The following is a 72,089-nucleotide window of genomic DNA, read 5'->3' on the forward strand; positions in this document are numbered from 1 at the left end:
ATCAAGAAATCTGTAATTCATTTTGACCTTTTTTTTAAGGGTCTTAAGGCTTCTGCATGCTTCGGTTTGGCTGGCGCCTAGTCAAACAGAAACGAGTGTGCTTGCATACTCCCTTAAGACTTTTGCTTGAAAAATGAGAAAAGCAGCAATAATACTGTTTATCCATCTTGGAACGCTGTATGTAGCCAGTATTCGCTTCCTCAAAATAGTCAGAATTCATCTAAGATAACCTTAAATATGTATGACCGATTTGTTGAGTTATGCCAAGGAGATCTTAGTTGCTCAATTTTACATCTAACCAGTTGCAGTGCATGGGTAAAATCACTGGAGAAGCCCCCCCAAAAGCCATATAACAACTTACACTGTTTGTTTAATTGCAGTGTTTGCTGTTAATTCATATGCCTTGTGAATGTGATATATATTAGGCCTAAAGGCAGTGACCATAAGACAGTGGCAGAATAAATTCAACCACACCTTTGTTTAATAACAAAACCGGATAACCTATGTCCGGTGAAGTCGACCACACATATTTCATGTAACAGTCGGTTACATTAACTCGCTTAACAATACTGTAGGTAATGTTTCCAACATTTTTGGACCACTAAACTACTGATTTAGAACCTCGGTGTTACCACAAGTCACAAAGAAAACAGGAGCTGCCTCCACTATTCCAGCACCATTTCAACTTCAACATCATCAAATCACCTCTGCTTAGTCTAATGCAGTGACAACTAAAAGATACCAAAAAACGATTTAGTCCAATCAACATCAGCTAAATATGATGTGGCTGTCCATAGTTCTGATTTCTGTTTGCGCACGCGTCTGTGCATTGTGCAAGTAGAAAAACATGTTGACTCACCCTACTTGTAGAGAAACGCCAATGTCGTCCTCTCATGTTGATGAAACGGTATATCACTGTCATACAGTACACGCTTGTATTTTTTGTTGTCCTAGGCAAGCCTTCTACATCTAGCTACTGTACATATTGAACTTCCATCCTCTCAGGCCAGGTGCACAACAATGTATGAATTAAAGGTTGGATCACAATCGCCATTATAATCATCGGCGAGTACGGAGTATTAAGTAAAACCACAAGTCCAAATCCCTATAAAGGTTAAATAATAATAAAAACCATTAAAAAAATCTCAATCCATGGCTAATTTAGGGAAGGGTCAATTTTAGCTAGCTAGCCCCCGGAGGACAACAACACAATGAGATGCAACAATTCAAGTTGTTTCTGTTAATGACGTATGCTCAAAGGGATTTGATAGGAAAGAAGCCAAATCCAAGCTGGCTTCCCTTGACACTTAATATTTTTCGCCAGGACCATTCACAGTTGAGCTTGCATAGTTTAGCTCAACGCTGATTGGCTAATCTGTTTCGCTCATTCGGATGCTTTCTCCTGTGCGAATTGAAGGAAAATTATGAAACTCAGAGAGACGAAAGATAAATAATTTGATGTTATATTTCTGAGGGGGGGGGTACATTTTTAGGGGAAACCTGGCTTCCATTGGCATCAATGAATACATGCCACTGCATCTAACTAAGATGTTTAATGCAGTATTTCTCATCTATCGAGAAAAGACAAACACTTAATTGAATAATCCCTACTGTTGACCAATGACCGACGAAAGGGTGTAGACTTCAGCTACCGAAGTTCAGCTTGCCTGGAGAATTGTTTTTTTGTGCACGAACAGCCAAAAAACCCTTGCCGAAGAACAAAACTAACAAAATGTCATAATCCAGTGCATTCGGAAAGTACGTTACAGCCTTATTCTAAAATATTACGTTACAGCCTTATTCTAAAATGGATTAAATAAAATGTAAAAAAATCCTCAATCTACACACAATACCCTATGACAAAGCAAAAACAGTTTTTTAGAAAAGTTTGCAAATGTATTAAAAATAAAAAACATACCTTATTTATATAAGTATTCACACCCTTTGCTATGAGACTCGAAATTGAGCTCAGATGAATCCTGTTTCCATTGATCTACTAACTTGATTGGAGTCTACCTGTGGTAAATTTAATTGATTGGACATTATTTGGAAAGGCACACACCTGTCTATATAAGGTCCCAAGGTTGACCAGTGCATGTCAGAGCAAAAACCAAGCCATGGGGTTGAAGGAATGGTCCGTAGAGCTCCGAGACAGGATTGAGTCGAGGCACAGATCTGGTGAAGGGTACCAAAACATGTCTGCAGCATTGAAGGTCCCCAAGAACATAGTGGCCTTCATCATTCTTAAATGGAAGAAGTTTTGAACCGCCAAGACTCTTCCTAGACCTGGCCCCTGGTCAAACTGAGCAATCGGGGGAGAAGGGCCTTGGTCAGGGAGTACCTAAGGACTCTGATGGTCTGATGAAACTAAGATTGAACTCTTTGGCCTGAATGCCAAACGTCACATATGGAGGAAACCTGGCACCAACCCTACGGTGAAGCATGGTGGTTGCAGCACCATGCTGGGGGAATGTTTTTCGGCAGGGACTGGGAGGCTAGTCAGGATTGAGCGAAAGATGAATTAAGCAAAGTAAAGCGAGATCCTTGATGATAACCTGCTCCAGACCTCAGACTGGGGCGAAAGTTCAACTTCCAAGTAGAACAACGACCCTAAGCACACATCCAAGACAGCGCAGGAGTGGCTTCGGGACAAGTCTCTGAATGTCCTTGAGTGACCAAGCCAGTGCCTGGACTTGAACCCAGAGAGACCTGAAAATAGCTGTGCAGGGACACTCCCCATCCAACCTGACAGAGCTTGAGAGCATCTGCAGAGAAGAATGGGGAAAAACTCACCAAATACAGGTGTGGCAAGCTTGTAGTGTGATACCCAAGAAGACTTTAGGCTGTAATTGCTGCCGAATGTGCTTCAACAAAGTACTGAGTAAATGGTCTGAATACTTATGTAAATGTGATATTTCTGGGGATTTAAAAAAATATAAATTTACTAACATGTCTAAAAAAGTGTTTTTATGTCATAGGTTATTGTGGGTAGATTGATGGAAAAAATATTCAAGCCATTTTAGAATGAGACAAGGTCTTAATACTTTCCTAATGCACTCTGATGGGAAGCATGCGGGCAATTAAACATTTTACTAACGTTTTTGTGCAGTATTTCTCAAGTGAAAAAAAAAATGCATAAACTAAAAACTAGTAGTCTCTCGTTGAATGACAAACAATTCAAAAATCCGGTCCTTAGTTCCCACTCCTGCTAGGAGTAGTACTGTTGACCAATAACCGACGAAGGGGCGTAGAATTCGGCTACAGAAGTTCAAACTGCAGCAATAATTTGTGTGCACGAACACCAAAACGAAGAAAACTGTCATATATATATATATATATATATATATATATATATATGCAAACTGTTTAGACAGGGAAGCATGCGACATTTACCCCGCTTCTAGTCTCACGTCGATTCATTTTTTTTTATTTTTTATTTTTTTTACTGCTATTTTACTATGTTCGTGTTCCCCTGTTCAAACATTGCGTCCATCAACCACGGGTTGTGTGCCATATTATCGACTGACAGATTGCTATAACATATGTGGTTAGCTGATAAGTCAAATACCGATCCAGGCGTTGTACGATCTGGCAGGCGTCAGCAACGCCTGGGCAGAGGAATGCGCTGATTGTAGCCAGAGTAGGTAGGTAGGCCTATTCCGATGAATCAGCATTGTGACTGTAAGTAAGGTGGGGGGAAGGGAGAAGTAACTTTAGCTGGGTTGATCTTCCACAGGAGGGAGGCATGTTTGTTTGTGCTATCTGGGGTCCTTGTGACATCTCTACCCTAAACCATAACCCAACCCACAATAACCCGTTTACATTTCAATGGGATGATGCCAGAGTTGGACGTCACAAGGATCCCGGATAGCAAGTACCATTTTGATAGAAATATCGGTATTTGTATGCGTCAGACACTGTATGTTATTCACCACTCTGCCAATGTAACGGGCCTGGAGGATGGCATGCTGGAATTGATTTTTTTTTTACTTTTCAAGACAACTGAAGATACTAGGTTTAATTTGTGCAAGTGTAGGCCGTCATTTGTAAATAAGAATTAGTTCTTTACTGACTTTCCTAGTTAAATAAAACAAAAAGTTGAATTTACATCCACTCGTGTAGAGGTCAAATTATCATATGGGGCCAGAAGACTAGTTGCTTATTGAAATTTGTTTTTCTATAACTACTACAGTACAAGGTTGATTTCAAACGAATGGTTATACTTATTTATTTTTTAATCGCGATACAAGCAATAATTTTTCAAGCCTATCAATCCTTTATGGCCCTCTTGGAGTTTAATGTCACTGTCAAAGCAAACTCAAGAGGAAACTCTGCTGTCCTAATTTACAATAAACATTTTTACTTAAAAAAAAAACAGTATGTTACAAACAAATTCCAATCCACTTCAGGCAATTTGAAAATCATTCATGGTAATCATGTTTTTGTTGTGATTTGCCATACACGAGGTAGCTGGGAGTTTACTTACCATGGAAAATGCTCATCATTTGCAGACTTCACCATTTCAGAAGTGTGGCAAAAATGGGGTCATATTTGTCAGGTAGGCTGATCTCCCATGCCTTCTTTTCAACCGTGACTGACCCCTCTCCCTCAATGTGTTATCCTTATAGCGAACAAGATTTTCTCCTGTGATCTTTGTGACTATCAAACAAATCAGCTCCATCTGCATACAAATTCCACCCTTCAATATGAAAATATTTTTTTGCATTACAGTGTGTGATTCTTCGTTTTTGCCTGCAACTAACATTTTGTTGGTTTGGTCTACAAAACAATGCATACTGCTCCTTGTCCTTCCATCGTCCTGAAGCTGGAGCAACCTTCAGGTTCTCACCCAATGCAATGTGACACAAACAATTTGCATTGAGGAGGTAAAAGCGGGCGTTGTTATTTGTAGCTGCTCATAGCCTTTTACAGTTCCACAGCACCTGGTCCCAGTAGCCGAGTTCTAGTGTATCACCCTCTCCCCCCTTCTGCACACACACAAGTCACCCAGTGACTTTGTATGTAATGTGCATTGACGTGCTGGTGACTATCATGTGTTCTCCCTGCTCTAGCTGGATGTTTGTCACTTTTAGGCTCCCGCCGCCCTGGTTGGCAGGCCGCCGTGGCTGGAGGCAAGTGTCCAACACTCGTCTCAGCACTGGATGTATGTACAAAGTGCTGTTTAGCCATTAGCCATTTTCAGTGTGTGTGTCTGCCATTTTATCTTTACTCAGCTGAATTTTTTGGGGTTAATATTACAAAATGCTTGCATCGGGAGTGGGATCTCTTTTTCTGTTTAAGGCACTATGTTAGAATTGATAAAGGTCCAATTTCCACTTCTTCATGTTTCGCTTTTCTTGCAAATGGCTCCAGCAAGTCTGTGTTCATATTTGTTTTAGGGATATGTACTTATGATAATGATTTACAAATACTGACATTGGTCGGAATATGCTCTTGATACATTAACTAGGAAGTTTTTTTTTAAATAATCCTGGTTTGAAGTTGATGTCACTCTGTTTTGTCTGTAAACAGAAATGTATTTTTGAATCCCTTTGTCTTAACAGGCATTTACTAAAATGTCATATTGCAAGATGTGCTCAATGGATGTCGGATAATCAACAAAGATCCTATCACTTCAGACAAATGCCTTACTGGCATTGTTCCTCTTTCTTTCTCTCTACTGTAGCACACAAACAAGCTTTGAGTTTGCTTCCCGTTTCAAGACTGGAGAGCTAGAGTGTTCTCCAATCCCGAGAATAATGGTAGCAAACTGTACCATCTTATCAGTGTGGCGATCTAAGTTGGATGTTCCACTCAGCAGGCACCTTGCAGGTCTGTCTGAAAAGACCTGAAGGAGAGTTAAGAACCGAAGCAGTTTTTCAGTAACATGCGGAAGCAATGAGAAAAAGAGGAAGCCGCTCCATATATATGCCTGTGCATCGCCGTAGGAAAGGTAGAGAAAAGTAAATGAACACACAAGTACATTATTCATAATATCTTAGATTTTCAGGTGCACTCAAGTTGAACATTTCAATTCTAGCATTAGCAAATTGTCAAAACCTTTTGAAATCCTAATCCTGATATTCTAGTGTGTTTTATTAAGAAATCTTATTACTGTAAGTAAATAGGACGTGCACTTTTGGCATCTTTACCAAACAATATAAAACACTGAAATAACTAAGCATAACTTGCAAAACAACTGAATGGAAAAGGTTACTTCTTAAAAAGCTTTATATGTTCTAACCAAAGTGCTACTTGGCTCCCTCTACAGGGCTAACATGTACTCCAAAGGCACCAAACGCAAGTTCTCTGATGGTGTGGACAACAAGGCGGTGGCGGCATCCTATAGCCTGCAGCGCCAGTCCCTGCTGGACATGTCCCTGCTCAAGCTGCAGCTGTGCCACATGCTGGCGGAGCCCAACCTGTGTCGCTCGGTGCTCATCGCCAACACGGTGCGCCAGATCCAGGAGGAGATGGCCCACGACGGCAGCTGGCAGGTGGTCACAGAGGCCTTAGGTGGCTCTGGCCATGGCCCATCTGACCGCTTGGTGGACACCGAGGTTCTGTGCCAGTCGCTGGAGCAGCAGGACGGTGGGCCTAGGCTATACTCAGTGATGGGCTACGACGGCTGCCGTGAGGAGGAAGTGGTGACGGACAAGGCACTGTGTTCTGTGGTGGTTGGCGACAGGTCCCCGGCCCTCCTGTTGGGGACCATTGGCCACTGCTGGGACAGGGGGGAACTGAGAGTGGAGGATGGGGTCAGCAAAGACTCAGGTATGGGGGACGAGGAGGGGACGAGGTCTGGGGAGGGGGCTAAAATGGCAACGGGGCAGGTGTTTGGGACTTTTGAGATCAAGAACGGTGCCCCCGGGTCAGACCCGGCACTAGAGGAGCTGTTCTCTGACGTTGATGCCTCATATTATGATTTGGACACCATGCTGACAGGCATGCAGAGTGCCCCCAAGATGGGGCCTTACGACTTTCTGGACAGCTTGGCCTCCTCACACGGCTCTGTGTCCAACTCCAGCTGTAGAGCCGATCTCAATGAACTTGACCACATTATGGAGATCATTGTGGGCTCATAGCTTACAGACTTAAAACTCCAATACTGTTTCATTGATCTTGTGCCACTGCCTTTTTGTCTTGTATGTGCGGACATACAGTATTTACACACTTTCCTCTATGGAAACTGAGTGAAATCCATCTCCGTGCAATGAAATGTTCATCTGAAAAGGTTCACGCTTTCTCAAGTTCACCATCCTTTTTCTTATGTATACTTTCTTTATGTTTGTATTTGAGTGTGTTCTCTCTTCTGTTTTTTTATGTTGTTTCTGGTTTAATTTATTGTACTTATTACACTACATCAATTCAGAGCAGCACAACATATTTACATGAACTATACATATTTTCTTTATAAATATATATAAGAAAAATATTGTTAAAACGTTTCTGTATAAATATACACATATATATTTTTTTACTAAAGAGACAGTCTGGGAATTGTTCTTTTTTTTTTCTATATTTCTATATCCAGAACAATTGCACAAAAGCTCTAATTTACCTGTTGTCTTCCAAAGGTTTAACTTTGGTTGTGTCTTTGAGCTACAAGAGTAAAGATGCATTGTCGAAAACATGAATTGCGTTCAGTATGCTCACAATGTGACGCCTTGTCTTGGTCTATGGTTTGGTTCTACAGTATATGCACCATGTACAGTATTCCTTATGAACACATTGCCTTCTTGAGCCATACAGTTTGTTTTTGCACCACAGCTAGCTTAACCTCACAGCCTAGCATGTGGTGCCATTTGTTTTCTATTAGAAATAACATATGTTCTTATATTTGTCTCATTACAAATGAAGAATTGTAATGGGTATATTTCTCATGTTATGTTATGACTTTTAGCCTATTTTATTTATTAAGTGTAAACATATGGTGGCGTTAAACCTTGGTAATACTTAAGGTTGTAGAAGCTTTTCAGCTTTCTGACATGAATTGATATTTTGAAATCGTAATGAGTTTCCGGACTTTCATGCATACTTTTAGTGAAGTAATTACTTTCTTATTCAAAACAAACTGAGAACATGTAAAGAATTGTGCTATTCAGCTGACCTATTCCAACAATTTTTTATTTTTTTTAATCGCGTTCAAAGCCTGCACTCAGGCACAAGTTAATATTGTGAGAATACAACTGATTGCTGATTAAACAGACATGAGGTGGGAGATCTCACATTTCTTTTTGATAAATAAGTACTGTACATTTGACATTTGTGACCATGAGCTAGAGTAAATTTAGCTTTTTTTTAAATACAAGTAAACTGTAGCAGTTTTTACAATTTTTAATAAAGGTTACAACATTATCGTAATATGAATGAATTGTGTAGTTCTGTTTTCTGAGGACATATGAAGTATTAAATGATGTCGGATTGTCATTCCAAATTAGTGTCGTTAATAAAACACTCACATCTCTGATTCAAAGTACAGTGGGGCAAAAAAGTATTTAGTCAGCCACCAATTGTGCAAGTTCTCCCACTTAAAAAGATGAGAGGCCTGTAATTTTCATCATAGGTACACTTCAACTATGACAGACAAAATGAGAAGGAAAAAATCCAGAAAATCACATTGTATGATTTTTTTATGAATTGATTTGCAAATTATGGTGGAAAATAAGTATTTGGTCAATAACAAAAGTTTATCTCAATACTTTGTTATATACCCTTTGTTGGCAATGACAGAGGTCAAACGGTTTCTGTAAGTCTTCACAAGGTTTTCACACACTGTTGCTGGTATTTTGGCCCATTCCTCCATGCAGATCTCCTCTAGAGCAGTGATATTTTGGGGCTGTTGCTGGGCAACACGGACTTTCAACTCCCTCCAAAGATTTTCTATGGGGTTGAGATCTGGAGTATGGCTAGGCCACTCCAGGACCTTGAAATGCTTCTTACGAAGCCACTCCTTCGTTGCCCGGGCGGTGTGTTTGGGATCATTGTCATGCTGAAAGACCCAGCCACGTTTCATCTTCAATGCCCTTGCTGATGGAAGGAGGTTTTCACTCAAAATCTCACGATCCATGGCCCCATTCATTCTTTCCTTTACACGGATCAGTCGTCCTGGTCCCTTTGCAGAAAAACAGTCCTAAAGCATGATGTTTCCACCCCCATGCTTCACAGTAGGTATGGTGTTCTTTGGATGCAACTCAGCATTCTTTGTCCTCCAAACACGACGAGTTGAGTTTTTACCAAAAAGTTATATTTTGGTTTCACCTGACCATATGACATTCTCCCAATCTTCTTCTGGATCATCCAAATGCTCTCTAGCAAACTTCAGACGGGCCTGGACATGTACTGGCTTAAGCAGGGGGACACGTCTGGCACTGCAGGATTTGAGTCCCTGGCGGCGTAGTGTGTTACTGATGGTAGGCTTTGTTACTTTGGTCCCAGCTCTCTGCAGGTCATTCACTAGGTCCCCCGTGTGGTTCTCTGATTTTTGCTCACCGTTCTTGTGATCATTTTGACCCCACGGGGTGAGATCTTGCGTGGAGCCCCAGATCGAGGGAGATTATCAGTGGTCTTGTATGTCTTCCATTTCCTAATAATTGCTCCCACAGTTGATTTCTTCAAACCATGCTGCTTACCTATTGCAGATTCAGTCTTCCCAGCCTGGAGCAGGTCTAAAATGTTGTTTCTGGTGTCCTTTGACAGCTCTTTGGTCTTGGCCATAGTGGAGTTTGGAGTGTGACTGTTTGAGGTTGTGGACAGGTGTCTTTTATACTGATAACAAGTTCAAACAGGTGCCATTAATACAGGTAACGAGTGGAGGACAGAGGAGTCTCTTAAAGAAGAAGTTACAGTTCTGTGTGAGCCAGAAATCTTGCTTGTTTGTACACTGCTCAAAAAAATAAAGGGAACACTAAAATAACACATTCTAGATCTGAATGAATGAAATATTCTTATTAAATACTTTTTTCTTTACATAGTTGAATGTGCTGACAACAAAATCACACAAAAATTATCAATGGAAATCAAATTTATCAACCCATGGAGGTCTGGATTTGGAGTCACACTCAAAATTAAAGTGGAAAACCGCTACAGGCTACAGGGGAACGGGCGGGCCAGTCCATAGCATCAATGCCTTCCTCTTGCAGGAACTGCTGACACATTCCAGCCACATGAGGTCTAGCATTGTCTTGCATTAGGAGGAACCCAGGGCCAACCGCACCAGCATATGGTCTCACAAGGGGTCTGAGGATCTCATCTCGGTACCTAATGGCAGTCAGGCTACCTCTGGCGAGCACATGGACGGCTGTGCGGCCCCCCAAAGAAATGCCACCCCACCCCACCCCACACCATGACTGACCCACCGCCAAACCTCATGCTGGAGGATGTTGCAGGCAGCAGAACGTTCTCCACTGCGTCTCCAGACTGTCATGTCTGTCACATTTGCTCAGTGTGAACCTGCTTTCATCTGAGAAGAGCACAGGGCGCCAGTGGCGAATTTGGTGTTCTCTGGCAAATGACAAACGTCTTGCACGGTGTTGGGCTGTAAGCACAACCCCCACCTGTGGACATCGGGCCCTCATACCACCCTCATGGAGTCGATTTCTGACCGTTTGAGCAGACACATGCACATTTGTGGCCTGCTGGAGGTCATTTTGCAGGGCTCTGGCAGTGCTCCTCCTTGCACAAAGGCGGAGGTAGCGGTCCTGCTGCTGGGTTGTTGCCCTCCTACGGCCTCCTCCACGTCTCCTGATGTACTGGCCTGTCTCCTGGTAGCGCTCTGGACACTACGCTGACAGACACAGCAAACCTTCTTGCCACAGCTTGCATTGATGTGCCACCCTGGATGAGCTGCACTACCTGAGCCACTTGTGTGGGTTGTAGACTCCGTCTCATGCTACCACTAGAGTGAAAGCACCGGCAGCATTCAAAAGTGACCAAAACATCAGCCAGGAAGCATAGGAACTGAGAAGTGGTCTGTGGTTATCACCTGCAGAACCACTCCTTTATTGGGGGATGTCTTGCTAATTGCCTATAATTTCCACCTGTTGTCTATTCCATTTGCACAACAGCATGTGAAATTAATTGTCAATCAGTGTTGCTTCCTAAGTGGACAGTTTGATTTCACAGAAGTGTGATTGACTTGGAGTTACATTGTGTTGTTTAAGTGTTCCCTTTATTTTTTTGAGCAGTGTAGGTGACCAAATACTTATTTTCCACCATAATTTTCAAATAAATTCATTGAAAATCCTACAATGTGATTTTCTGGAATTGTTTTTCTCATTTTGTCTGTCATGGTTGAAGTGTACCTATGATGAAAATTACAGGCCTCTCTCATCTTTTTAAGTGGGAGAACTTGCACAATTGGTGGCTGACTAAATACTTTTTTGCCCCACTGTATGTTAAAGAGAAAGCTATAGAGTGAAAATAGTGCAATTAAGCTAAAACTACTTTGACTCAATCAAAACATAGCTGCTAGACCTAAATGTGTAATCTGTAAGATTTCCTGCTGATGTACCCATAGATCTTTAAAGAATATGACTTCAAAGACACTGCAGTGAATTCAGGGAAGCCCTAACCGACTGAATCCCGGTCCAATGTCAACCCGATACCTTAGCCATTATGCTAAGTTCCTGATTAAGGTTGCTCATCACTTCTGAAGCCATTCAGCAAATGTGTGGGGTAAACCCTTTTACACCGTTAAACCAGTAGATCTGAACCTCTAAAAGTTGCTACAATCAAATAGTCACCTCCAAAATTATTGGCACAATTGCTAAAGATGGGCAAAAAAATACTATAAAATAGATAATACAAATACTGAGCTATATTGTATGATTTAAAAAAATAAAGTATAATTATTTTACACTAATACAATTGCTCAAAGTGCGTTTTGGAAACAATTGTCTAAAAGATATGCATCAATGATTTGCACCCCTAATGATTCTTATAAATGAATAAAACAAAATAGAATCTGTGTTATGTTTTACTTTTTTAAGTTAATCTAATTTTAAGGAACTGCATTGTGGCCTTTCATGGCTTCCTGTTTCACACCGGGTTATAAAAGTCTGGTAAGACGCATGTACAATCCATTTGTCATCCATCACCATTGAGAAAGGCAAAGAACTCACAAATGAAAAGAGACATGGTTGTTGACATTCATAAATCAGGCAATGGGTACAAAAAACTACTGAAGAGCAAATGTACCACTTTTTGGGCAGCAATTTAAGAAGTTTAAAAACCACTGGGACAGTGGTAAACTTGCCTGGTAGAGGACGAAAGTGTATCTTGTCTCTACACAAAGTTAGGAAGATGGTTTGGGAGGCAAAGAAAAGACCAAGGGCCACAGTGGGAGAATGACAGAACTTGGTCGTATCTTAGGGTCTACAGTTAGACGCCACCTTCATGCCAATAGGCCATTTGGAAGGGTTGCCATAAAAAAGCCATAATTGAGAGCAACCAACAAATGTAAATGGTATGGGCACTTGGATTGGAACCGGGTGCTGTGGTCAGATGAGATGAAAATATAGCTCTTTGGCCACTTACACCAGTGGTGGGTATGGCCTCGAAATAAGGATTGATATGCAGAAAATAACCTAATACCTACTGTAAAATATAGTGGTGGATCTTTGATGTTGTGAGACTGGTTCTGGGGCCCTTGTTAAGGTCAACGGCATCATGAACTCTACCAGGACATTTTAGCCAAAACCCTGGTTGCCTCTGCCAGGAGGCTGAAAGTTGGCCGCAAGTGGATTTTCCAGCAAGACAATGTCCCCAAGAACACAATCCACAAAGAAATGGTTAATTGACCAGAAAATCAACATTTTGCAATGGCCGTCTCAGTCTCCGGACTTGAACCCAATTGAAAACCTGTGGTTTGAATTGAAGAGGGTAGTCCATAAACCCAATGTGTTCTCCAATCTCATTAAACATAGAAAAAAGCTAAGTGGTGTTATCCACGTAAGGTGGATAGGTGCACATGCAAGGGTGCACATACAATTTCATAAGACAAAATAAAAAATTACAATACAGAACAACACAAATATTAAAGAAAAACTATTGCATTTCTTAATAAGAAGATCCCAAATCAATATTTTTAATTGCTCGAGCCGCACAAGAACATCCAACTGTCATTTGTAGTTGGTTCCAGAAATTAGGTGCTTTAAAACTAAAAGCGGATTTACCTGGTTCGGTGGAGACCCGAGGAATCTCAAGAGTTAACCACCCTTGTGAACGGGTTTGGTATCTCGTGTTTTTATATTTTAACAGCGACCTTAGGTAAGTCATAAGCTTTTGTAGTAGAGTTTTGTAAACAAAAAGGGAACAATTAAGTGATCTACGGGACTTTAATGAGGACCAGCCAACCTTTTGATACAGGATGCAGTGGTGAGTATTAAAACTGTCTCCTGTGATAAACCGAAGGGCGCTATGGTAGATGGCATCCAAAGGTTTAAAAGTAGTGGCTGCTGCAAACTGGTAAATGGTGTCAACATAGTCAAGAACCGGCAGGAAAGTTGACTGTACAATCTGCTTCCTGCTATTTACGGAAGGGCCAGATCTATTTCTTTTTTTAAAAGCCCACTTTAAATCATAGCTTTTCAACTAGCTCATCCGTATGTTTTTTTTAAACATTACATCTTTGTCAATCAAAATGCCCAGATATTTAAAGGCGGAAACTCGATCAATGGGAGAACCATCTAATGGATAAATATGTAGACCATCTGAAACATTTTTGTGAGAATTAGTGAACAACAGATGTTGAGTCTTGCCCGCATTAAGTAAATCCTGTGTGGCTCAGTTGGTAGAGCATGATACTTGCAATGCCAGGGTTGTGGTTTCGATTCCCATGGGGGACCAGTATGAATGAAAATATATGGGCTCACTACTGTATATCACTCTGGATAAGAGTGTCTGTTAAATGACAAAGAATGTACCTGTTTTAAACCAACCAGGGCTTTCTGTAAGCAAAGTCACATTGCAGCACATCAAACAAGTAACATTGCAGCACTAACATAGCCTGGTCAACAGTTGGGGCAATGGAATAAACACCAGTGTCGTCTGCATACAGATGAATATTACAAGTTAGCAGATGTATAGCTGAGGTGCTATGTCAACGTCTAAAACCAGACTGGTGCACATTTAGAATAGAATGAGAAATTAAAAAATGATTAGCTGAGAGTTGGCCAGGGATTCTGAAACTTTGAAAAGGCAAGATGACTTGGAAAATGGACAGTAGCTATCTAAGTCAGAAGGATTTCCTCGTTTGTGTAGCGGGAGGACGAGCCACTTTCCAGATCTTGGGGATAACACCAGAAACAATTGTCAAGTAAAAAATATAGGTTAATGATTCTGCAATAAGTAGGGCAGAGAGGTGCTGCATTAGAAGGAATCAAGAGAATCAGCCCATGTGAGGGGGCACTTAGTACGTCATAGATATAAAATTGTTGAAATCAAAGTAGATAATGTGTATCTGGGAGTGCATCATTCTCTGAAGTCTGTTTCGCGGTGAATATAAAAGGGGGAGCGTTTTGCTTCAGAATTTGGACTACTTTCCAGAAGTTCACTGGATTCCCACCATTCTCAGATACAGTTCAAGAAGTATATTGATTTTGCTTTTCTAACCAGAGATAAACATCTACAGTATTTCTCAAATGTCTGAAAGACTGCTAGTCATACATAGTATCAGTCAATCTAACCTTAGCCCAAGCAAAATTACGTTTAGCATCTCTTATGCAGTCAATGGGACAGTGGTCACTGAGCTCATTAGCAAAAATTCCATTGGCAGTATACCTATGAGGGGCATTTGTTAGAATAATATCTAAATTAGTAGATTTTTCAGGGTGTTTAAAGTTGGGCGAGTTAGATTTAGCTGTACAAATACCTTTCAGCCAATCTAATCCTGGCATTAACCAATCCAGATTAAGATCACCCAATATTAATAATTCATACATAGCATGGTCAGACAGTAATTCAAACAATTTGTTTTGAGAACAAGCTGGAGCAGAGGGAGGGCCATAAATTCCCACTAGTGTCAATGGGGCATAATTACCAAGACCCACATTTAGGATTAGGCATTCAAATTGCTTAGGGACAGAGGTGGAGAGGGACACAGAACATTTAAATTGCTCTTTACAAATAAGGCGACACCCCCACCTCTGTCAGATCGAAATACTGTATATTATAACCAGTCAGAGAGACACATCAGAATTCGGCATAGACTTCTATTTGCTAAGATTCAGCAATAATCGAAAGATCTGCGTTGGTTTGAGAAGCCAGAGGTACAATACAATAACATTTCTAAATCTTACTTCTGACATTTACATGAATCAGTCCAAGATTATTCATGACTGTGCCGTTAGGTCTATGCCTCGAACGAGGACGTGACTTAAAACAAGAGTCAGTGAGGATAAGGACCGGCTCCAGGCATATAATGTTACTAGCTACAGTGACCAGATAGCTAGTTTGGTAAAGCATTTCGTGTTGTGTGCATTGTGCTGCACTTACCACCCCATTCATTTTATATTAAGTGCATGTGTCACTGCCTTGCTCAGTTAGCAAGCTAACATTAGCTAACTAATAAGCTATAATGAGCATTATCAAAGCTAATCATTCTTCAAGCACAAAACTCCTTAGCTAGAGGTAAAACATTTAAAGACTTGCTCTAGAAAAAAATGTTTAGTTAGAACAATTCTGATGATGAGGGTGGATTAGCCTTCTTGTTTCCTTTTCCTTGTCACTCCTGTCAGCTTCCCCAAGGGGAGGTTCATGCTCTCTTATTGTCTCAAAGTCAAGTTGTTGGCCACTTCTTCTACTATGGTATATTGGCGATTGCACAATTTAATGTATTATAGGGAGTATTATAATACTTTATTTTTAAATCATAATACTCCCTACTCATTTCTACCAAACACTTCCAAGACCCCCAGTCCATTCAACTTTATCTACTGTATATCATGCGGAAACAATCTACCTTTAGGATTATTCAGCATGTCAACAACCATTTGAACAGTAACATCTGTTACCACTATAACCTATAACCTTTAACCTGGCATTTCCTCTTTCCACAACCTGAGTCATGTGGATAATCTTACCAATGAAAGCTATGAAGTTAACTTTATTCACTATCAGTATCCTTTGACACAGCACATTCATGATCACAAGATTTCTGAACAGGTCTCTAAACCATGCCAGGATCAGCAGAAGGACCAGCCCCGGCAGTAGGTCCACTTAGTACAGGAGCAGTAGAAGCACCAGCCCCGGCAGTAGGTCCACTTAGTACAGGAGCAGCAGAAGCACCAGCCCCGGCAGTAGGTCCACTTAGTACAGGAGCAGCAGAAGCACCAGCCCCGGCAGTAGGTCCACTTAGTACAGGAGCAGCAGAAGCACCAGCCCCGGCAGTAGGTCCACTTAGTACAGGAGCAGCAGAAGCACCAGCCCCGGCAGTAGGTCCACTTAGTACAGGAGCAGCAGAAGCACCAGCCCCGGCAGTAGGTCCACTTAGTACAGGAGCAGCAGAAGCACCAGCCCCGGCAGTAGGTCCACTTAGTACAGGCGCAGCAGAAGCACCAGCCCCGGCAGTAGGTCCACTTAGTACAGGAGCAGCAGAAGCACCAGCCCCCGCTGGACAGCTACATGTCCCATTCTTTGGCATTTAAAACACTGTAATGGGGAAGGGACAAATGCTATGACATTGAAACTAAGGAATACCATCTGTACTTTCACAGGCAAAACCTTCTCAAACCTCAGCAGCACTGATAAGCTTTCACTTTTTTGACCCTCTTTCCTACTGATCATCCTTTTGGCCTCAATCCCTCTGCCTCCCTTCACATTTTCTTTAATATCATCTATGGACGTAGATATTGGGACCCCAGTAATGACTCCCCTCAACCTAGCATAAGCACCAGGGACATGGCTTTTAATCTTCTTCCCGTTAAGCTTTTCCATTTGAAGAATCTTCCCTTGCTGAACCTGGCTACCACAAAATATTTACCTTTTCCAATGACCCGGGCTAGTTTGACTTCACCTATGTCTTTCTCCAAACTTTTCTCCATTTCCTCCATTTTGTCCACACTACTCGCTGCCATTTCCAACCAGAGCGTGTTGTCAAGTCCTCTCTCCGTTGTTGATCACTGCCCACTGTGATTTTACAAGTAGAAACGGCCTCCATCTGTGATAAGTACCTATCAGCAGTCAGATTATTGATGTGCTTTTCTTTGGTCAATAATATAAACGCAACATGTAAGAATTTCAATGATTTTACCGAGTTCATGTTCATTTAAGGAAATCAGTCAATTGAAATATATTCATTAAGCCCTAATCTATGGATTTCACATGACTGTGAATACAGATACGCATCTGTTGGTCTCAGATACAGTACCTTAAAGAAAAGGTAGGGTCATTTTTCAGAAAACCAGTCAGTATTTGGTGTCCACCATTTGCCTCATGCAGTGTGACACATCTCCTTCGCATAGAGTTGATCAGGCTGTTGATTGTGTCCTGTGGAATGTTGTCCCACTCCTCTTCAATGGCTGTGCAAGTTTCAGGACATTGGCGGGACCTGGAACACGCTGTCGTACACGTCAATCCAGAGCATCTCAAACATGCTCAAAAACATATCTGTAAGTATGCAGACCATGGAAGAACTGGGACATTTTCAGCTTCCATGAATTATATACAGATCCCTTTAACATGGGGCCGAGCATTATCATGAGGTGAGGCAGGATGGACGTGCTGCTAACATCTCTAAAACGATGTTGGAGGCGGCTTATGGTAGAGAAATAAATTCTCTGGCAACAGCTCTGGTGGACATTCCTGCTGTTAGCATGCCAATTGCATGCTACCTCAAAACTTTAGACATCTGTGGCATTGTGTTGTGTGACAAAACTGCACATTTTTGAGTGGGCTTTTATTGTCCCAAGCAAAAGGTGCACCTGTGTAATGATCATGCTGTTAAATCAGCTTCTTGATATGTTACACCTGTCAGGTTAATTAATTATCTTGGCAACGGATAAATGCTCACTAATAGGGATGTAGACAAATATGTTCACAACATTTGAGAGAAATAAGCTTTTTGTGGTTATGGAACATTTCTGGGATGTTTTATTTAAGCTCATGAAATATAGGACCAACACTTTACATGTTGCGTTTATATTTTTGATCAGTGTATAATTGGTTTCATGCTTTAGAGCTTGATCGTCCCGGACCGTAAGACCGGACCCCCTACGCCTAAAGGCACTTCTTCTTTCTCCTTGACATAGGTTGGCTATATTTTTGTTTGTACCTACAATGCCCTCCACTAATATTGGCACCCTTGGTAAATATGAGCAAAACAGGCTGTGGAAAAATAAAATATTGTTTATCCTCTTGGTCTTTCATTCAAAATATTTACAAAACTCTAACCTTCAATTAAAGTAAAATAATTGAAAGAAAAAATGTATTCTTATCATAAAACAAATATTATTCTCAAATATATGTGTGCCACAATTATTCGCACCCCTTTACAACCTCCCTTTGCCAAGATAACAGGTCTGAATCTTCTCCTATAATGCGTAATGAGGTTGGAGAACACATGGCAAGGGATCTGAGACCATTCCTCCATACAGAATCTCTCCAGATCCTTCAGATTCCGAGGTCCACACTTGTGAACTCTCCTCTTCAGCTCATCCCACAGGTTTCTTATGGGGTTTATGTCAGGGGACTGGGATGGCAATGGCAAAACCTTGATATTGTGGTCAGGGAACCATTTTTTGTGTTGATTTTGGAGTGTATTTGGATCATTGTCATGCTGGAAGATCCAACCACGGCCCAGTTTAAGCTTCCTAGCTGAGGCAGTCAGGTTTTGATTTAATATCTGCTGGTACTTGATGGAGTCCATGATACCATGTATCCTAAAAAGTTGTCCAGGGCCTTTGGAAGAAAAACACAGCCACAACTTCAAATATCCACCACTATACTTCAGTTGGGTTGAGGGACTTTTCTGCATGGCTATCTTTCTATCTACGTCAAACCCACCTCTGATGTTTGTTTCCAAAAAGCTCTATTTTGGTCTAATCTGACCATAGAACCCGGTCCCATTAAAAATTCCAGTAACGTTTGGCAAACTGTAGGAGCTTGAGTTTGTTGTTTGATGACAGCAAAGGCTTTTTTTATGGCAACCCTCCCAAACAACTTGTGGTTATGTTGGTGGCATCTGATCGTAGTTTTGGAGACTTTCTGACCCCAAGACCCAACTAATGTCTGCAATTCTCCGGTTGTGATCCCTGGAGATGTTTTGGCCACTCGAACCATCCTCCTCACTGTGCATGGGGTCAATATAGACACACGTCCTCTTCCAGGCCGATTGTTAACATCTCCAGTTGCTTTAAACTTCTTAATTATTGTCCTGATAGTGGAAATGTGCATTTTCAACCGTTGAGCTATTTTCTTAAGGCCATTTCCTGATTTGCGCAGCTCAGCAACCTTTTGTCAAACATCATTACTGTATTCTGTGTTCATAGTGATGGATTACTTTGGGAACTTGGCCTGTGTGTCACCTCATATTTATACCCCAGTGAAACAGGAAATCATTGCTTACCGCTAATCACTCAGGTGAACTTAAAAACATAAAATATGAATGGGAATATACTTCAGTTAGATTTTACTCATAATAATTTATGGGGGTGCCAATAATTGTGGCACACGTTTCAAGGAGAAAAATATTTATTTCACATGTATTTTTTCCAATCATTTTACTTCAATTAAAGATGAAATTGTTGTGAATATTTTGAATGAAAGACCAAGAGGATAAACAAAAAAGACATGTTTTTCACAGCCCTTGTTGCTCATATTTACCAAGGGTGACAATAAATATTATTGGAGGGCACCGTAGGTCAGGTTTTTGATGCTGAACAACGCTTTACACGATGTACTCATTACCCATCCCCGTACCTTTTCCCTGGCCACTACTGGTTATGTGAGCATGCATTTCTTGTGGATTGCACCTGGCTAGGCTGCAGGATACTGTATTCTGGAAAAGTGAAAATGATTCAAAACCTTAGATTGGCAAATACATTACACATTTGTCCTCAATCTTGCTCATCGCTACTATTTTGTGCCAAAAACGTAAATGACATTTGAATCGTCTTCTTCAGCTAGTACAGTACTTTCGTTCGGTCACGTTTCCAGTATGTGAGAGCAAGGCGGCTAATTAGAACGAGAAGGTTGTGGCAGGAGTGGGGGGAAGTGTACTCTGCCAATCAGACGTAGTTACTAGGTGGGCCTGAAATTTCATTCGACCAATCAAGGTTCTCCCACCTGACGACCGTCAATCAGCTGAGCCTCTTTCGGGTAGGTTCTACAATGTTGTAGCCAAAGTTTTGAACGGTAGTTCTTCAGTTAGCTAATAGCTAGTTCGATGCTTGCAATAGAGTAGTTTGTCCAGGAATGGCCATACTTTTGGCAAGCATATTTCGACTTTCAAAGTCAGAGGATTTTATAATAAGGCCTGTTAGCATAGCTAACAGTATATTTCTTGCTAGCTAGATGTATTTTTAGTTCTTAGCAGTCTGTCACAGTTTTCCTACTTTGCTGTGGCGAGAAATTGAACTAGATAGTTAGTACAACACAACATGATATGGGCCAACGGGATATTGTATCCTACGAGACGTCGGTGAGAAGAAAAAGCAGAATTCGAACTGCCTCAACAATGTGTCGTTTGGATGTGGACTGTGCCGTGAAAGGACCTGAACAACATGGAAATGCCCTCCCTTCGTCAAGGTAATATACTTTATCCAATCAATACAATTGACTTGGTTTAGTACACCATTTGTTAATGTTCGTAAATGTAAAAAAAAAACTCAGTTTAGCTCTGCCACAAACTTCATAACTAACCTAGCTAATGTTAGCATAGTTAGCTAGCCACTTGTCTTTAGCCAAGTTAGCCTGCTACTGTGCACTTCCTCTCATTTTCCTCCACAAGACAACTTTAAACATATGATTTAGACATGCCAATGCCAAGTAAATATCCTATCTATACCTGAAACATTGATCGAATAACTAAACCTAGCTAAATTCACTAACAGTAGCTAGGTAACTAACCACATCTCGTCGACCATAGGTAACTAACATTAGCGCGAGCTGTATCGTGAACCAAAACGAACATTGTTTGAATCGATAATTTGCAACAAAATTGCTAGCCTCTGTTACTATAATTTGAGCGAATTCTTAGTTATGTTAATCGGTTCTTAATGTATTTGCCATTTATGAAACGGACAAGGCGATTGTTGCGTTTTCACAACTAACGTTGACGTTAGTTCACGGAGTTCGTGTGCGCTGCTGCTGTGTAATGTGGGATCAACTTGACTAGCTAGTCAACTGGGGTAGCGCCAGCAAGCAACGTTGGCCGACACATCTGAAATGTGGAGTTATCTAGCTAGATCGAGCCACTTCAACATAATGGTTTTGCATTTCTGCCTGCTGGTGCGTTATGTCTGACACGTGCAAATAATCATAGCCAATATGTTTTATTAGTCATCCAATTTTGATTTGGCGAAATGGAATTTAGGTTTCTTCTCTACACTATGTTGTCTCTGACTTGACGCAAGAGGTGTTATACAGGACCCGCACAGAATATATCTTATTTAGCAAAGATGCAGCATTATGCAAAAAAGCCTCTACAGTTATTCACACATGACTTGTGCGTGTCAGTAATAAGAGGTCTCTGTACTAGTGAAGTGGCCTTTCTGAAAGGAGACTACAATTAATGGGTATGGTTTTGCTCTATTTCGACACTCAGAATCTGTGAGCATCATGTGTCATGAGTGTCCTTAATGATGTATAAAACCAAGCAATTATCAACGACTTTTGACAATTATATGTTACATCTTCTCCAGGTTATTTACAAGGAGGAGAGTGGTCATGCCACAAATGTGTGTGATTTCCTCAGACACTTCAGAATGTAGGTAGGATGTTGCAGTGTCAGTTCCCCCTCGACTGGATCTACATGCTCAACCCCAATGAAATCAGTAGGTGAGGACTTCTCCGTGTCTGGAAGAGTGACTAATCTGTTATCTAATGAACATGACTCATTTCGTCAGGGTGGTTCCGCCACCCAGTGACAAATCTGTCCATATAAAGACTTCCGCCAGAGCGGTCTGTCCGCTTAACTGTTCATTACTCTGATCCTACTCTGCTTATCAATAGTTGTCTCCGCCTCTTCCCTTCCTCTCCCCGGCCATTATCCGCACTGCACTTCCTCGTTTCTACTCTTTCTCCTCCCACTTTTGCCCACAGCCTACCCCTCCTCGCTCTCTCTGTTGCCTCCAGGGCTGAGAGGGGGAGTGCGTGTGTAGAATCGTGACTTCACTCATGTGCCACCGACGCAGGGAAATCCATAGAGTGGGCAGAAAAGAGGCAAGAGACGCTGTTCTCCGTTTTCAATTGGCTGACTGGTCCGTTGTTGCGTCAAGTTACAACCATTCCACATTTTCTGACGAAATTCCACATTTTAACTCAATCTTATGTCCTCCCAATTTATTAGCTTATTGAAAACTATTGAGTTGACTCGCTTGGCTGGGTTTTCCCACTCCATAATTCTTTCTTGTTTGGAAGTACCATAAAGCTTGGGACAGTCGTGCCCTTTAGCGCACATGATTCCCCTGCCTGGGTAGCATTCCGGCCTCTACAGCCCCTACTCGTCCCCCCCGCAGTTCACAAATTTACCTCAATGAAAATCAAAGTATTTAAGGAGAGTGGAACTGTCAGTCGTGTATCAACTCCCTGGCAAAAACTATTATCAAATCTTTAGTCACTGTTACTAGCCGACTACCACCCAGTACTCAACCTATACCTTAGGGAAGCAGTCTATGTACATAGTCATTGAACAATGGTCACTTTAATAATGTTTACATACTGTGTTTTACTCACTTCATATATGTGTATACTGTATTCTAGTCATGGCTCATCTGATATAACTACTGCTATACACACCTTTTCTATTCATATAATGTCTGTACACACCATTATATACATATTTATATTCCTGACTGACGTTGCTTGTTCTAATATTTCTGTTTGTTCATTTGTTTTTCTTTTGGGGATTTACATGTTAGGTATTACTGGAGCTAGGAACTTAAGCATTTCTCTGCACCTGCGATAACTGAAAAATACACTGTCTACGAGACCAATAAAATTGGATTTGATTTACTATATTTAGTTGCTAGTTTACCTGTCCACACTGAATCCTTTGAATCTTTTCTTCAACAGCCAGGGTCTACAACATGGTTTCCCATTCTCGTCCTGGGGACCACAGGGGCTGCTTGTTTTGGTTTTTGCACTGGCACTTTACAGCTGACTCAACTAATCATCAAGCTTTGATAACTTGAATCAGCTGTGTGCTGCTAGGGCAACAACCATACATGCACCCCTTGGGGTCCCCAGGACAGAGTTTGGGGAAACGCTGGTCTACAAGGTCCTAGTTTCTGCCGAGTCCCCAACAACCGGAACATCCGGTTTTCAGGGGAAATGGAAAGAGCCTGTGATGCTACTTCCTCTTTTGGATGATAAACAAGGCGAAACTCCATCTTAACTCCTCCTCCACATTTACTGGATTGGTTGAACCGTGCAGAAGAGAACCTCCCTGGATGTTTTTATTTTCTTGTCAATACAAGTATGTAGGGGATCTACACTGAACACAAGTATAAATGTCACATGTAAAGTGTTGGTCCTGTGTTTCATGAGCTGAAATGAAATATCCCAGAAATGTTTAATGTGCACAAAAAGCTTATTTCTCTAAAATTTTGTGCACAAATTTGTTTACTTCCCTGTTCGTCAGCATATCTGCTTTGACATGCTGACTGTAGGAATGTCCATTGGAATTGTTGCCAGAGAATCAAATGTTCATTTCTCTATCATAAGCCGCCTCCAATGTTTTAGATAATTTGGCAGTATATCCAACTGGCTTCACAACCACAGACCACGTGTGGGCGAGCGGTTTGCTGATATCAAAGTTGTGAACAGTGCCCCGTGGTGGGGTTATGGTATGGGCATGCATAAGCTACGGATGACAAACAATTTGTTTTATCAATGTCAATTTGAGTACACAGAGATACCGTGACAAGACCTTGAGGCCCATTGTCGTGCCATTAATCTGCCGCCATCCCCTCATATTTCAGCATAATAATGCACGGGCCCGTCTCATGGATTTGTACACAATTTCTGGAAGCTGAAAATGTCAGTTCTTCCATGACCTGCACACTTACAGACATGTCACCCATTGAGCATGTTTGGGGTGCTCTGGATCGACGTGTACGACAAGTGTTCCAGTTCCCGCCAATATCCAGCAACTTCTTACAGCCATTGAAGAGGAGTGGAACAACATTCCACAGGCCACAATCAACTGCCTGGTCAACTCTATGCGAAGGAAATGTTGCGCTGCATGAGGGAAATGGTGGTCACGTCAGATACTGATGGGTTTTCTGATCCATGCCCCTACCTTTTTTAAGGTACTGTATCTGTGACCAACAGATTAATTTTTGTATTCTCAGTCGTGAAATCCATAGATTAGGACCTAATGAATTTATTTAAATTAACCAATTTCCTTATATGAACTGTAACTCAGTAAAATCATTGAAATTGTTCCATGTTGTGTTTTTATTTTTGTTCAGTGTAGTTTCAGGTTTTTACGACTGCTACGTTAGGTTAACACCGTCCAGAACACAGTCAGCACAGGAGCAAAAAATTATAATAAGAAAGAAGCATTTCGTCATTTGGCCAAAGTCTGCAACGGAATAAAATGAAGGGCTCAGAGTAGGGGTGTCAAACTCATTCCATGGAGGGCGTAGTGTCTGATGCTTTTTAGTTTTCCCTTTCAATTAGGACTTAGACAACCAGGTGAGGGGAGTTCCTTACTGATTCATCAATCAAGTACAAGGGAGGAGTAAACCTGCGGACATTTGTCCCTCTGTGGTATGAGTTTACAAATGGTTTAGAGGATATCCTTATGTCCCGTTATATTTTCAGAACGCTGAACTGTGATGGGTTTACTTAAAATTCCCTGATGCTGCACTGCCAATATCTCCGCTCCAAAAGTCCTCTCTCTGAATCTAGGCCTATGCATCATTTGTGCACAATCCAGTGTAGTCTCGGTCTCTAGCTCTGGCCTCTCATCCGGCACTGTTGCCATGGTAAGTAGGCTGTGGTGAAACTGGCTTTATACAGAGGCCCTGTATAAAGAATAGCTCACTGCCTCAACTGCTTACATATGAGAGGCACAGCTAGCTATTGCTTTGCTCGGAATCCAAGCCACAGGTTTTTATCTGCAAATGAAAATCCACGTTACAACAGTGTAGTGCTAGGGAATTTTTTTTTGCTTTTCAAATTTGATACATATGTTGGAACAAGTTAGCGGTCCAGTTAACATCGCATTTATCACCCAGGAGTTTGGGTGTAATCCACACTGGGATGCTGCCTTTCTCCGGCTTGTTTTCACTGCATAAATTACAGGTTTTAATTAATTGGGCAGACGACATTGATAGGATTTGATGGACTCGTTCCATTTATATACTTTTTTGCTGCCAGACACAGGCTGCAGACTTCAGTTTCACCACCCATGTTTACAGTGTAGCCTATGTCTTTCAGATACCTCAAAAGCACAGAGCTATAATCCATTCTTCAGCCTATGACTGTTTTGTGAACACCTAGCATATAGGGCAGGTTTGTAAGGAGCACTGCTCTTTGTGGTGGCGTATGCAGTTATGTAACCACCGACCTCAGACGTGGAATTAGACCACTGCCTCCACACACAAGTTGAAGCAACACTGCACAGTACAGCAACCTGAAGGTGGAAAATTATACGTTTAGATTAGAAGACGGCAGTACATAACATGTATTTGAATACCAGCTATTCTTCATTTGTTATTCATCTTTTAAGTTCACTATAACTTGACTTTATTAAAAAGAGCATACTTATGTTGCGCAATGGCATTCCTTGCCACACTATCCTCAGTCATTCATTCCCATTGCTGCTGCCTCTGCTGTAGAAGTGACCAGTGTGCACTGGGACCTGCGGAGTCTGCATGCAACCAGACATCCAAGTGATGGATCAGTTGTGAATGCAGAACCGCCTACAGCACGGAGTAGGCTGCTGCAGCCCGGCTTCCTGTCGACACCCACTCAGCGCCAACACCACACACTGATTGGAAGAGAGGCGGTGCTCTAGGAACAGAGAGAGCGGAGAGCTCATCATATTGGCTACATGCTGTGATTACGGAATCACTGCAGAGGTAGCTCCTGTAATAGTTAATGTAATTATTATACAGTGTACAGACAGTAGGATATCCTATGTTTTACTTCTGCCATTTACCCAACCTATGTATGGTGTGTGGTGATTCTGCTCATTGTGCAAATGGAGTGAAAGGAGATGTGATGATGTGGACAGCGCAGTCATCCAGTGCTCTGTCCTCAGACATGCTCTTGGGCTGACACTCGGACAGGATAGATGGATATGGATTGCCATGGTGACTAGCAAGTCTCTAGCACCGTACTCCCAACACTGCCTCATTCCCCTGAGAGGAGCGGGCCATGTGACCTACGTGCAGCGCTAGCTAGCGCCACAGCTCTCCCGTTCATGCTGCAGCAACCACTGACAGCCAACAGGGTTTTTCCCTCTACCCTGTGGAATGGACAGGATTTCAACAAATATACATTTGTAAAGTAGTGCATTCGTAAAGTATTCAGACCTCCTTTTCCACATTTGGTTCCTTTACAGCCGTATTCTAAAATACACTGCTCAAAAAAATAAAGGGAACACTAAAATAACACATCCTAGATCTGAATGAAATATATTCTTATTAATTACTTTTTTCTTTACATAGTTGAATGTGCTGACAACAATCACACATTATCAATGGAAATCAAATTTATCAACCCATGGAGGTCTGGATTTGGAGTCACACTCAAAATTAAAGTGGAAAACCACACTACAGGCTGATCCAACTTTGATGTAATGTCCTTAAAACAAGTCAACATGAGGCTCAGTAGTGTGTGGCCTCCACATGCCTGTATGACCTCCCTACAACACCTGATGAGGTGAGGGATCTCTTCCCAGACCTGGCCTAAAGCATCCGCCAACTCCTGGACAGTCTGTGGTGCAACGCCACGTTGGTGGATGGAGCGAGACATGATGTCCCAGATGTGCTCAATTGGATTCAGGTCTGGGGAACGGGCGGGCCAGTCCCTAGCATCAATGCCTTCCTCTTGCAGGAACTGCTGACACACTCCAGCCACATGGGGTCTAGCATTGTCTTGCATTAGGAGGAATCCAGGGCCAACCGCACCAGCATATGGTCTCACAAGGGGTCTGAGGATCTCATCTTGGTACCTAATGGCATTCAGACTACCTCTGGCAAGCACATGGAGGGCTGTGCGGCCCCCCAAAGAAATGCCACCCCACACCATGACTGACCCACCGCCAAACCGGTCTTGCTGGAGGATGTTGCAGGCAGCAGAACGTTCTCCACGGCGTCTCCAGACTCTGTCACGTCTGTCACGTGCTCAGTGTGAACCTGCTTTCATCTGTGAAGAGCACAGGGCGCCAGTGGCGAATTTGCCAAACTTGGTGTTCTCTGGCAAATGCCAAACGTCTTGCACGGTGTTGGGCTGTAAGCACAACCTCCACCTGTGGACGTCAGGCCCTCATACCACCCTCATGTAAGTCTGTTTCTGACCGTTTGAGCAGACACATGCACATTTGTGGCTTGCTGGAGGTCATTTTGCAGGGCTCTGGCAGTGCTCCTCCTGCTCCTCCTTGCACAAAGGCGGAGGTGGCGGTCCTGCTGTTGGGTTGTTGCCCTCCTACAGCCTCCTCCATGTCTCCTGATGTACTGGCCTGTCTCCTGGTAGCGCCTCCATGCTCTGGAAACTACGCTGACAGACACAGCAAACCTTCTTGCCACAGCTCGCATTGATGTGCCATCCTGGATGAGCTGCACTACCTGAGCCACTTGTGTGGGTTGTAGACTCCGTCTCATGCTACCACTAGAGTGAAAGCACCACCAGCATTCAAAAGTGACCAAAACATCAGCCAGGAAGCATAGGAACTGAGAAGTGGTTATCACCTGCAGAACCACTCCTTTATTGGGGGATGTCTTGCTAATTGCCTATAATTTCCACCTGTTGTCTATTCCATTTGCACAACCGCATGTGAAATCTATTGTCAATCAGTGTTGCTTCCTAAGTGGACAGTTTGATTTCACAGAAGTGTGATTGACTTGGAGTTACATTGTGTTGTTTAAGTGTTCCCTTAATTTAACATGCACTGCTCAAAAAAATAATCTACACACAATACCTTATGATGACAGTTAGGAAAGCCAAGGCTAGCTTTTTCAAGCAGAAATGTGCATCCTGTAGCACAAACGTAAAGTTCTAGGACACTAAAGTCCATGGAGAATAAGAGCGTCTCCCAGCTGCCCACTGCACTGAGGTTAGGAAACACTGTCACCACCTATAAATCCACTATAATAGAGAATTTTAATAAGCATTTTTCTACGGCTGGCCATGCTTTCCACCTGCCTACCCCTACCCCAGTCAACAGCCATGCACTCCCCACAGCAACTCGCCCAAGCCACCCCCATTTCTCCTTCACCCAAATCCAGATTACCGACCATTTCGAATCCCACCGTACCTTCTCCGCTATGCAATCTGGTTTCAGAGCTGGTCATGGGTGCACCTCCGCCATGCTCAAGGTCCTAAATGATATCATAACCGCCATCGATAAGAGACATTACTGTGCAGCCGTATTCATTGACTCTGTCAATCACCATATTCTTATTGGCAGGCTCAACAGTCTTGGTGTCTCAAATGATTGCCTCTCCTGGTTCACCAACTACTTCTCTGATAGAGTTCAGTGTGTCAAATTGGAGGGCCTGTTGTCCGGACCTCTGGCAGTCTCTATGGGGGTGCCACAGGGTTCAATTCTCGGGCCGACTCTTTTCTCTGTATACATCAATGATGTCGCTCTCACTGCTGGTTATTCTCTGATCCACCTCTACGCAGACGACACCATTCTGTATACTTCTGGCCCTTCTTTGGACGCTCCAGACGAGCTTCAATGCCGTACAACTCTCCTTCTGTGGCCTCCAACTGCTCTTAAATGCAAGCAAAACTAAATGCATGCTCTTCAACCGATCGCTGCCCACACCTACCCATCCATCCATAAGCACTACTCTGGAGGGTTCTGACTTAGAATATGTGGACTACTGCAAATACCTAGGTGTCTGGTTAGACTGTAAACTCTCCTTCCAGACTCACATTAAGCATCTCCAATCCAAAATTAAATCTAGAATCGGCGTCCTATTTCGCAACAAAGCATCCTTTACCCATGCTGCCAAACATACCTTCGTAAAACTGACCATCCTACCGATCCTCGACTTCGGCTATGTCATCTATAAAATAGCCTCCAACACTCTACTCAGCAAATTAGATGCAGTTTATCACAGTGCCATCCGTTTTGTCACCAGAGCCCCATATACAGTGCCTTGCGAAAGTATTCGGCCCCCTTGAACTTTGCGACCTTTTGCCACATTTCAGGCTTCCACATAAAGATATAAAACTGTATTTTTTTGTGAAGAATCAACAACAAGTGGGACACAATCATGAAGTGGAACGACATTTATTGGATATTTCAAACTTTTTTAACAAATCAAAAACTGAAAATTTGGGCGTGCAAAATTATTCAGCCCCCTTAAGTTAATACTTTGTAGCGCCACCTTTTGCTGCGATTACAGCTGTAAGTCGCTTGGGGTATGTCTATCAGTTTTGCACATCGAGAGACTGAAATCTTTTCCCATTCCTCCTTGCAAAACAGCTCGAGCTCAGTGAGGGTGGATGGAGAGCATTTGTGAACAGCAGCTTCCAGTTCTTTCCACAGATTCTCGATTGGATTCAGGTCTGGACTTTGACTTGGCCATTCTAACACCTGGATATGTTTATTTTTGAACCATTCCATTGTAGATTTTGCTTTATGTTTTGGATCATTGTCTTGTTGGAAGACAAATCTCCGTCCCAGTCTCAGGTCTTTTGCAGACTCCATCAGGAGTCTTCCAGAATGGTCCTGTATTTGGCTCCATCCATTTTCCCATCAATTTTAACCATCTTCCCTGTCCCTGCGGAAGAAAAGCAGGCCCAAACCATGATGCTGCCAAGAACCCAATGGTCACTCTGACAGTTCCTCTGTGGAGATGGCAGAACCTTCCAGGACAACCATCTCTGCAACACTCCACAAATCAGGCCTGTATGGTAGTGGCCAGACTGAAGTCCCATTCCTTAGTAAAATGCACATGACAACCCGCTTGGAGTGTCAAAAGGCACCTAAAAGACTATTAGACCATGAGAAACAAGATTCTCTGGTCTGCTAAAACCAAGATCTCTTTTTGGTCTGTATGCCAAGTGTCACGTCTGGAGGAAACCTGTCACCATCCCTACGGTGAAGCATGGTGGTGGCAGCATTATGGTGTGGTTATGTTTTTCAGGGAATGGGAGACTAGTCAGGATCGAGGGGAAAGATGAATGGAGCAAAGTACAGAGATCCTTGTTGAAAACCTGCTCCAGAGTTCTCAGGACCTCAGACTGGGGTGAAGGTTTCTTCCAACAGGACAACGACCCTAAGCACACAGCCAAGACAACACAGGAGTCTTTGAGTCTCCCATCCAGCCGGGACTAGAACCCGATCGAACATCTGTTATAGACCTGAAAATAGCTGTGCAGCGACGCCCCATCCCACTTTGACAGAGCTTGAGTGGATCTGCAGAGCAGAATGGGAGAAACTTCTCTAATACGGGTGTGCCAAGCTTGTAGCATCATACCCAAGAAGAATCGAGGCTGTAATCGCTGCCAAAGGTTCAACGAAGTACTGAGTAAAGGGTCTGGATACTTGTGTAAATGTGATTTCAATTATATATTCAATCAATCAGGGACGGTGAGACTAGTCAGGATTGAGGGGAAAGATGAACGGAGCAAAATACATATTTGCAAACATTTCTAAAAACCTGTTTTTACTTTGTCATTATGGGGTATTGTGTGTAAATTCAGGGGGGGAAAACACTACTTAATCAATTTTAGAATAAGGCTGTACTTAACAAAGTGGAAGTCAAGGGGTCTGATTTACTTTCAGATGAAGACTGTCCATGAATCGCCATATGCTAACATGAGTAGATCAAATTGAAAACAATGGTTGCAGTCTCCAGCTCTTTTTGTTGTATGAAAAATAATATATTCAAACACTACAAAACGCACACAAACATCTACGACATCACATCTGTTCAGACCCACATGCTCACAATCCCATCTCCAGCGCCTGCATCACTCTCTGCCACATGGCCTCAAATTGCACCATTTTGTTTCTCTCCGTCACCCACACACTTTCAACATTTTAGATAAAGCATTTGACCTTTCCGTTGTCAAATTAAGGATTGTTTTGATTTTCCTGTATTTAATTGTTGTTTTTTTTAAGTTTGAGAGAATTATTGTCAAACCCATTGGGTATCTCACTGCACCCTCATGCTTTGTCTTGAAATATGCAGACCGACGGATTAAAAGTTAATTGACATTGTTATAGTTCTGACAGACCACTTTATAACGCCGCCCTTAACTTTTGGACTTTATAGCGATCCCAGACGGCATGGATTATTGAGTCATTGTTAGTTTTACATTTGACATGCTGTTGTACTGTAGAATTAGATTTTTTATTTTAGTTCATACTGGATTAAGTGTACGTTTTCATTAACTGTAATTTCGTTAGTTATTGTTTTACCTCAGTGGACTGTCTAACCAAAGATGGTGGATAAATAAAGATGTCCCACTCAAGCCAAAGACCATTGGGGGAAAAATTGTCACAATTTCAGTCTGCTTAAGAGGTGGCTCTCCTGTAGGCATCATTGCATTAGCAGCTGGGTCTGTTCTGCTTAGTTGAATTGTTCCTGAAGCAGGAAAAGGGGAGCGCTTCCTCTTCTCTGGTCTAACATCCTTTCTTCCTTTTCCCTCCACAGGTACATGGTGGGCCGTGGGGTGAAACGTAAGCTTAATGACTGTGAGGATCAGATGCTGGACCTGCCCTACCCCCAGCAGAGGCAGCTGGTGCTGGACCTGTGCCTGGATAAACTCCAGAGTTGCCAGCGCCGAGCTGAACCCAGCCTGCACCGCTCGGTGTTGCTGGCTAACACTCTGCGACAGATTCAACAGGAGATGAGGCAGGAGGGAGGCCTGCATCTGGAGTCCCCCCCTCCAGCCCCCGCCACACCGCGCCACTCCCCGGATCTGCCGCCTGTGCCCTCGGACCGTCCCTCCACCCCAGTGGCCGCACTCTCATCCTCACTGCTGTGTGAAGACGACAACGACGCACAGTCAACCTGCACAGAGCTCCCCAAGGGAACGGGGTCGGAGGATGGCGGCAAGTCGCAGGATCTGCTGTTTGGATCCTTTGAAATCACCAACTCCACCAGCTACCTGACGGACCTGCAGCTGGACGACATTTTTGAGGACATTGACACATCCATGTACGACCCGTCAGACTTCTCTGTTCTGGCCTGCCCCCCTCCCAGAGGGAGCAGCGGAGCCTCCTTGGGGAATGACTATAACCTCAAGGCATTCTCCACCTCCAGCAGTACTCTGCAGATGTGTCTCAACGACCTCGACCACATCATGGAGATCCTGGTACGCTCTTGACTGATTGGCGCCACGTCGTAGTCACAACTACCCAGCATTTTATGAGCTGGGGGTGGAAAGAATGACTTGATTTTTTTATGTCTCTATTTTCATACAAAGAACTTGTTATATTTATACAAAAAGACTGATGGATACCTGCCTGATACACTTCTACTGTATGATAATGCACATTTTTGGTGGCCCGCTAAGGCCATCTTTTTTTCTATAGCAAGATTAAATGAATATGCAGGGACTTAAAGCAAGAAACACAAGTATTACCATTGAGACATATTTATACGGGATTGTTATTCACCAGTGCATTCTTCGCGGGGGGAGGAATGACAACCTGTGGAACAAGGTGAAGAAAAGAACATTGGGGGTGGATTCCATTAAGTATTTCTGGAGCATTACAATCATTTATCAATAATTAATGAGATAGGACTTAATCAATACTCACTACCTCTCTAAAACTAAGAGCTCTGTCTCACTATTCAAAGAGATTCATGAACTCGCCGCTTTACTCATTTTGTATTTCGATTGGTCTTGTTCCTTTAACATAGAAAACTGGTGATTGTCAATAATGCAGATTTTTAACACCAGAAAGAATGCCTTCCTGCCGATATGAATCTCAAAACATAGCCGATAATTCCATGTTACACTGATGCCTTGTCCATCCATTTTGGTCATTTTAATCAGATGGTAGCGGACAACAAAAGAATCAGCACTAGATTTTGATGAATATTTGTTTTGAGGATATTGCGTTGATTACTTGGAATGATCCGTGTGATTTTGTTACACTAGAATAGAAAATGCATGCATTTCAGCATTTAGTGGTTTGTCTCATTGAAGAACTGTACAATTTGAGTACTATGTATTTGCCCCCCCACTAACGGCTGTAAGAAAGAAAAATACAGATGCTGTCGTATCCCTCTAAAGAACATAGTGCCTATAACGGAGGATGAAGACTGGTGATGGTGGAACTGCCCACTGTGGACCCGCACATGGACACTAGCCTATGAAAAGGCGACAACCTGTGAGTTATTTCTCTAAGTAATTTATTTTTGATGTGATACTCAGTCCTGAAAAGAAGCCATTCTGCCAGGTGTGGGCACATCTGCTTTTAACCCTTCACACTCCCCTCGCCAAAGACTGACACTGCAAAAAAGCAGACCTTGGATGTCGGTGCCTCACGCTATGGTCGAGACTATGGTGTCCTAATGTTGAGTGAAACTGTCAGCCATCCGGTAGAATCCTCATCCAACATTTGTTCTCTCGGAATGTTCTCTCGGAATTGCCTTTTCTCTTACAACAGACTGCGGGGTTGGACTCTACTCCCAAGAAAATGCAAGTCATGGATACAGATGTAGGATCTTAATTTGATCTCTCTGTTTCAGGATAACTTTCCTGCAATGCAGGAAACTTGTATTGTATTTGGGGTTTAAAATGGCTTCTGAAGTTTAATTTCCACTTTGGAATTTCAGACCTGATTTTCCCTTAAGTATCAACCCCTACAAAAATGTCCATGAATTATAATTCACATTTCTTGATGACGCAGGATTATTTTTCTGCTGTTGCAAACTGGCGCAAATTACGATCCTACATGTATAGGTAGTGAAAGGAGTTGTGTAACCCTTTGGTTACACAACTGATGGTACATCCCCACTTACTCTTAGCTCCTTCTGTCTGAGGGTCATACCTGTGCTGAGGGACTGTCCTGCATTGCTTCCAGGCTGTTTTCACCCGAGACTGGAGAGAGGGGGAGGGGCAGTAGCTCATGTGGAGACCCTTGCTTGTGGAAAAGGCTACACAGTTTCACAACAGCTGGTATGTGTGTGTCTCTGTGTATGCCAAGCTCTGTCCCCCAAAAGAGGCCCCCTTCTTCTGTCAGCCAATAAGAATGCTTAGGGGGAGGGGCTTTGTCAGCCTGTATGAAAGTGAATAACAAATGTAAGCAGCTAGATGCAGTTCCTTTTCTCACTGTGGTATGTGTCCCCTTCCTTGGCTCTTTTCACTGTTTATAACCCAGAGTTTGCACAATTTGACATCTTCTGTTGTCCGTTTGTTCAACACCGTATATCCATCCGTATCCACAATTTATCATGGATCATATAACCAAAACGGAATGATCTTGTCTGCACTGATCCACATATTCTGAAATAGGCTGATTTTTAGATGAGAGATTGGGACACAGGCTCCCGGCACTCTGTGGTGAAGCTCTCAAAGTAAACAAGTCCCTGGTGTCGATGCTCTGCCGTTGACACACAGACCCCTCCCGTCCTTCCAAAACCCCAGCACTACTGCACACAGACCCCACCCTAAGGACTGACTCGGCCTACCCTGAACATCATAACACATGGTACAATAAAACCAAGGAGGCTTATTTATCACACCATCTACATTCTTCAGTGGGCCCTCCCTACTCACTGTACTCACTGCTGAGAGCTGTGCATCGAATGAGTTGAGAATTTCTAAGCTTTGTAAGCTTTTTTTTCTTGTACATATTTGTATTTATACATTTTCCTGTGTGATTGTTTATTTTCATGACTGCATTGAGATAATATATTGCATTTATTTAAGTAACTGGTCTGGGGGTTTTGTAGCAGAGTTCAGGACCCATTTTATTTTCATCGAAGAAGTAATATTGTGAAAACATGTCTGTAAATATTTGTGATGGATCATGAAGAAATTGATATTTTAGATGTAACTGGGCCTACCTTTTCGTGTCTACGATGGGATTCTAACAAAGTCTAGATGAAGATTACTATGGATCAGGCAGTTGTAAAACTGGCAGCTTTTCACACTGTTTTCAGCCTGCAGAAACTTTGCGAAGTTGAACCAAAATATGAAATTGGCAGTACATGTACGTTTGTATAACCAATCAATATCCCTGGATTGAGCAATGGAATAGGCTAACGTGATGGCCTGTAATATTCTGGCCAGTTATGTAACTCACTAGCCCTCTGGTTCTTAGATGTTTTGGAGATTTTTACCAAACGTGAAAGGACTGCAATCCCACTTTCACTCGGCAGACTCCTAAACTAGAGGTCAGAATGCTTAAAATTAAGTATGGAAAGGCGTAAATAAAGATCTGTTATAGCACATCTTCAAGTAGCTTAAGTGTTCCATTGACTTTTTTGCAGTTTGCAAGGAGTTGCACTCTGTAGGGTGTTGACAAACCAATGTAAACTAATACAGTTCTCTTGATAAAGAACCATGTCGAATATCTTATTTGTTAGACAGGACTCTTATTACTGAGAAGTCGACAAACACTTCACTTTTGGAATGGTCTTACTAGAGTTGGAGCATTACAGAATGGATGAGGTGGAGTCCATCTCTTACATATTTGGGGTTTTTATCACTTGTGTGAGTGACCCTTCTGGAGTCAAGTTTTTTTCAAAAACGTTCTACTGAAAACCAGAATGCTTCAGAATTATCACTTTTGTCCCAAGTGCAATATGAGTGTTTGTTGGTGATCTATATTTAGTAGAAATGTCTAACATTTGTTTTTATACTCTATGCAATACTATAGCAATTCAGTAAGTGAATAAAATGCAAAAGAGGAATGTCTTGGATTTCTTCATTTGTCTATCAGTGCAGTGCAATAGTTGGCTATTATCACTTGTTATGATCAGCTTTTTATCAGGAAAAATACAAAAGATAATGGAACAGGAGTTTCCTGGCATCATTAGGCCAGCCAGAACAACGGGAAAAACAAGACTTGTCAGTGACTGACTGCCTGCCCCCTTGTGGTCTGATCTAAATCAAATATGAAACCAGGAATAGTGTTTTCCTCATCAAAGGCAAGCACTGAGAAAAGGAGGGAATTCATCATAAGGAGAGTATTGTAATGATTGTAAAGCATCTTGGCATATATAAAGCCAATATTTGCAAGGATGCAAAAGGTCTAGTTCATATACATGATGCTGATCCAGCTGGGGCTCCCGAGTGGCTGAATGAATGTATTCTATTTAAGTAGGCATCTTATCTCTCTACACAACCTTAATTTCCCTAAATGAAGTATGAAATCTTATCCTACATTGCAGATTCTGTTGAATATGCTGATGGACAGGAAAGGTATCGAAATGACTTTCTATGGTGGCTCTCTCACCCTGTGCAGAGGAAGCCCTCAGAGGTAGAAACCATGGCTGACGGTTAAGGGGAAAAGCTGCATCTGGATTCAACCTCCCCTCGGACTCTCTCTGCCACTGAGGAAGCGCCATTTTAGGTTCTCTGAAGAACCCTTTGCAGAAGGTTGAACCTAGAACTTCTATGGAGGAGGGTTCTTCCTAAAAAACGTTTATGAACGTAACACAATTTCGCTTAGGGCCCCCAAAAGGCGAGGGCCACCGCAGCCTCTCATGAGTTCAGATTTCTTTTGTGGTCTGCCTGTTTAAAAGCAGCCTCAGACCCCTTTCTATTGTACTCTCTGCTCAATGATATCACAGAAAGCACTGATTTGAAATGAATAAATATTAGCAGTACGGTAAATGTACAATTATTAATTAAGGGAATGCCAGATGTACAAATATTCCAATATAGGGAAAGTTTAAAACACACACCTATCTTGCTAAACCTCAACTCCTGTTAAAGTTTAAACACTAATGCTCAGGCACTATTTAAAAGAAAGAAAATGACAAAAAGGAATATTCAAATTCAGATGGGTTCTATGTACAACCCTTCTTGCCTAAAAAAACAACAAAGAACTTTGGTCTCCCAAAAAGGTGTCTTCAGATCAAAACAGTTCTTGGTAGAACCCTATACCTCAGCAAATAACCCTTTTTTTTCCTTAGTGTAGGGAAGTCCAAGGTAGCATAGAGCATAATCGCACTCAACGTTCAATCTCTAGCATACACAACACATAACACACACATTAATAATGACGAGAATCATCATGGTGACTCGTGTTTCATTACTACCACAGACAATTACATATAACCCCACAGCACAACCTAGTGGACAAAATGCAAACATGCAGAGCTTGAATTACAAAACATTCCACACTGTGCAACTCCAAAACCTAAAAATATCCCACATGTGCTGCTTTGCAAAAGACAGGATGAATTCCATGTTGAAAATGGAAGTCTTACTCACAGTCCACACAACACATCAAGATTAAAAAGAATGAAAAGCTTATTTCGCCAGGAAAATATGCATCTTAATTAAGGTATTCCAACTACAGCTTGGTATTTCTACTAAACGTTTCCCTCCTCAAGTTAAATAAGCAATACTGTGCTCACAGTGAAGCAATCACAGTGCTTTGGCTCTGTACTCCATTAGTTTAGATATGAGATCAGATGATGAATATGAGGCAAATGTACAAAATGTCAGCTTTTATTTGAGGTTAATAAAATGGCTTTGAACATTTTAGGGAACCAAAACTGTTTGCTGACAGGCTGACAGGTGTCTCTTGTTGGTAGGGTGTGTCCTGTTGCATTGATTGAGCATGCTTGGAAGAGGTGATAATGTTAACCTACTAAACTCAGCAAAAAAAAGAAATGTCCTCTCACTGTCAACTGCGTTTATTTTCAGCAAACTAAACGTGTAAATATTTGTATGAACAAAACAAGATTCAACAACTGAGACATAAACTGAACAAGTTCCACAGACATTTGACTAACAGAAACGGATTAATGTGTCCCTGAACAAAGGGGGGGAGGGGGTCAAAATCAAAAGTAACAGTCAGTATCTGGTGTGGGCACCAGCTGCATTAAGTACTGCAGTGTATCTCCTACTCATGGACTGCACCAAATGTGCCAGTTCTTGCTGTGAGATGTTACCCCACTCTCCCACCAAGGCACCTGCAAGTTCCCGGACATTTCTGGGGGGAATGGCCCTAACACTCACCCTCCGATCTAACAGGTCCCAGACGTGCTCAATGGGATTGAGATCCAGGCTCTTTGCTGGCCATGGCAGAACACTGACATTCCTGTCTTGCAGGAAATCACGTACAGAACGAGCAGTATGGCTGGTGGCATTGTCATGCTGGAGGGTCATGTCAGGATGAGCCTGCAGGAAGGGTACTACATGAGGGAGGAGGATATCTTCCCTGTAACGCACAGCATTGAGAGTGCGCCCGCAATGACAAGCTCAGTCCGATGATGCTGTAACACACCGCCCCAGACCATGACGGACCCTCCACCTCCAAATCGATCTCGATCCAGAGTACAGGCCTCGGTGAAACACTCATTCCTTCAATGATAAACGCGAATCCGACCATCACCCCATGGTGAGACAAAACCACGACTCGTCAGTGAAGAGTAGTTTTTGCCAGTCCTGTCTGGTCCAGCGACGGTGGGTTTGTGCCCATAGGCAACGTTGTTGCCAGTGATGTCTGGTGACGACCTGTCTTACAACAGGCCAACATGCCCTCAGTCCAGCCTCTCTGCCTATTGTGGACAGTCTGAGCACAGATGGAGGGATTGTGTGTTCCTGGTGTAACTCTTGCAGTTGTTGTTGTCATCCTGTACCTGTCCCGCAGTTGTGATGTTTGGATGTACCGATCCTGTGCAGGTGCTGTTACACGTGGTCTGCCACTGCGAGGACGATCAGCTGTCTGTCCTGTCTCCCTGTAGCGCTGTCTTAGGCGTCTCACAGTACAGACTTTGCAATTTATTACCCTGGCCACATCTGCAGTCCTCATGCCTCCTTGCAGCATGCCTAAGGCACGTTCACGCAGATGAGCAGGGACCCTGGGCATCTTTCTTTTGGTGTTTTTCAAAGTCAGTAGAAAGGCCTCTTTAGTGTCCTAAGTTTTCATAACTGTGTCCTTAATTTCCTACTGTCTGTAAGCTGTTAGTGTCTTAATGTTCATTAATTGTTTATGGTTCATTGAACAAGCATGGGAAACCGTGTTTAAACCCTTTACAATGAAAATCTGTGAAGTTATTTGGATTTTTACTAATTATATTTGAAAAACAGGGTCCTGAAAAAGGGACGTTTCTTTTTTTTGCTGAGTTTATGTGTAGACTAAAGGTGTCGTCAGCCAGGTCAACTGGGTGGGGATTCCAATGGGTTGGGAGCGATCAGCCAATAACCAGAGCATTGTCTTTTTCTTCAAATTACGTTGCCTATGTTTAGTAAATGGCTTTAAGCTATATCACCACCACCAGTGGCTACAATGAAAAAATGACACACAAAAAAATATCAGGACTCCAGCACTGCAGGTGGTGGTAAACCACCAATATTAGCTTTACGCTTTTTTTCAAACACAAAAGAAAAAGAAAACTGACTACTTTGAAATGGAGATGGAATCAATAGACTGGTGAGGAGGAGCTCCACGTTCTATTAATCAAGTCAGATTTAATCAACACATATAATAGTCAGTTTTAAAAATGGTAAGGGTACAAGATTGTGTACATATCTGGCTGTTTTGGCAAAATCACTACATTTCCCATCGAGCCAAGCAGGGAGAGGCTGTCACAGTTCCAATCAGAAACATACAGTCTACCCTATGCTAGTGGATCTCAAAACAGAACTTGGATCCGCGTTAAGTAGCAATGATATCCTTCGCCACTACCGTATTACTTCAGATATCTCTAACCAGCCATGATTATTCAACAAAACCATGAAAGTTATTTATTGTTTTATGGTTTTGTTGAATTAACTTAGGACACTAAAGAGGCCTTTCTATTTCCAGATAATTTCTTAGTTACATGATTGTATAACAAGCAAAGGAGTTTTAAAGATGAAGGTCTTTAGGAAGTTTGGCAATGAGGACGAAAACAATACTGAACAAAAATATAAACTCAACATTTTCAAAGATTTTAATAAGTTACAGTTCATAGAAGGAAATCAGTCAACGTAAATAAATTCAGTAGGCCCTAATCTATGGATTTCACATGACTGGGCACAAAAGGGCTTTATTACAGACAGAAATACTCACTTGACCAGGCGAACATGACCAAAGACATGACTGAAACAGTAACCAACTTTGTTCCGATTCATGTATACAGCGGATATCACTGGAGGCTGCTGAGGGGAGGACGGCTCATCATAATGGCTGGAAGGGAATCAAATACATGTTTAATACAATTCAATTCCCTCCATTCCGGACATTATTATGAGCCGTCCTCCCCTCATCAGCCTCCAGTGGTGGATATGAATGTGATATTTGAGTCAATTCAATTCAAGGGGCTTTATTGGCATGGGAAACACATGTCAACATTGCCAAAGCAAGTGAAGTAGATAATATACAAAAGTGAAATAAACAATACAAATTAACAGTAGACATTACACTCACAGAAGTTCCAAAAGAATAAAGACATTACTAATGTCATATTATGTACAGTGCCTTGCGAAAGTATTCGGCCCCCTTGAACTTTGCGACCTTTTGCCACATTTCAGGCTTCAAACATAAAGATATAAAACTGTATTTTTTTGTGAAGAATCAACAACAAGTGGGACACAATCATGAAGTGGAACGACATTTATTGGATATTTCAAACTTTTTTAACAAATCAAAAACTGAAAAATTGGGCGTGCAAAATTATTCAGCCCCCTTAAGTTAATACTTTGTAGCGCCACCTTTTGCTGCGATTACAGCTGTAAGTCGCTTGGGGTATGTCTCTATCAGTTTTGCACATCGAGAGACTGACATTTTTTCCCATTCCTCCTTGCAAAACAGCTCAAGCTCAGTGAGGTTGGATGGAGAGCATTTGTGAACAGCAGTTTTCAGTTCTTTCCACAGATTCTCGATTGGATTCAGGTCTGGACTTTGACTTGGCCATTCTAACACCTGGATATGTTTATTTTTGAACCATTCCATTGTAGATTTTGCTTTATGTTTTGGATCATTGTCTTGTTGGAAGACAAATCTCCGTCCCAGTCTCAGGTCTTTTGCAGACTCCATCAGGTTTTCTTCCAGAATGGTCCTGTATTTGGCTCCATCCATCTTCCCATCTATTTTAACCATCTTCCCTGTCCCTGCTGAAGAAAAGCAGGCCCAAACCATGATGCTGCCACCACCATGTTTGACAGTGGGGATGGTGTGTTCAGCTGTGTTGCTTTTACGCCAAACATAAAGTTTTGCATTGTTGCCAAAAAGTAAAATTTTGGTTTCATCTGACCAGAGCACCTTCTTCCACATGTTTGGTGTGTCTCCCAGGTGGCTTGTGGCAAACTTTAAACAACACTTTTTATGGATATCTTTACGAAATGGCTTTCTTCTTGCCACTCTTCCATAAAGGCCAGATTTGTGCAATATACAACTGATTGTTGTCCTATGGACAGAGTCTCCCACCTCAGCTGTAGATCTCTGCAGTTCATCCAGAGTGATCATGGGCCTCTTGGCTGCATCTCTGATCAGTCTTCTCCTTGTATGAGCTGAAAGTTTAGAGGGACGCCAGGTCTTGGTAGATTTGCAGTGGTCTGATACTCCTTCCATTTCAATATTATCGCTTGCACAGTGCTCCTTGGGATGTTTAAAGCTTGGGAAATCGTTTTGTATCCAAATCCGGCTTTAAACTTATTCACAACAGTATCTCGGACCTGCCTGGTGTGTTTCTTGTTCTTCGTGATGCTCTCTGCGCTTTTAACGGACCTCTGAGACTATCACAGTGCAGGTGCATTTATACGGAGACTTGATTACACACAGGTGGATTGTATTTATCATCATTAGTCATTTAGGTCAACATTGGATAATTCAGAGATCCTCACTGAACTTCTGGAGAGAGTTTGCTGCACTGAAAGTAAAGGGGCTGAATAATTTCGCACGCCCAATTTTTCAGTTTTTGATTTGTTAAAAAAGTTTGAAATATCCAATAAATGTCATTCCACTTCATGATTGTGTCCCACTTGTTGTTGATTCTTCACAAAAAAATACAGTTTTATATCTTTATGTTTGAAGCATGAAATGTGGCAAAAGGTCGCAAAGTTCAAGGGGGCCGAATACTTTCGCAAGGCACTGTACAGTGTTGTAACGATGTGCAAATGGTTAAAGTACAAAAGGGAAAATAAATAAACATAAATATGGGTTGTATTTACAACGGTGTTTGTTCTTCACTGGTTGCCCTTTTCTTGTGGCAACAGGTCACAAATCTTGCTGCTGTGATGACACACTGTGGTATAGCTACTGGGTGAAATGGGAGTTTATCAAAATCGGGTTTGTTTTGAAATTCTTTGTGTATCTGTGTAATCTGAGGGAAATGTGTGTCTCTAATATGGTCATACATTTGGCACGAGGTTAGGAAGTGCAGCTCAGTTTCCACCTTGTTTTGTGGGCAGTGTGCACATAACCTGTCTTCTCTTGAGAGCCATGTCTGCCTACGGCGGCCTTTCTCAATAGCAAGGCTATGCTCACTGAGTCTGTACATAGTCAAAGCTTTCCTTAAGTTTGGCTCAGTCACAGTGGTCAGGTGCACTGTGTACTCTCTGTTTAGGGCAAAATAGCATTCTAGTATGCTCTGTTTTTTTGTTAATTCTTTCCAATGTGTCAAGTAATTATCTTTTTGTTTTCTCATGATTTGGTTGGGTCTAATTGTCCTGTTTGTGAACAGAGCCCCAGGACTAGCTTGCTTAGGGGACTCTTCTCCAGGTTCATCTCTCTGTAGGTGATGGCTTTGTTATGGAAGGTTTGGGAATTGCTTCCTTTTAGGTGGTTGTAGTTGGTTATAGTTTTTTGTGTGCTCTATGGCAGTGGTTCTCAATCCTGGTCCTGGGGACCCAAAGGGGTGCACATTTTTGGTTTTGCCCTAGCATTACACTCCTGATTCAAATCATCAAAACCTTTTGATGAGTTAATCATTTGAATCAGCTGTGTAGTGTTAGGGCAAAAACAAAAATGTGTACCACTTTGGGTCCCCAGGACCAGGATTTAGAACCACTGCTCTGGTGCAACATTTCTAGATGGAATTTGTATTTGTGGTCCTGGCGACTGGACCTTTTTTGGAACACCATTATTTTGATTTACAGTCAGGGCCCAGGTCTGCCAAAATCTGTGCAGAAGATCTAGGTGCTGCTGTAGGCCCTCCTTGGTTGGTGACAGAAGCACCAGATCATCAGCAAACAGTAGACATTTGACTTCAGATTCTAGTAGGGTGAGACCGGGTGCTGCAGGCTGTTCTAGCGCTCTCGCTAATCCGTTTATACATAAGTTGAAGAGGGTGGATCTTAAGCTGCATCCCTGTCTCACCCCACAGCCATGTGGGAAGAAATGTGTGTGTTTTTTGCTAATTTTAACCGCACACTTTTTGTTTGTGTGCATGGATTTTATAATGTTGTATGCTTTTCCCCCAACACCACTTTCCATCAATTTGTACAGCAGACCCTCATGCCAAATTAAGTTGAAGGCTTTATTGAAATCAACAAAGCATGAGAAGACTTTGCCTTTGTTTTGGTTTGTTTGTTTGCCAATTAGGGTGTGCAGGGTGAATATGTGGTCTGTCGTACGATAATTTGGTAAAAAGCCAATTTGACATTTGCTCAGTACATTGTTTTCACTGAGGAAATGTACGAGTCTGCTGCTAATGATAATGCAGAGGATTTTCCCAAGGTTGCTGTTGACGCATATCCCACGGTAGTTATTGGGGTCAAATTTGTCTCCACTTTTGTAGTTCCAAATATTGGGTTAAGATGCCAGATCTAAGGATGATGTTAAAGAGTTTTAGTATAGCCAATTGGAATTTGTTGTCTGTATATTCTATCATTTCATTGAGGATACCATCAACACCACAGGCCTTTTTGGGTTGGAGGGTTTTTATTTGTCCTGTATTTCATTCATGGTAATTGGAGAATCCAGTGAGTTCTGGTCTTTAATAGTTGATTCGTATTTGTATTTGATAATGTATATGTTTTTGCTGTTTGTTCTTTGTTATAGACCCAAAAAGATTGGAGAAGTGGTTTATCCATACATCTCCATTCTGGATAGATAATTATTTGTGTTGTTTGTTTAGTGCTTTCCAATTTTCCCAGAAGAGGTTAGAATCTTCAATTTCATTGAGCTGATTTCTGACGTGCTGTTCCTTCTTTTTCCGTATTGTATTTCTGTATTGTTTTAGTGACTCACCATAGTGAAGGTGTAGACTCAGGTTTTCTGGGTCTCTATATTCTTGGTTGGACAGGTTTCTCAATTTCTTTCTTAGGTTTTTGCATTCTTCATCAAACCATTTGTCATTGTTGTTCATTGTATTCGGTTTTCTGTTAGAAATGTTTAGATTTGATAGGGAAGCTGAGAGGTCAAATATACTGTTTAGATGTTCTACTGCCACGTTTACACCTTCACTATTACAGTGGAACCTTTTGTCCAGGAAGTTGTCTAAAAGGGATTGAATTTGTTGTTGCCTAATTGTTTTTTTTGGTAGGTTTCCACACTACATTCCTTCCATCTATAGCATTTCTTAATATTACTCAGTTCCTTTGGCTGCCTCATGATTGAGTATTACACTGTTCAAGTAGACTGATTTTGCTGTGATCTGATAGTGGTGTCAGTGGGCTGACTGTGACCGCTCTGAGAGACTCTGGGTTGAGGTCAGTGATGAAGTAGTCTACAGTACTACAGACAATAGATGAGCTATAGGTGTACCTACCATAGGAGTCCCCTCGAAGCCTACCAATGACTATGTACATACCCAGCGTGCGACAGAGCTGCACGAGTTGTGACCCATTTTGTTGGTTATGTTGTCATAGTTGTGCCTAGGGGGGCATATGGGGAAGCGAATGCTGTCACCTCCCGGCAGGTGTTTGTCCCCCTGTGTGCTGAGGGTGTCAGGTTTTTGTCCAGTTCTGGCATTTAGGTCGCCAGACTAGTACATGTCCCTGGGCCTGGAAATTATTGATTTTCCCCCTCTAGGATGGAGAAGCTGTCATCGCTAAAGTATGGGGATTCTAGTGGGGGGGATATAGGTAGCACACAGGAAGACATGTTTCTCTGTTAAGATCATTTCCTTTTGAATTTCTAGCCAAATGTAAAATGTTCCTGTTTTGATTAATTTAATAGAGTGAGTTAGGTCTGGTCTATACCAAATGTTGTGTTTGATTGGTTGGGGTGTGGATGTATGTCCTCTCAGCGTGGGTCCTCTATGTGTAGGTCCAGGGGAGGGTCCCGCAAGTCTGGGAGAGTGTCTCGCTGGTCTGGGCAGGGTGTCTAATGATCTGTTGCTCCTGTGTGAAGTGTTGGGGCTGTGTTTGAGAGCGATATCTTTTAGGGTTCGGGCGAAGATGGGCACTGCTGCCTGGTATAGGTGGACCTGGTCGTAAAGTCCAGGGTGGAGTGGTGGGCCAAGAAAACATTTGGTTTTGAGGCAAAGTCAAGGAAACTACTTGGGTTTACCCGCTGTATGGGAGCAGGGTGGAAGTGCTGTGAGTGCTGTGGCCACCCTTTCCTGCTGTGTTCTCAGGTTGTTTGTGCCTGTGTATATTATTTTGTGGCTAGGTGACCCTAGTTGGTCCTCAGACAGAAGGTCTAGGGCGCGCTGGGTGTTTGGACACCAGAGTTTAGACACCAGAGTTTAGACACAAGTTTTTTTCTTATATATATTTCCCGTTTGAGTCCATAAGGAGTACAATCTGTGTCTTGTGTATGTCCTCAGTGGGTGTGTGTGTGTGTGTGTGTGTGTGTGTGTGTGTGTGTGTGTGGGGGGGGGGGGGGGGGGTGCTCAGAGGGGGTAAGATCCCCTGGGCTTGGGGTTCTTAATTTGTCCGTCCCGTTGTGATTTTGACGCTATGGTCAGGGGTGGACTGTTCTGCCCTGGTGTCTAGACTTTTGTCGGGAGCTGAGGTGGGCTGTTCTGCTGGCTTCTTTGTGGGGGTGGCCACCTCTCTAGTAGGTTGTTCTCTGTCACACGCCATCCCCCTCAACCTCTCCTTCAGCAGTCTGATCCTCTCCTCTAGTGCTCTGTTCTTCTCCTGCTCCTGCTCTTTCTCCTGATTATGTTGTTTCACTACAGTCCAGGGTGTAGATATGTCTCTCCACCTCCAGCTTTCCAGGTATAGTTAAAGGGGATGTTGTTGTGCTGGACTGTTGTCTGGGTCTGTGCTGACTGGAGTGTAATCACCTGCTGTTCCAGCTCCACCTGCCTTACCTCCAGCTGGGGGAATTTATCCTTCATTTCAATTAGGGAGTAGTACTCTGTGCTGGGAGGTTGACTTTCCGCTTGTTGTTGCTCGTCTGTGGGGTTATATAATGAAGAGGTCTGGTCTGACCCGCTCAGGGTAGGGGTATCTTTCTCTTAACAGAGGGGTAGTGTGTTAATATAGCACGGTGCCATGCCAGGGGATGGTCTGTGTTAATATAGCACTGTGCCATGCCAGGGGATGGTCTGTGTTAATATAGCACTGTGCCATGCCAGGGGATGGTCTGTGTTAATATAGCACTGTGCCATGCCAGGGGATGGTCTGTGTTAATATAGCACTGTGCCATGCCAGGGGATGGTCTGTGTTAATATAGCACTGTGCCATGCCAGGGGATGGTCTGTGTTAATATAGCACTGTGCCATGCCAGGGGATGGTCTGTGTTAATATAGCACTGTGCCATGCCAGGGGATGGTCTGTGTTAATATAGCACTGTGCCATGCCAGGGGATGGTCTGTGTTAATATAGCACTGTGCCATGCCAGGGGATGGTCTGTGTTAATATAGCACTGTGCCATGCCAGGGGATGGTCTGTGTTAATATAGCACTGTGCCATGCCAGGGGATGGTCTGTGTTAATATAGCACTGTGCCATGCCAGGGGATGGTCTGTGTTAATATAGCACTGTGCCATGCCAGGGGATGGTCTGTGTTAATATAGCACTGTGCCATGCCAGGGGATGGTCTGTGTGGAAGATTAAGTTCGTTATGTTCCCATTTTTATTACAGTCAGCAAAAAGTTTCTCTTGATTTTCCATAAGGAGCTCCATTTTGTACACTTTTCTTACCTTGTCATTTTTTTCATACAGAGGATACTGTATTTTATTTACCTCTGAACATTGGGAGACAGCTTCAAAGCTCTCTGCATTTGGTTGGAGTAGCCTGTTTTATTTTCCTGCCATTGTTGGGCTAAAGGGCTCTGACTCCTCTCACTTGACACGTCAGTGCTAATTGAAACTGTATCTCCTTGTCCTAGCAGGCTTGGTAGTCCAACTCCTTGCCCTAGCAGGCTTGGTAGTCCAACTCCTTGTCCTAGCAGGCTTGGTAGTCCATCTCCTTGTCCTAGCAGGCTTGGTAGTCCAACTCCTTGCCCTAGCAGGCTTGGTAGTCCAACTCCTTGTCCTAGCAGGCTTGCTAGTCCAACTCCTTGTCCTAGCAGGCTTGGTAGTCCAACTCCTTGTCCTAGCAGGCTTGGTAGTCCAACTCCTTGTCCTAGCAGGCTTGGTAGTCCAACTCCTTGTCCTAGCAGGCTTGGTAGTCCAACTCCTTGTCCTAGCAGGTTTGCTAGTCCAACTCCTTGTCCTAGCAGGCTTGCTAGTCCAACTCCTTGTCCTAGCAGGCTTGCTAGTCCAACTCAGCATTCAGTCCTCATAATGTAAAATATATCATTGTAAGGTATTTTTCTTCTTGCCTTTTGAATATAAAACATAGCTTCAGACTAAACATTACTCACTCAGTTCCAGGTTGGATGGTGTTTTCAGTTTGTTTACAAGAGCCTTTGCTGTACAGCTTGGGCCTTCCAGGTAATTCCATGGAGTAAATGTTATGCTGTGGAGGGTATAATGCTGTACATGCCTCTGCCAAAAAAATCCAAGTTTATCTAACTCCAAATCTATATTTTTCCAAGAACATGCTGAAAAATGCAGGAGCTCATCTGCTCATGACCTCTCTCTCTCTGTCTCTTATTAGCTAGTCTCTCTCTCTCTCTCTCTCTCTCTCTCTCAATGATTGATTGTACAATGTAGGCCTAAACACAAATTATTTCAGTTTGTGAGTGTGTGATATGGGGGCTGGAGCCATGTTTATTTAGACAGTATAAAAAAAACTTTTAGAAACATTGGCAACACTACCATGTTGATCTGAGCCTTGCTGTTGGAGTGTCCCGGCTTTCGTCTACAATCTGTTGCTTTCGCCTTGCCACTCAAACGCGCCCAATGTCTTCTGTCAAATGGGAATAGGGAGCTCGGCGGAAAATCTGTATTGCTCCAGTAGGTGGTGATTTTTCGTTGTTTCGCCCACCAGGCAAGTTTTTGTGTCGAGGCAAATTAGTGTCAAATGTATGGCTTATTTGCTATGTGAGGTTTACTTGATCGAATAGAAGTTTCGTAATGCATACGTTGTTATGTCTGTACTGATATAAGTAGGACACTTGACATCCCATTAACTTTGAGAAAAAAAACTTTATATAGTAGTTATCTCGAGATGGCTATGTGTAACGGTGTAAATAAATTGTTACATTTCTGCATAAAATTGATATTATGTCACCTCATGGTGGATTAGTGTGTTTACATGGTCTAATACGCCCAGTGATAAAGGTATGGGATTCTGGGTGATCCACAGCAGATTTAAGGTGAATTGCTGTGTGTGAGTTGAAAATTGAATGGTCCCGGGATAGAAATGTATAAAGTTGACATTACATCATAAAATACACCTTTTACATCGTACATTATCAATGTATGTTATTAGTAATTACTGTTGTTGGTTTGGTGTCAAATAAACCACTCTATATGTTATTTGCCAAATCTCAGTTTGCCATGTGGGTTTTACGGCTAACTAAATGTCACTCTTTGAAGTTGGTAGCTAACTCAAAAATGCATCTTCTTTAGGAGTGCTATTTATATCACATCACTTCTCATCATTCATCCATACTGTGTGTGTCCCACGATTGCAGGTAATTTATGACAAATGTATAAAGTATATGTTTTATAAATTCATGAGCACCAGCTAGCAGCATATTATCCTGGTTTTGTTAGTTTAGGAAAATATGTGGCACATTCTATGTGTAATATATTTCTTCGCCACAAGAGTGCAACTTTGAGTAATGTTTCAGGGTCATTTTATATATTTTGAATACTAAAATGGATGATAGTTTATTCTGATGTTGTGAATATAAGATTACACATGGAAACAATATATTTTTATTATAGTAAATTAGGAATGATTAGAAATGGTTAAATCCACCATAGGATCACAATGACTTTGATAGACAGATTTTTGGAGAATTGCTGTGGGAGTGCTATTTATATCCCGTCGACATCATCCATCCATACTGTGTGTGTCCCACGATTGCATCTTTGGAAATAAATTAACTATCCATCCATTACTCCTTCCTGTGTTGACTCACTATGACCAGGAAGGGCACATATGCATATTCTTGGCATGAAGCTAGTAGCATAGTGTCTCATTGAATACAGGCAAACAACCTTCATACAATATTTTTTAAAAGATTACAACAATGAGATGTATCCACCAATTCAAAGAAAGGATAGAAGAGCCTCATTGTGGACAAAGACTTACATTGTTAGGGCGGAGAGACATGTGTCTGGTCTGGTATCCATAATATTTTCCTTCGTGCTATCTGATGGTCATGTCTAGATGGGATACAGCTTTTGTCAAATTGACGTCAAAAGTATATATTTTGTCTGTGTAATTTAGCTATCCCTAGCCCTTTTCCGAACCTTAACCTTATTCGCTAAAACTGCAACGAAACCCTGTATCCATTTAGACCCTTTCTGACATGAGACAAATGCGGGGTTGACCACTGAGGTATAGGACCAGGTAGACGGGAAAGGTTTTTCGGACACGCCTGGTGCCCTGAATGATGAAGTATGTCACGAAGCGAGTCGAGACGAACGGATTCGGCTCAGTCGTCCTACTGCCCTTCCCAGCTAGCGAGTTTATGCTTGTGCCAAGAAACTTCAGCGGGAATGTGAAACTTGTCAGCCAAAGTTGGGACTTGGGAGTATTCAGAATAATTGGTTGCATTATTATTATTATTTATTTTTGGTTACTACCAATATTACAAGTTATTTTTATCGTGTAGGCTGCTATCCTACTCGAAATAAAATCAAGTGGGATGGAACAAATTGACCACGTTAGCTACAGCCATCGATATGTGCTAGCCTACATCTCACTGAGGTATAATAATAATGGCTAACGCTAGCTAATTGGCATGTCACGGTGACATCCAGATGGTGACCAATACTACAATCGAGAAGAAAAAAAACAGCATAAACTAGCTAGCTGAGTAAGGGCTCATCAGGCCGACGGCCGAATCCATTCGTCTCCACATTCTACTCTCAGCTGCTAGACATACATCATCAATTTGGGCACCATGCCACAGGGTTAGTTATAAATATCTTTGAAACAACGTTTCCTTATAGGCTCTCGCTGTGTGGACTCTTGGTGCTTTCATGACAACTGGGAACTCGGATTAAAACGAGGTCAAATCATTACGTCAGTGATCTTCATGTCGGAAAGTTTACGATTTGATATTTGGTCGTACAAAATATTTTTCCGACTCTGAGCTCGTCTTTTTTTCCGAGTCTCCAGTTGCCTTGAATGCTCGGAATTCGGAAATTTCAGAGTTGTCAGTTGTTTTGTCTACCAATGTCGTTTCTCATTTGCTCAAACCGGCTCTATAGCTCAGTGGCAGAGCACTGTTCTTGTAAACCGGGGGTCGCCAGTTCGATCCTCGCTGGAGCCTAAAATAAAAAATAATCTCCCTCACACGGTCGCTGAGTTCTTGCAGAAGATAACCAATAAAATTACAATGGCATTTATCTGATGTATTTTGCACTCACTTTAGGTGTCATTTTAGATGGATGTCGTTTTAGACACGTGTGGACTGAATTGCAAGTGTAAGAATGATACTCACATTGTTTATACTCAGCCAAGTGTGAAATGTCTTCTCTGTTCAGCTATGATGTTACTATAGGCCAGTCAAAAGTTTATAAACAATGTATCCATTGTTTGAATTGGGTCAATATGCAAGTGTATGGATGAGTATAGCTATCATAATTTTCACATGGTAGTGAAGAAGATTTAATCAACATTTTAGTTGACTAAAAGCAAGCGAGTGCTTTATTATGGTGCAATAATAACATGTGTGTAGCCCTATGTATGCTATGACATGTATATAAGACGGTAATAACAGGTCACAGAGATAGAAATGATCATGTTTTGAGTCTTTTGTGAGAGGAGTTCAGAGGAGCTCCAAGGAGACACAAAACTGCACTACTGATAAAAAAAGGCCTTTTAAAAGCTTTGTTCCAACTTCCAGCTTAATCAATTGAGAGAAGAGAGTATGACTCATGTGAATGTACTGGGTGCTCAAATATAACCTAGGCTTAACTGATGTGTCATAGATACGTGACATGCACTTGCTGCATTGTAAAAATCTGCTCATGCATTTCCCTCTAATAGAGTGTTAAGAGAGGTGAATTATAATGTTCCATGTCTCTGAACTTCTCATTGAGTTAGACCTCCATATCCTCTCATCCACAGTTAGGCGTGTGGGTGTGCGTGTGTGTGTGTGTGTGTGTGTGTGTTTGCGCGCGCGCAGAGGTGTGTGTGGGTATCTTTTCTCTGCCCATACATTGCGTTGAAATCTCATCTGCTCCAATGAAGAGGCAAGGAATTCCTTCTTTGGCTCAAAATAGGAGCATTGTTATGATAGCCAGGCGTAGAAGGGTGTATGTAGAGCTAACTAATCCCACACTTCACTGCCTAAGAACACCTATCCCTCTCGGTTGCAGAGCAGAGCGGGCATCCCTTAGAAATACAATTACACCCTGATGATGGGGTAATTGTGGGAGTCATTTGTGGGAGTCAACTGATATCAAAGTGAGTTCAAAAGTGAATTCAAAATAGCAATTCACTGTGGAGGAGGAAGCAGTGATGCACATGAACATTGTCAATGTGAAGGTTGAATAGTTCTGTACGTTCCTCTGACTATGTTTATATCTCCTTGTTGAATGCATTATGAAGTGCTGTCTCAATGTGTGGTTGTGGGGAGAAGAGAGGCAGGGGCACAGACAGTGGATGACTATGGATCTGTTGACAGGATATCAGGAGAGTTCTTGCTGTTTGTGATTCTTCAAGGGAATGAAGTTGATCACTTCTAATGTCTTCGCGCACCAGATTAAGAAAGTCATTGTTCCACAAGAGAGGCTCTCTGTTTCATAATAAAACCTGTAGCCTACCTACGACAAGTCATGATTGGTCATGGAAATATAATTATCATCCTTGCTTAGGATGAACTCTATTTTAATTTGTCAGCCACACACCAGGCAGAACAGTCAATTCAGGTGAAAAAGAAGCACAGTGTTTTCAGTTCAGATCACTATTAATAAAGGAGAGGAGAGGAGGAATCCTCTCTAGACTATTGAGATGCTCCCGAGTGGCACTGCATCTCAGTGCTAGAGGCATCACTACAGACCTTGGTTCAATTCCAGGCTGTATCACAACTGGCCGTGATTGGGAGTCCCATAGGGCGGCGCAAACCCTAACCAGCGTCGTCCAGGTTAGGGTTTGGCTGGGGTTGGCTGTCATTGTAAACAAGAATTTGTTCTTAACGGACTTGCCGAGTTAAATAAAAGTTCAATTAAAAAATAAATAATAATAATAAAAAAGATGCAGCCCATGGCTCAGTGATGCATTGAGGTATGTCCAACAGAGGACGCCTCACTAGACTATTGAGATGCAGCCCATGGCTCAGTGATGCATTGAGGTATGTCCAACAGAGGACGCCTCACTAGACTATTGAGATGCAGCCCATGGCTCAGTGATGCATTGAGGTATGTCCAACAGAGGACGCCTCACTAGACTATTGAGATGCAGCCCATGGCTCAGTGATGCATTGAGGTATGTCCAACAGAGGGCGCCTCACTAGACTATTGAGATGCAGCCCATGAGTCAGTGACGTATTGAGGTATGTCCAACAGAGGACGCCTATCTAAACTATTGAGATGCAGCCCATGAGTCAGTGACGTATTGAGGTATGTCCAACAGAGGATGCCTATCTAGACTATTGAGATGCAGCCCATGAGTCAGCGATGTATTGAGGTATGTCCAACAGCAGGGGTCACTCTATGTTAGGTTTTGAAGATCCTTCCTTCCTAGTGTCATGCTGAGGGCACTGCTTCACTTACATAGGTTAGTTAAGGCAGTGATTCTCAACCGTACCCTGGGGGGTACTTGGCCTATCCACAGGGGGTACTTGAGAAGACTCATTAGACCATAGGCCTACTGCTAAATTGCACATGAGGGGGTACTTCAGGGGTACTTCAAATGTACTTGGTGGTACAGTAACCAAAAAAGGTTGAGAACCACCGAGGTAAGGAATAGGATGAAGCTGCTCCCAGATCTAAGGTCAATTTCTCAATCACACAACTTCAATCAATCAGTAGCCTTGTCCCCAGGCTCAATTGAGTGAGCTGGCTGTTGAACGAGATTAACCAATGAGTTATTACCATATTTATTCATGTTTTATCAATCTTTTACAACCTCCCATAGATTGTAGATTTCCCCTCTCTGAAGAACTGTTTGTGTGTTGACATATCAATGATACGTTATCGGCCATACCCGCCATACAGGCTACTGGGTAGATCAAATGAAATCCAAAATTAACTCAGGCAGTATGTAGGTTATACTTCACCTTGAACTACTAAATCTCATTCTCCTCTATGCCAACTTCACACCTGTACATATTGTTCCCAATAACTTCAGTGGTACTCCGCTTTCTTTATTCACAGAGGGGAAAAAAGGAGCAATCATATTTTTGAACTGGTCCTTGGCTCAGTGTAAGGCTGTAAGCACCGGAGGCTGTTCAATGTTGTTATTGTTATGGCTGGCTCACTGCCGTCCCAGTAGTATCACTAGGCTGGCTTCTCTTCTCTAGGCAAGGCTGAGGCTCATCATGTTGCAGGGTATTGTCTTGGCTCGTCTTGTGGTTACGTTAACAGCCGACAGAGAGAGGCGGGGAGAGAGAGGAAGAGATAGAGAGAGACAGAGCAGATAACACTAAAGAGAGAGAGACACACAGAGAGAAAATGTATTAATCCCCCTGGAAAACAGCATCAAAACAAACGTTTCTGGAGTCTGATTCCACAGAGGAATTTGTTGGTCCTTTTTTGGGGGACTTTTTTAAGGAGGATATTGCGGTCCTCTATTGGGATCATCGTGCTGAAAATTGCTCAAACAATGTATTGGAATCACGCCACTGTAGGAAGTAATGCCACTATGTAGGTATGTCAATGTCAACCACAATTGCTTTACCAACTTCTCCAGAACTCATAGAATACATGGAATAGAATACAACTGTATTATCCATTGGTTAGAAAGGACACACGTTGAAAGGCACAGGATCAGCAGCAGTGCAGTGCCCCTGGATGGAGAGCAATTGTGGGGGGTTAAGTGCCTTGCCCAAGAGCACAATGGCAGGAGATGGTACATTGGATCAGAGACCATGTGCAATCATCTACCAACTTTGTCTGTTGGAAATGTGACCACAAGAGAGACCTCACACATACTCAACTACAACATTCTAACAACATGCAGGTTAAAAGGGATGTGAACCATTTTTATTTAAAAAAACAACCCCTGTTTCCTGTCTTTCTGTGTACCTTTGATTGACTGTGTGCGTTGCTATGTTTGTTTGTTAAATGCATGTAAATCATAAATCACTGCTCACAAGAAAGAAAGCATGTGACCGCCTCAGAGGCACACAGATGTTTACAGGTCTCCTGGGGTTACATATTAGCTGGAGTAGATCACTTCTGTATGACAGTCTCCAATGGCGTCAGTTCTAGTAATTGATCCGTATTTGTGTCTAAGTGTGTGTGCATGTGTGGCCTGTGTACTACTCTCATATAGGCGGGCTACTCACATAGGCGGGCCACAGTGTGTGTTGGGGGTTGGGGATTCTGTTGGGGATATAGGGAGTGTAGTGGTGGAGAACTTAGTCCACTATATGCCGGTCCTGGTCCACTGCGGTGCACTTAACATGCTGAGGAAATCTCATATTCCTGTCAGCCTAGCAGAGTTAACAGGAGCGTAACCACCAAGTCCTGGCTCTGGGCCTGGCCAGCCATGACTAAGACTGCATCCATATACTTTCACGTCATCCATCTGCACAGCTTCCTCTCCGATGCCTCACCTACTGTAACGTCGCTTTTACTAGTAGCCTTTTCTATTCCCCCTTATTCTTCGTCCACCCTTTGCTTCACAAGGATTTATCATGCGTGGTATTGTAAGATTGCATTACAGTGTACAGCAACTGCATAGTGAATTGTGTATTCTGAACTCAAGATCCATAAACGAATGTCTAGTTCTGTTATGAACATCTGTTTTTTGGTGAAATGTGGAAATGATAGAACCATGCCGTGAGATGATGTGCGTGTCGCGCTCATGTTGAGTTGAGCAAATATATGCAGCTCATTGAAAAACACCTCTTTCTTGCATGATTCAAGATTTCAGATAACATTTTTAGTCAGTCCCAAAAATGTCTCCAATCCTTTTTATGCTCTTTCCTTGAGCATTTTCTTTCTCCTTCTCTGTAGACCTGGGTTCAAATACTATTCAAAATCGTTCAAATACGTTGTGCGTTTGTTTTAGCCTGCCTAGAGTACCAGATGGGCAGGGATTACACTTGTGGGACTATTCTATTGGTCCATTAAACCAGGCAACCTCAGTCAAGCACAGATCAAGTATTTGAAATGATTTCAAAGAGTATTTGAAGCCATGTCTTCTTCTCTGTTCTGTCTTCACATCTGTGGATATTTATCTATTATTCAGAGAACAAACGTGGTCAGCATCTGTCTGGACGCATTCCACAGACAGCTCATCTTTAGTCAACTTAGAACTAGAACTAACTGTAAAATGCTATTTCTTTATAGTTAGACGATTCTACCGGCAGCTCAAATACATACAAATCTTCACATACTGCATTTATGTGTGCAAACTTTCACATACCAATTTTGGGTACAGCCGGAAAGGGACTGGTTCCTCTCTAGGTTTCTTTCTAGGTTTCTATGGTGTTTTTCCTAGCCACTGTGCTTCTGCCTCTGCATTACTTTCTGTTTACGGTTTTACGTTAGGTATCTGTAATACACTTTGTGACAACTGCTGCCATAGAAAGGGCTTTATAAATTAAAGTTGACTGATTGAATTTAGAAACTTGGAACAATATAACTGTAGAACACACACACACGCACGCACGCACGCACGCACGCACGCACACACACACACACACACACACACACACACACACACACACACACACACACACACACACACACACACACACACACACACACACACACACACACACACACACACACACACACACACACACACACACACACACACACACACACACACACACACACACACACACACACACACACACACTCAACTCCTTATTAACCAGTCCTGCATTTGTGTGAATGAGCAAACCAACACTGGTGTTTCTTCTTTACACTTTTCCTGCTTTTAATTATACATATTTAAAATCAGTATAGACTCAATTGCCACCCTGACCCATGAGCAACCTGATGTTCCGTTCTAGAAGTATCAGTGTTCCTCTGGTGTTCTCGTTTCTTACAGGTGACAGAGAGGCAGGAAAAAATGCTATGCTATGAATTATGGTGAGGACCTATAGGAATTAAGATAATCTAAAAATTGTTTTAAAAAAAAGAAATAATGTATACTTGAGGTACACTAGACAGACAAAAAAGTAGACGTAACAGAAAGTTCAAGACTGTTCCTTCCTTTAGAGAAGGAATGATACGCCTATGGATCTGCACTGCCCTGACCTCTGAATCTCCATTATTTAACCCCCCTGTAAGAGTATACGGAGTTACGGACAGACATGATTATGTACAGATTAGAGAACCGAGAACAACCCAGAAAACAGATGAGATTGTTGTCTATGATGCCATCTGTGAGTTATAGAATCAACAATCAATGCGGATTTGATGTGCCTTCCTCACCCTGTAACAAGTGAAACCACATTTTCATCCCTGCACTTGATACTTCCTTGTGTCAATAAGAAAGAGAACGAGGTTACTGTGATTTCTATAGTAATTAATAGGTCATCATGTTTTGGTCTAAGAAGCGTTCGTTCCGTTATTAACTCCGGCTTCTCCAAAATCTGGGTTGGGACTTTGAAAACAAATTGATGCCATCTGGAGAACACAGTCGACAAAGCAAATTGAGTGTGATTCTGTTGATGCATGGTGTTTCACTACGGTAATATAATAACGTAACCAGTCCGAGCACTCTTCATCCATATGTGATTGAATCAGGGTGCAAAGTTCAACCCTGCTTCTCATCATTTCAGTATAGAGTCAATAGTCACGACTAACGTGGCACAGAACTAACGCTTCATTTTGTTTCCAAAGAGGATCATTGAACTACATAATAAAGATGCATTTATGAGCCAATGTTGCTTCGTGTCTTGCAGCTCAAGTTCAGGATTTGGAGGTGGAGAATAGAACTCACCTCAATGGTCTACTCAATCATTCTCCAATCCCCCACTTACTGACAAAATCAACAACGACAGACAAAAGCCTCTTTGATCCTGCCTTTTTGTTTGCAGCCAACAGAACATAGAGGAGCTCGCTCCGAGAATAACCAAGATGTAAAAAACAAAACATTCTGCCTGTCCTAAAATGTATAACGTTTCAGGCCGTTTGGTCTCCAAGTGAAAGCAGATTGCTCCACACATGCGGAGGCTGGGGTTCAGCCTTGTAAGATCAGTCAGCAGGCCATGCCTGGACGACCCTGGTTAAGGCACAGCAAGTGGAAAAACAAAGACATCAAAACGCAGTCAGCTTCTCTTCTTCTCTGCCTGCCTGAGACCCTGGGAGAGAGAGAGGGCATGCTCCACAGATCAGGTTCTTGTGAAAACGTTCAATTTGGAAGTGATACTACTGAGTAAAACACAGGGCCGTTAAAAGTTCACCGATCTCGACTTTGGGGGGGTAGTCAACAGCCTTTTCTGATGAAGACCTTGGGCCAAAACATCAGTAAACTTAAGCACCTCTAGAAAGAAAGATTTGCGGCCAACTTTCCCTATGCTTTACTGTGTTTTGAAATCTAGTAGATGAGTTGTGGCTTTGTGTATGATGAGGAAGTCAACTACACAGAGAAACTACGCAGATTTCAAAGACATCTGATAGTATACAGAAGGACAGAACAAGGACAATTATGAGCCAGACAATCAATGCAAACGTCTTTATATTCCTCATTGTATTTGTCACAACATATTTTCATAGCACAGAAGTACAATAAAATGATAAAACGATACAGACACTTGATGGAGTTGCTGTTGGAGTGGTCATATCATGTGAGGCAGGTCGTTTCCCTTCTGACGTCACCGTGGAGTCAGAGTGTCTCAGTCCGAAGTAGGTTTTAAAGATTCCAGAACCTTTCCCGAAACAATTCCAGGAGTTTTCCAGAAATCCCAGTTGAAGAACTCCAGGTTGGATGATTCCCTCGCAGGTTATGCCCTGCTGATTCCACAAATATTCCAGCCAGGATTTTCTTTACCTGGGTATTTTGGGAAAGTGAATGTTGTGAATTTTGCATTCCTAGTAGCGCACCATGTGGGTTTTAGTAGAGTCATTTCAAAGCTTTAGCAGACTTAAAAAAACGGACAATAAATACTGTACAAGACAATATGGTACACTCTTAGACAAAAGGGTTACAAAAGGGTTCTTCAGCTGTCCCCATAGGACAACCCTTTTTGGCTCCAGGTAAAACCCTTTTTTTGTTCCAGGTAGAACCATTTTGGGTTCCACGTAGAACCCTCTGTTGAAAAGGTTCTATATGGAACCCAAAACCGTTCAACTTGGAACCAAAAGGATTCTACCTGGAACGAACAAGGGTTGTTCTGAGAGTTCTCCTAAGGGGACAGCCGAAGAACCCTTTTAGGTTCTAGATAGCACCTTTTTTCTATGAGTATAGTTATACTAGTTTAAGAAATCACAAAATATCAACCATGCTTTTAAAACAGAAACTCACATGATAATATACTTTACAAATGAACAATGCAGCATTTCTGGCAAGTTACCCTTTCACAATTATAACATTATAACATATAAACATTTGATTTTCATACATGCCATCGTTTGTATATATATATATATATATATATATATATATACCTTAAATAAAGTGCCTTCCTTTAAAAAAACAACAACATGTGATTTCAAAATGTAATGCATGTTTGCACACATTAAAAAAAAAACTGAATTCCTGAAAGAGGTTTGGAGCATAAATGTTAAGACTTCAAGCCAACAGTTCCCACTCCTATGAAGTCTTTGCAAAAACAATGCAACATATCGCAATGGAATAGAACAGCTATTCAACTTTAATTACATTGACAGAAAAAATGGCTTGCCAAAAACCGCACAAAGAGCATCATTTCATAACTTTATCTGAATTAATACTGTATTTATCCGCTCTTCATCCATTTACACTGTAGATCCAACTTTTTCGTTTCCGTAACAGGTACCATTCTCATCTTTAATGTGCGCTCTGAAGTACAGTCCGAAGTGCACTCTGAAGTGCACTCTGAAGTAGTGGTTCCCAATGCTGCTCCACTGTTGAGGTACATATGGGCTATAATCTCTAACAATATGAGTCCCCCTGAGAAAACTGTAGAAACATCCATGATTGAAGGTTCTCAAACTGTCAATGTTGAAACAGAGGACGAGAAGTTCAGTCCAGACCAGAAGACTGTCTCCACCTCCAAGCTTCAGAGGATGAGAAGTTCAGTCCAGACCAGAAGACTGTCTCCACCTCCAAGCTTCTAAGAAGTTGTTCTGTTGGCATGTTATCAAGAATGAGCATGAGGTGCTGGGTGTGGTTGTTCGTGCTTGTAAACTTCTTTCTTTAGACCAAATTCTCTCCTCAGCTTTAGATTATATTTTTTAAGAATAACCTTTCAGCAAATTCATGTTTGTTGAATCATATATCCCCCTCCAGTACCTATTTAACTTCATCTTCTCATAGCAGCATAGTTATGACTATATTCATGTGTTGGGCATGACACATTCCACAATCCCCTTTTCAAAACAAGACTTACTACAGTATCAAACATCTCACACAGCAAAATCAAATCAGGAAGTACATTTGGGATGTTTATGTTGCCTTTGTCAGTCACACAGAGCCACAACACCTACAACAAGCCACCAACAGGCTAGACGACAATGTCATGGACAGACAGCGAGAGAGAGAGACAGAGAGCTTGGTACCATGCTGGATGCGAAACACGTCGGCAAGCATTGACAGGACTGCGTCTTTTTTAGTTGTTGTTCAGTTCAATGAAGTTCAGTTCTGTTCTGTTGGGTCTGGTCACAGGGTGTTTAATGTGCCAAATCCTAACTTGAAATCAACTTGCACCTCAACCTTGCAACCGCCATACCTCCTTATATGCAAAATGCAAAAAGCTATGCAAAACAGTCCTACAAGCGCTCCCTTCTCAAGTTAGGATTGGGCCCCACTGTACGGGTGAATTCTGGTTAGTGTAGTTTTGGCTGCTGTGTGTGTTCTCAGTATTCCCGGGCCTCCTCCAGCTCGTTCATGAACACGTCATGGTGGGGGTTCTCCGGGCAGACCAGGCCGTTGTTGGGCGGCCGCACCGCGTGGAAGCGGCTCCAGTCCCCTTTACACAGGATCCAGGGAAGCACGTCCACCTTGAAGTGGAGCTCCGGGGAGAAATCCGTGCTGATCAGGTTGGGCGTTCCTGCACCCTTACCCCGTGTGATCAGACAGCCACGGTCGTCGTAGCAACAGTGCTGGGCGCCGAGCGTAGCGACATCGCTGGAGAGGGCAGAGCGGATGCAAGTCCTCGCAGAGGGTTTGTAGATGTCCAGGCGTTCTTTAGGGCCACTGGCGTCATGCCAACGGAAGGTCCGGTCGTGTCCCTCGTCGAAAGCGCTGACCACGGTGTAGGCGGCGGCCGAGGGGTAGGCACAGGGGCAGCTGGGTAGTTCTGAAAGGACCTGGTTGAGGTATCTCTGGAGGAAGTCGCTCTTACAGTTCAGCCACTTCTCACATGTGTCCACATCTAGAGGGAGAGGAGAGAGAGACCATGTTAGATGTAATTCGATTAGTAGGTGCATTCTAACTGCCCATGTTTGCTAGTTTGACTAACCTATTTGCTTGACCATTTGCTAAGTGTACATTGATTCGACATACCTGTGCCAAACGGTTCAGTGCCGTTCTCCATCTCGAAGGGGAAAGGTTCAGCCACTGTGTTGACAGCGTCTGCAGAGATAGGAACGGTACCATTTAGTTAGGTCACGTCTCTAGCTCACATTCACAGATGATTCAGCTAATCGACTAGTCGACCAACTAACTTAAATTAGCTGGATTGGGTGTGTAAGTGCTGGGCTGGAGCAAAAGCCTGTACATCCTGTGGCTCGGGACTAGGAGTTTGTGACCGGAATCTAGAATAAACGTTGTGTGTGAAGTTCACCTGGACAAGGCTCCATGTCACATTTGGTGGCCTCTGTCAGGGTGCAGCTGTAACCACAGGACCGTGTTCTCTTCCTCTCTCCATGACCACAGGTGACTGAGCACAGAGACCAGGCACTCCACTCCTCCGTCCCCTCCTCTGTACGGGGGGAAGACAAGACAGCAAAACTGAAAAACTCATTAATGATAAGGATTTGGATTTACATAGTGGTTTCCATGTTGTGGGGTAACTGTAACTCATTAGCCTGGGAACAGACTAATACTTGTCTTTGTTTCACCTTTGGTTTAGCTAGCAAAACTTCTGTCTGGTCACAGTAAGCTAGTATCTCACGCCTTCCATAACGGATGTGTAGGAACCACAACTACACACCCCTAGAATCCCCCTAATGCTCACTCTCTAATCAGAGAGTTGAATTCCTCTCCCAGCTGTAGGGTTCCCTAACTAGGTTCCGTAACTGTGTAGAACTCCCATTAAAAGCATTTGGTTTGTTCACCACATACATTTAACAAGCTATCACGGAAAAGGAAAACAACAACTTGAAAGGATTGATTAGGAGTGGGCACGAAGGAAACTCTGCATAGTAAATAATGCTGCTGGGAAAGAATGCTAGATTAGGTTTAGATGCCTTTCCTGAACCGAAGTATAAGTCGGAACATACTGTAGACTCTTACACAGGAGTAGCGTTTCCCTCTCAAAGACCCCTTAATTAGCAGTTTTTCTAAAATAATATTATCTGCAAAAAAAATCTATGGACTAAATGTTAATATTTGCTATTATAGCTAAGCCATAACAAGCCCTGTATATACGTTTTCTATCTCAGGCAACAGTATAATTTTCCTCGGGTCTAACCTTCTCCCAGCCCCATAGTCCTGTAATGTAGACTCTGCCAAATTAGAGACAAGTCTCCGCAATGAGGCTGAAGTTCTCCATCTGCTTCTGAGAGGTTTGAGTCTGGTGTTAATGATATCGAAAACATGTCCGCCCTCGATTACAGACAAGATGAGGTGGGCGCAGAAATGGCAGCTTTGTTGGTGGTGCAGCTTGGGCCTTTGTGGCGCTGCCAGCTCACCATGTGGCCAGAACACAGGAATAGACTCTTCTCAGTACAGGAGCGTTTTAATTACAGAAGGGAAGCCCCAATGTTACATTACGCTAGTCTGGCATACATACTTTATATTCACTAGAATCTTATTTTATATATGACCACTTAATAGACATGGTCGCCTTGTTCCTAACCAACATACACCTCATTTAGCAACGTTCAAGCCAGATGCACATGCGCATACACATCCTATACTCAGTGAAATTGTTCAACTGACTTTGTTATCGGAATGTACTGTGTTTTGGTTCATTGAGGTTTGAGGTTAAGAGCTCAAGAGTTAACAGTCCGTCTCTTTTGTCTGAAATCAATCCCTTTGTCTGATCTGAAGGGTAGAGGCAAAGGGCACACTGGCTAAAATGAGTGACTTAGAATTAAACAGGGAGCTCCTCTGCCTGTGCACTATCAACGTAAACATTCATCAAACTACGAAGTTGTAACCCCTCTCTGCCTATCCTCCTAGGCCGGATTCTCCCATCCCACTGTCGTTTCCATTCCTTTAAAGTTTCCACATCCATACTCTTCCCTTCTCTTTTCATTGGCTCTGCTCTGCGGGGCTGAATAAAGCTATCTGCCTGTGCAACCAGAAGGCATGCTGCTCTTTTCCCACCATGCAGAAGGAGAAAACAGACTGAGGAGAATTAAGAGAAACAAAAAACAATAGAGGAGTAAATGTTCTGCACAGCCCTGAAAGCCCCCGAATTCTTGAACTGTCTCAAAAGGCCTTGCCGCCTAGGGCCCAGGGCAGAGGGCCGAGCCAGGGTCTGGGGGCCTGGGGTCCCGGAGGGGGGATGAAAGACCCAGCCGAATGGCCCCTGTCATCCCCTCTTCCCAATCTGCCCTCTAATTGTTCACAAGCAGTGAGCTGTTTTGTCTGTCAGGGGGAACAGGCTCACGCTGCCATTAGCGAGTGCATCGGGCCCATCTTCAAAAGACAGCAGGCCTCCACAGTGAGCTGCGAGCTGGGACCCAGTGTCCACTTCAAAGGCTTGGGCTCCACAATGGGCCTGACGGTCGAGTGCTCGCAGAGTGGAGAGCTCTCTTGCTCGCATGCTCAGTCAATACTTCGGTCTCTCTATCTCTCTCAATTCTGTGTGCTATCTGTCTATATTGTACCACTTTTCTACATTAACTTCCTATAAATCTCTTTGTTTCTCTTTCTCGCCCACCATTTTATCTCCCACCATTTCAAAACATCCTCAACTTTTGGATGCCATTTTGTCAACTAGTCTCAGAGAGGCATGCCAAAGACCAGTGGATCAAAGATGAAAGTTTTTCCAATTAGAACGATTTTTGGAAAGACTTGGGTCCAGAACCGTTGCCTGGAAGCCAAAATGATTGCCTAGATTATCAGTTGCTACTGGCATGTAGAGAAATGCCAGTAGCAACTGAAATGTCTACTGTACTCAAAGTGATCCCAAGTTAGGTGTTAACTAAGATGGCTGGTGTGACATCTAGACAGACACTGTGCCACTTAGGAGTTTACACAGGCACCCCAATTCTGTTTTTTTCCCCAATTATTGGCAAAAGATCTGATCTGATTGGTAAAAAAAAACTATTATTGGCAAAAGATCAGAATTTGGCTGCCTGTGTAAACTCAGTCTTAGCGAAGACAAGAAGCCTCACCATAGTAGCTATGAGTGGCGTCCCAACCCTCGTTCCAGCGACTGTCCCAGTCTCCCCCCACTCCACTTGGGAGGGGCTCCTCACTACCATACTCCAACAGGTAATCGTCCTCCTCCTCCTCTTCAGTCTCCTCCAGCCCTGAGCGGCCAGTTCCATCCTCACTGGAGTCAGCATCTGTGTAGCCCCAGAACAGGGGCCAGAACAGCTTCTTACCGCCCAGCCAGTCTACAGTGGAAGGGGAGGAAGGAGGGATCCAGTCCTTGTCCGTTACCAGATCCATCTCCACTTCTATGTTAGGGTCATCCACCACCTCAATGGTCACCTGGGACAGGTTGAGAGGAAAGAGGGTGTTAGTAAATGTTATTACAAAACGTGCAAGCCTGGTATCAAAGGTCTGCGCATGCTAAACTGGCAACCTCTACATACTCAGGTGTATTCGTGCACACAAAGTCTGTACAAAATAAATAAATAAATAACATTTAAAAAAGACAAGCTCTTTAAATTATATAAAGCGGGTGTATTCGAAAGCCACAATGAAACCAAGATATGACTGAGCAGACTCCTTGGAAATAATCCCAACCTCCAGAAGTACCAGGGAAACTGACCTGCCTAATTTATAGCTCTGACTTGGCCAGGTAGAAACAAGATATGCATTGAGCACTCAATCAGATGATCCTACTTCCTGAGCATTTGTTAGGATTTAACTCCTCATTAGACTGGTAGGTGACTACTCATTAGACTGGTAGGTGACTCCTCATTAGACTGGTGGGTGACTCATTAGACTGGTAGGTAACTCCTCATTAGACTGGTAGGTGACTCCTCATTAGACTGGTAGATGACTACTCATTAGACTGGTAGGTGACTCCTCATTAGACTGGTAGGTGACTCCTCATTAGACTGGTAGGTGACTCCTCATTAGACTGGTAGGTGACTCCTCATTAGACTGGTAGGTGACTCCTCATTAGACTGGTGGGTGACTCATTAGACTGGTAGGTAACTCCTCATTAGACTGGTAGGTGACTCCTCATTAGACTGGTAGGTAACTCCTCATTAGACTGGTAGGTGACTCCTCATTAGACTGGTAGGTGACTCCTCATTAGACTGGTAGGTGACTCCTCATTAGACTGGTGGGTGACTCATTAGACTGGTAGGTAACTCCTCATTAGACTGGTAGGTGACTCCTCATTAGACTGGTAGATGACTACTCATTAGACTGGTAGGTGACTCCTCATTAGACTGGTAGGTGACTCCTCATTAGACTGGTAGGTGACTCCTCATTAGACTGGTAGGTGACTCCTCATTAGACTGGTAGGTGACTCCTCATTAGACTGGTAGGTGACTCCTCATTAGACTGGTGGGTGACTCATTAGACTGGTAGGTAACTCCTCATTAGACTGGTAGGTGACTCCTCATTAGACTGGTAGGTAACTCCTCATTAGACTGGTAGGTGACTCCTCATTAGACTGGTAGGTGACTCCTCATTAGACTGGTAGGTGACTCCTCATTAGACTGGTAGGTGACTCCTCATTAGACTGGTAGGTGACTACTCATTAGACTGGTAGGTGACTCCTCATTAGACTGGTAGGTAACTCCTCATTAGACTGGTAGGTGACTCCTCATTAGACTGGTAGATGACTACTCATTAGACTGGTAGGTGACTCCTCATTAGACTGGTAGGTGACTCCTCATTAGACTGGTAGGTGACTCCTCATTAGACTGGTAGGTGACTCCTCATTAGACTGGTAGGTGACTACTCATTAGACTGGTAGGTGACTCCTCATTAGACTGGTAGGTGACTCCTCATTAGACTGGTAGGTGACTCCTCATTAGACTGGTAGGTGACTCCTCATTATACTGGTAGGTGACTCCTCATTAGACTGGTAGGTGACTCCTCATTAGACTGGTAGGTGACTCCTCATTAGACTGGTAGGTGACTCCTCAGACTGGTAGGTGACTCCTCATTAGACCGGTGGGCGACTCCTCATTAGACCGGTAGGTGACTACTCATTAGACTGGTAGGTGACTCCTCATTAGACTGGTAGATGACTACTCATTAGACTGGTAGGTGACTCCTCATTAGACTGGTAGGTGACTCCTCATTAGACTGGTAGGTGACTACTCATTAGACTGGTAGGTGACTCCTCATTAGACTGGTAGGTGACTCCTCATTAGACTGGTAGGTGACTCCTCATTAGACTGGTAGGTGACTCCTCATTAGACTGGTAGGTGACTCCTCATTAGACTAGTAGGTGACTCCTCATTAGACTGGTAGGTGACTCCTCATTAGACTGGTAGGTGACTCCTCAGACTGGTAGGTGACTCCTCATTAGACCGGTGGGCGACTCCTCATTAGACTTGTAGGTGACTCCTCATTAGACTGGTAGGTGACTCCTCATTAGACTGGTAGGTGACTCCTCATTAGACTGGTAGGTGACTCCTCATTAGACTAGTAGGTGACTCCTCATTAGACTGGTAGGTGACTCCTCATTAGACTGGTAGGTGACTCCTCAGACTGTTAGGTGACTCCTCATTAGACCGGTGGGCGACTCCTCATTAGACTGGTAGGTGACTCCTCATTAGACTGGTAGGTGACTACTCCTCAGACTGGTAGGTGACTCCTCATTAGACTGGTAGGTGACTCCTCATTAGACTGGTAGGTGACTCCTCATTAGACTGGTGGGTGACTCATTAGACTGGTAGGTGACTACTCATTAGACTGCTTGATGACTACTCATTAGACTGGTAGGTGACTCCTCATTAGACTGGTAGGTGACTCCTCATTAGACTGGTAGGTGACTACTCCTCAGACTGGTAGGTGACTCCTCATTAGACTGGTAGGTGACTCCTCATTAGACTGGTAGGTGACTCCTCATTAGACTGGTAGGTGACTACTCATTAGACTGCTTGATGACTACTCATTAGACTGGTAGATGACTCCTCATTATACTGGTGGGTGACTCCTCATTAGACTGGTAGATGACTCCTCATTAGACTGGTAGATGACTCCTCATTAGACTGGTGGGTGACTCATTAGACTGGTGGGTGACTACTCATTAGACTGGTGGGTGACTCCTCATTAGACTGGTAGATGACTCCTCATTAGACTGGTAGGTGACTCCTCAGACTGGTAGGTGACTCGTCATTAGACTGGTAGGTGACTCGTCATTAGACTGGTAGGTGACTCCTCATTAGACTGGTAGGCGACTCCTCATTAGACTGGTAGGTGACTACTCATTAGACTGGTAGGTGACTCCTCAGACTGGTAGGTGACTCCTCATTAGACTGGTAGGTGACTCGTCATTAGACTGGTAGGTGACTCCTCATTAGACTGGTAGGTGACTCCTCATTAGACTGGTAGGTGACTCCTCATTAGACTGGTAGGTAACTCCTCATTAGACCGGTAGGCGACTCCTCATTAGACCGGTGGGCGACTCCTCATTAGACTGGTAAGTAACTCCTCATTAGACTGGTAGGTGACTACTGTAAGACTCATCCTGTATGTTAAAGCTCCAATTGGCAGCCTAATTCTCTATATAGTGCACTACTTTTGAGCCCCAGGGAATAGGGTGCTATTCAGGCCACAGTCTACATAGTAGAGAATGTCAGGACCAGGCAACTGGGGGGCTATAGTGAGGGACTTCCATCCCCAGTAGAGGGCAGAGCCAGCCTGAGGTCATTACATGCAGCTCCAGCTAACCACATCCTGGAATCAACCAGAAGATGTAACCAACTACTGTGAGATTGAGATGAGTTGAATGGAAGTGCATGCTGAAGACATTGAGGCTAATCGCTTGAGAAATCACAGGAAATGGGAGGAATGAAGCAGATTTTCTACTAGAGGTAGATTTATGTTATGTGGAGCTGAGTTGTCCTTCTGCTGAAATTTTATGAAATATCCCACTCATCATGCCACAGAGAAAATCAACACAATAGAAATGAATGAAGGTAACAGATCTCTCTCTATACTGCCTAACCAAGTGGGCACACTCTGCCACACATTGGTATAGGATGAGTTTCCCAACCCTACAATGCAAAGAGATCTCTGTAAAGAAATATCTGAGAGTGAGAATTTTTTTCAAATATCCAATCAATAATCATCACCACTCACCTGGATGTTGGGGTTCTGAGAGCTGATATCTGCATTGGCGAGCTCGGGGAAGTTCTTGAGGTCCAGAACGAAGGGTTTCATCTCCTCCTCCGGCTCAGGCTGGGGCAGAACCCCTACGGAGCGATGCTGAGAGTGAGACCACCTCCTCTTGTGGCGGTGCTCCGTGTCAGGGGGGAGGAGGCTCTGGACCTGGTTCTGCTGCTCCAGGGCCTCCGGTCCACGATGGACCCCACTGGCGGGCGACTGAGCACGAGCCTAAGTAAAAAGATAGGAGACCTCAATTAAGCATCATGATGAAACACAGTGGACTGGACCATTCTAAAGACTTGGATGAAATGAATAACACACAGTAAGTACATTTGCTACTGGCTGGTTTAAAGCCACATAGGTTAAACTTGCTAGTTTAATTTAGCAGGTTGTTATATGAAAGCTTAAAAACATTGGGGATTTCATTGTCAACCCCCTATAACATTTCCACCATGTTACTATCATGTTTCCACTGTCCATGCTGTTAGACCGTTCTGAAAACCATGAGGGCAACAAACCAACCAACCAACAAACCAACCAACCAACCAACCAACCAACAAACCAACCTACCAACCAACCCATCCTAGTCCATCCATTTCTCTTTTTTCCCACAGCAGCCAAAGCCCTGGCATCCAGGCCTTTGACAAAGAGGAGACTGTGCCAGATTCTCTAGTTTTAATGAGAGAGCCTCGGAGTCGTGGGACCCCTGGGACGGTGGGCAGGCTGGCCTTGTGTGTCTCAACCTGCCGTGCCGCCACACAGCTACCCGCTATACACAGACACAAGTTGTAGGGGTCCTCCTCAGTCAGATTCCAACCATCAGACACATGTCAATGTCTTTTTCTAAATTGAAGCTCATCAGAGAGTAGGATGAAGTTCTCCCCTAATTCTGAGCTAAGATCAGTTTGACGTTTCTCCACTCTTACAGTTAAAGTTCAAATTTAGGGAGGGTGAGCTGATCTAAGGGTAACTTCCACTACTCTAAGCTTTTAATTCAGCCAGCATCTATAAATAAATAGCCCAAACATCTGACGGGGCCTCAGTGTCTGGAGCCGTGCCAGTTTGCGGTCGAAAATGTGGTGCCATTTAAAACAATGAGGGGGAAAAAAATCTGGAGCCATGACAAAACGGTTGAGCAATTGTGGTTATGGGGCCGAAAACAGACCATACTTTTTCAGTGGCTGCAATTGTCCCATAAAAAAAAGTCCATCAGATCAGATCCAACCATGAGAACACATGGCCACCATTTAGAGGTAACCCCTGTCAAACAGCATGAGGACGGGAGAGGAAGATGGGGAGAGAGAAAGGGGAATTAGAAAGAGTAAACAGAGGATTCTGACGAAGAGAGAGAGGCAGAGGGGGATCAGAAAGGCTTCCCCTGGGGTCTAGGCAGGTCCCTATGAGGCTTAGCATTAAAAGATCTTCAATGCATGGTTTCTACCACTTGTATCATGGTCTGACTAGAGAAGTATTGTCAGAAGTTAGATCTAGTTAAAGGAGCTCATATAAGATACTCCTGACACACAAAGATATACACCGACAAGACTTTAAGATTGGAATCATGAAGGGCCACATATTTTCACACCTTCCTCATCTTGTCTTTTTCACATCTGGATTCTGTATTCAGTCTCCTCCTCCTCTCTCTCTCTCCTCTCTCTCTCTCTGCAGAGGGGCTCCCCTGATGATCAAAGGCCTATTGGTTGATGGTATGCGGTCTGTCTTTACGAGCCACTATGGATGTGCAGCAGTGGGAGCCCTGGCCTTTCCGACACACAACAAAGGAATTACCATTAAATTCCTCTTCCGTCATGAAACAAAGCTTAGTGTCCTTTGTAGGGGGTGGCTGGGGGGACACTGGAGCCATTTAGGCCGGCCGGCCTAGTAGTCGGTGGTGACACACATTCAGCGGGGACAGAAGAGGAAAGGAGGGGAGGTGGATGTACAGTACTGTATGGATGATGAAGCAGAGGAGAGGCAGGCGGGCGGGCAGGCAGGCAGGCAGGCAGGCGGGTGGGCGGGTGGTGTGGCAGGCAGGCCTGATTTATGTGTCCACAGATATCAAAGGCCTCTGCACTTGGCCATTTTCTAACCATTACAGAAGAACAATAAACTATGGGGTCCTTTGATCGCCTCTTTGAAAATGTGGAAAAGAAAAAAGAAAAAACAAGTGCAAGCGCTTGAAAGAGGGAGAGAGGAAAGGAGGGGAGGGGGGTGAAACCGAACAGATAAATAAAGCAAACAGGTCTCAATATTTGGGAATGAGGCCATGCACACTTCACACCCCTCCTCTGCCCCCCATGATGAGGGGGAAACCAAAAACAGGAAATTCCACATTAACTCAGTAAAGAGCCAACATAAACAATCAACCAGCCTGACCTCTGACCTTATTCCAGTGCGAGAGAGAGCTGCTGAGGGTTCCTTTTAACCCACTTGGTTATGTAAGCCCTTGTTATTGTGCCTCTCATTCCTCTACTGTACAAACCAGCCCCTCCTCTATCCGCTTACACTGGCGTCTAACAGGTCACCAAGAAAGGTGACATAGGGTCATACTCGCTGGTGCCCAAAACGCGCATTCAGCACCACCAGTCACACTCTTCCTCTCTGTCTCTCACTCCCTCCCTCTCAGTTCCTCTCTCCCTAACTGTTTGACGTCCAACTGACATGAATCATCCATCAGTTATAGGCCATGGGCATCGGGACATCAATAGGGCACCCACTGGAGGAGAGCCAGGGGAGAGAAAGTACAAAGGAACGACTTCATAACACAGATCTGGAATCTGTCTGTTTGCACCTTTCTTTCATTCGTACATCTGATTCTGTTCACGGTGACCTTCAAGCCCTCTATACACACACGTCCATGAGCGGCACAAATACCCCTATTGGATCCGGTTACAGATGTGAGCTAGGTATGTGTGTTCAAAGGGAATACAGCCTTTGAATGCATTGTAGCTGCTGTGTAATGCTATGCTGCTTAGCTCAGGCTGACCTTCTCTGGATGCTCAGATACCTTACTATACATGGAGAAACACAGAACAACACTTTGCCCCAAGGCCCCAGAGCTTCATTGAAACAAGTTTCCTTTGGTTCATGAACAGGGAATGGGCAATGACAGTCTGCTATGAGTGCACAGCATTGTAAGTCAGTCTGTGATGCTGGTGATTATGGTTTGCTATCAAGTAAACATTTGAATGATGTGAATGACAATGCAGAATGTTTTTGGCAGGAAGAGCAGTAGT

At 43.0% G+C, this 72,089-nt stretch overlaps 3 protein-coding genes across 13 annotated transcripts in view; 2 read left to right on the top strand and 1 right to left on the bottom strand.

The window, feature by feature from the left end:
• Window positions 1–8,367, top strand: part of cdca4 (cell division cycle associated 4) — a 9,221-nt gene extending 854 nt beyond the window's left edge. Inside the window, exons 2-5 of one of the 10 annotated variants that reach the window (XM_036985238.1) lie at window positions 4,512–4,558; window positions 5,073–5,164; window positions 5,687–5,963; window positions 6,272–8,367. In XM_036985238.1, coding sequence (XP_036841133.1) covers window positions 5,899–5,963; window positions 6,272–7,085 — 879 coding nt within the window. In that variant the 5' untranslated portion in view covers window positions 4,512–4,558; window positions 5,073–5,164; window positions 5,687–5,898 and the 3' untranslated portion in view covers window positions 7,086–8,367. The other 9 variants (XM_021612239.2, XM_021612240.2, XM_036985239.1 and 6 more) reach the window with 9 other exon arrangements.
• An 11,641-nt stretch (window positions 8,368–20,008) lies between these two features.
• Window positions 20,009–36,227, top strand: si:dkey-177p2.6 (SERTA domain-containing protein). Of its 2 annotated transcripts, XM_021612247.2 has the most exons (3): window positions 20,026–20,745; window positions 21,861–21,996; window positions 32,010–36,227. In XM_021612247.2, exons 2-3 carry the CDS (start codon window positions 21,935–21,937, stop codon window positions 32,683–32,685), a joined length of 738 nt encoding a protein of 245 aa, XP_021467922.1. In that variant the 5' UTR covers window positions 20,026–20,745; window positions 21,861–21,934; the 3' UTR covers window positions 32,686–36,227. The 2 variants fall into 2 exon arrangements, with proteins under 2 accessions (XP_021467921.1, XP_021467922.1); XM_021612246.2 differs by lacking the exon at window positions 21,861–21,996 and having other exon boundaries at window positions 20,009–20,745.
• Window positions 36,228–58,735: 22,508 nt separating this feature from the next.
• Window positions 58,736–72,089, bottom strand: part of LOC110529757 (isthmin-2) — a 14,904-nt gene continuing 1,550 nt past the window's right edge. The window contains exons 2-6 of the mRNA XM_036985241.1: window positions 68,827–69,081; window positions 64,719–65,040; window positions 61,994–62,131; window positions 61,714–61,782; window positions 58,736–61,582 (exon numbers count right to left, since the gene is read on the bottom strand). Of these exons, the coding sequence (XP_036841136.1) occupies window positions 61,065–61,582; window positions 61,714–61,782; window positions 61,994–62,131; window positions 64,719–65,040; window positions 68,827–69,081 (1,302 nt within the window). The 3' untranslated portion in view covers window positions 58,736–61,064. The remainder of the gene's footprint in view (window positions 61,583–61,713; window positions 61,783–61,993; window positions 62,132–64,718; window positions 65,041–68,826; window positions 69,082–72,089) is intronic.

This window comes from Oncorhynchus mykiss, chromosome 8 (assembly GCF_013265735.2).
Source record: "Oncorhynchus mykiss isolate Arlee chromosome 8, USDA_OmykA_1.1, whole genome shotgun sequence".
Classification (NCBI taxonomy): domain Eukaryota; kingdom Metazoa; phylum Chordata; class Actinopteri; order Salmoniformes; family Salmonidae; genus Oncorhynchus; species Oncorhynchus mykiss.

Excerpts from the sequence above, each read along its gene's own strand:
- si:dkey-177p2.6 (XM_021612246.2), top strand. The coding sequence starts at position 20,603 with ATGGGCCAACGGGATATTGTATCCTACGAGACGTCGGTGAGAAGAAAA. Across the intron at positions 20,746-32,009 it reads AATGCCCTCCCTTCGTCAAG|GTACATGGTGGGCCGTGGGG; the intron begins GTAATATACTTT and ends TTCCCTCCACAG.